The following is a 71712-nucleotide window of genomic DNA, read 5'->3' on the forward strand; positions in this document are numbered from 1 at the left end:
CGCCGGTGGTCATTGTCGTTGCCGGGTTGCACTCGGGTTTGTTCTGGAGCTCTGGACCGGACGATCGCCACAACTCGCCCCAACTCGGGCGAGGGCCTCATTTAATCGAGTCCTATCCACGGGGCGGCCGGTGACCGCAGTACACAAGCGGAGTGTGCGCGCCCAGGTGAAAACAAGAACCAGGTGAAAAACCAAACCCAACCACCGGAGCACCACACTACACATTGTGGTCCGGTCCGGAAGTTGCGAAATTTATCCAGGTGAGGAAAACAATGGAACACCACATAAAAAGAACGACGCCCGGGACCGGGTGGCGATGAAGTTGTTGTTCGGGACTGGACTCGGGCAGCATACTCCGACGGCCGACGATGTTTGCCCAATGCACGTGCTACCGCTGCACCGCCATCCCGCTCCTTAGATCCACAAAAGTGTCCAACCAGCCGAAGCCGAATGCGTTGAGGGTGCTTTATGTACCATTCTTTTGCACACCCCGATTGTAAAAGATTTTCCGCTATGCTTGTGCCGGGCGGTTTGGTCTGTGTTTTTCCCCTTTCCCACCGGTTTTCCCTTGGCCGGATAGCAGCAAGTTTGCATCACTTAATTCCACCTGTGTCCGCTACGCGCGGTCATTAATGTTTTGGAACCGAAGCCGGGGCTGAGCCAGGTTGCTGCCAACGGCAGATGAAGTACTCTTGAGATGTGATGAATTTATGTTGCGCCCTCAAGAAGACCATGAGTGGACAGGGAAAAGAAAAGTCCATGCTGGGTCGGTGGCGTGTTTTCTTTGGTTCTTTCTTAGTTGCTTCTGTAATCCAAAAGCTGCTGTCACTGAGAGAACCATTCTGTTCCTTTCCAAAAATTTTAGGCTCGGTATTATGCTGCGGGTTTTTGTGGGACCCGAATAACATTCTCCTCATTCATTGCCGTTGCTTCAAGCGACGGAAACAATGCCAAGTAAATTAGCTTTCTGTGCTCTGTGTTGAGTGAAAGAGGTAACGAAGTTTGACAAACAATCCTGGCCAATTACAAAAAGCCCATTAAACGAACATTCACTGAGTGTGACACTTTGTGCACCATCACTGCACTACACTCTGGCCAATCAAACATTTCAATGATGATTTTGTTTGACCGCCCCCAGGCGGTTCACCGACTTGCCCTCCTGTCTCATCATTACTCGGTGGCCGAACTCATAAATCACGCCTCGTAGTCGCGACGAAGGGAAGATCATGCCGATTGGCATGCCGGGGTAATTGACTGCGTTGAGTCAGGGGCCTCGGAATGGCGAATCGGAATAATAATCGGCCTGAAATAAGCTATAATGCTGACACTGTCAAAACGAGACACGCTGATATTATCTTATCAAAAGTTCATCATTCTTGGCGTCGTTAGTCCAACGGCCGGCCGGCTAGTTAGTTACTTACCGCGCGCGATCATTGATTTCTCGGTGGCGTCGAGAAGGAGTCCTTCGCTGCCAACTCGACTCGACGCCATTCAAAATCACCAACTCATCCGCCATTCAAATCGGCACTCGAGGACCTGGACGACGGGGGCCTCCTGCCACTCACGCGGACTCTCCAGATTTTATGCAATCAGGATGAAAAATGCACCCGAAATGAGTTGGCAGAATGTGTGCATTGTTCGACGCACTGCCCGCGCCCGGATTGTGCAGCAGCAAGCTGCAGTGTCCTTCTGCGGGTCTGCCGTCTGTTGACGCCGTCGTTGTTCAAACGTTGGTCGAAAGGTCCCGCGTCACCGTTCCAGTAATCCGTAGTTCCGATCGTAGTTGGCATGATTGGCTCGGTTTTTGGACACCGGTAACCACGCCTCCGGGCCCCCATATGGGTCGAGTCGACGGAACGGAGAAGGTAAACAGGCTCAGCCGGGGCTCACTGGCAGTTGAAGCAACAATTTCTCATCCGCCTCTAATCTGGGCCGAAAAATCGTAAAGCTTTGGTCAGCTCAACGCACATTTACGGGCCTAACAAGATTTGGGCCCCTACTTACGTCACCGAGCCCCCGGACGCCAGCCGGTGTAAGCCGTGCCGTTTGGGCTTCGGCGAGGATTGTTTGGGGCCCGGCCCGGACCATAATTCGATAATTCGAATTTTCTCAATTTGTGTCAACAGATTTTCCGGTGCGGTGTCCACCGTCGTCGTTGGCAGGACTCGAACCGGAAGTGACCGCAGTGTTTTCGCTCGGCAGGAGGGCGCTGGGCTGATCCGTTCGTTCTAATCTGACCCAGCAAGGTGTTCGATTACTCTCTGCGAAACCTGCGAAGATCCCGGGAACGACATGTTGCAGCCGCTGCGGGGGGGGCCGAATGCCACACGCCACCACTTTCATGATCGCTTTGACCTAATCAAATGACGAAAAGCGTTTTCTTCCGATGGGAATGTAATTGTACACCCGCGTGCGGGTCGCGCGGTACCGCGCCCAGGACCCGGCCCGGGATTAGGTCGAAACGGTGGTCCGCCACTTGTTTATGCAGTCGTCAATCACATACACAAACACGGCCGCGCCTGTTTACCTCCGAAGGTGCCGGTGCCGGTGCAACACACATTCGAGGAGCCCTGGGCCGCTGTGCACTTATGGTGCTTCCGGCCGTTCTTCCGGGTTCTCCCTAATGCTATTTAACTACTTTTATTTCCAAGAAGACGGTACCGAGGACGAGGCGCGGCCGACGGCGAGGTAACTGAAGTCGCGTGGCCCGCCGTCGGTGGTGCGGAACCATCGATTTTGACGGGAACCAATCGGAACCAGCTTATCTTCCTGCCTGCTGCCTGCTGGTGTGTCAAGAATCGATACGCGGGTCGCAAGCCATGGAACTGCCTCCGACATGGGCAATCAGGCAGGCCAGGCGCTGGGCGGCCTCCAGCAATTGATCCAACCGACCGTCGTTCGGCGTTCTGGAATGACACTTACCCCGGGGCAGCCCAGTTGTCAGTTGAAGAAATGACGGAAAAAGTATCGCATTACCCAAGTAGGCCACGCTGCTGTACTACCACGAAAAACGTTCACACGTTGCCACGAAGGACGTTTGAAGGAGGAAGAAAGTTGTTGCCGTAAAACATGCCAACGGAGATCCAATACTTTTCATAAATAATAATATGCGCTTCACTTGCACGGACCCTTGCGGAGAGGTCGGACCGTCTCAATTTCGGACAGCTCCTTGGACTGCGGCACTCTTGGTTGGAGAGTGAAACCGAATATTGAAAGCACACGCCGTGCTGTCCACAAATTGGTCCAAATTTGAACAGGATCAGCCCGGGGGGGGGGAGAATAGAGGGCATCGGAATTAGATGGATCATTTTTCGCCCCACCCTGACGACCGGATCAGCCGGCACGGGAAAGGTGCCGGCTCCTTTCCAACGGCATTCTTGGCTGGCTGACCGGAATACGAAATGCGGCCAACGATAAGCACAATTATAAAATGCAGCCGAAGTTCTGCCACACAACACACAGCACAGCTTGGCCGAGATGGCCGGTGTCGGAAAGGTGTCCAAAGCTCAAGGAATTAACGTCGTCGTCGTCGGCGGGCGCCAAGCCCCGAAAACTTTCACCAACCTTTCGGTAATTCCGGCAACGCATCGTCGCACCACGTTCTGCATTTTTATGCACAACGCGCCAAAAAGCGGACGACAACCGGATTTTGCTGAAAGGATTGTACTCGGTCACCTGGACCGCCGGGCACGTACTTTGTGATGAAGTAAAACTTTTTCCACTTCATCACCTCATTTCTTATCGCCCGCAGAGCACACACCGAGAGAGAGAATGGCAGAGTGGTCAGAAGTTATATGTGCTGGGCGAAGCTGGGCGAAGCTGGCCGGTGGACCAAACATAACCTGTAGGTATGTTGATAAAGTAATTAGTACCTCGAACTCACGCTACTGTAACTTCAGAGTTCAGGGAGTTTCGATATTCTTGCCCTGCGGATGCAGGGAGTACAAAGGCAGCGGCAGAGCCGACCAGCAGAGTTGCAATTCATCTCCCGAGCTGGCCCGGAGATGTCTCAGTTCGAGTGTAACGCAAACCAATTACCCGACCCGAGACCCGAGACAGCAGCGATACTTACGCAGGGCGCATTGGGCCGGGAGAACATACCGAACAACAACGTGCCTCCTGGGTGCTTCCGGCTCACAGTAGCGTGTAGCATATTCTGGGAACGGCAAGGCGATCTCGGGGTCGATAAGGGGTCGGGATCGGGAAGCGTGCTGGACAGCTGTACTACAAGCAATATCGGTTCGAACCGGCCCCGGTCCGGTGCCAATCAATCGTTCCGGACTTGAAACGAAGGAAAACACCGGGAAAAGTTCATTATCTTGCATAGTGTTTTGCGGGAATGAAAGATTCTCGACCATCCGTCCGGGATGCTTCGAGCTTATGCTTCTTTCTACGCCGGCACCAGGCAACACTCCCGAGTCCCGAGTGCGACCCCGTACGAGGGCATGATTTGTTGCTAAATTGTCCAGTCTCGTTGCTTTGTTTCCGGGGAAATAAATTGGAGGAAAAATAGCAACCTTCGGTGGGAACAACCGCACGACCAATGGCACGCGCTTTGTGCCCTAGCGCCGTGCGTGGTTTCCTGGCAATCAAATACCGGGCAAGAGTGTGTTAATTAAGTGGTTTGGAATTTGTTACTAAAATAATTGAATTTTAGCACCACCGCACAATCGGCGTGTGGCGAAGCGTTAACGCAAACATATTCGTTGCGTATTTAAAAAAATAATGCGCGCACAATACTGGCGATTGGTCACTCACCAATCAATTCGTTCGATTGCTAGAATTAAAATTGCATCGGACGTCCAACGTGGGGGAATAAGTAACGAAGCTACCATATGTTAACTGCAATTTCTAGTAAGTACGATAATTTCTAAATTATTTTAGAAGTAATTTACGGCATTTGGGACTGATGGTAAAGATTAAAGCGAATAACGAGTGAGTTCAAACAGTCTTCAAAAGGGTGAGCGTCACTTCTCACCGAGCGACCTGTCCCTGTCACCACTGGCGCTGCGTTAGAGAGAAAGAATTCGAATTCGGCCCGTGGGGCCGCGGAATGTAAATCAAAATATATTCCAGCCCCGCACCATGCCAGTTGGGAAAATCGGTCGTCCCACTCGCCGCCCTGGCCGCAGCGGCGGAAAATGTGCATCGGTGTCGGTTGGCCGCCGCCGCCGCCGCCGCCAGCCGAATGATGGGTCCCACGCGGGACCGGAATAATAACAATCAATCAAAACATTATTTTACCTCCTTAGCGCTGCCGTCGCCCCGATCGATCTTCGTTCCGGTGCAGTGTCGTCAATTATGGCCTGACACTTTTAACACTTTCCCGGAATCTCTCCCTTTTCTCGGAGAGGGGCCCTTCTCTACGCCCAACCGCGACGATAAGCATGTCGCAGGCCGTCGTCCGTGTTTACTTAACTCCCTCGGCGGAGGCCACGGCGGCCTCTGAGTCCTCACTCTCGCTCTCTCCCTCTGTGGACGGCGCTGATTGTCGCCAAAGATTTATGGTTACGCGTAAGGTTGGCATCACAATTGCCTGGGTCCTCTGTCTCTGTCTCACGCTGGGGTCTCCGTTTCGGGTTCCTAGGCTCGGCATGAAATCCCCGGTTCCCGATTGGGTCGGGGCCGCCATCCAATTGAATCTGGCTGTCAGCTAGATGATGGCGGTGAAGTAGGTGCCGAACGAACGGGTTAATCGATACGCGGACACGTGCGTGCGTCCGACACGCGCCGGTCCTGATAAACCTACGGAAGGCTACCCGTGTGCTCGAAATGGCCCTGGTCCTTCCATTGAAACCCTTATATTGGATCGGATCGCCGCGTTGGGCGGCCGGTTTCCGGTAATGCGTGGATGGAATTGGACAAACATTACATTTGAATACGGCCGCGCCTCTTCGGGCAAACTTTGCGCGCCGTCGAATGTGTGTGGGACCGAAGTGCAGCTCCTTCTGTTGAGGACTACTCCGCCGGACGGCGGACGCGACCCGATCACTAGCGGCGGACAGTTTTAAGTGCCCTAATCAACTCTTGAGCGGGTGCGGACACGTTTGCTGATCGATTTTCCCAGCCTCGAACGTGCCCACCCTCGCACCGTCCCGGTTATTGGTCCTCGATGACGGTGCGAGAAAAACGTGGGGAAAATGATAAATGAAGACACCAGGCGAGTTCAGTCCGAGAGGCAGAAAGAGAGAGAGAGAAAGAGAGAGAGCGAGATCGTCTCCGGCGTAAGTGAAAGGCGATTGCTCGGCGTCCTGCGGGTGGAACGGCTATGAGTCAGCCGAAAGTGGCCAACATCACGCGCCACACTCATATTCTAATCAATTTTCGCGAAACGCCGGAATCCGCGAGCCAGCCAGCCGGATGGAGTGAAGAGTTAATTCCGCTTTTGCCACTCAATCAGGCAAATCGAGGCAGGTGGGGATCCGGCAACTAAAACCGGGCATCGGGAATGTGTTAGAATAGTTTGCGGTACGTCAAATACCGCATTTGGGGAAAAAAATGATTAAATGCCACACGATTCTTGGATTGTTTTCAATGTCACCCAGCCCAGCGGTACAAATGATGCGATGCTATTTTATGTGCATTTTTAAAGCATTTTTCGGTTCCACTTCGGTGCGCCAATGCGGGAGAATACAAAATATTTGCAGCGGAATTTGTGCATCCTAATGATGATGTATATGCACGCCGGACGGACGGTCGGAGCGGGGCCAGCCGAGCCCGGCTTGGCGCGAATGATTTAAGTGACAACATTAATTAATTAGCATGCAACGCAACCCTCCGCGTGGCTTCGGCCTCGTTCACAGGGTTTCAATCGCATTTCGCTCCGAATGGCGTTGGCAAAAAAATAGAACGACGACACAGCGAACGATAACATTTGGCTGATGAACGCGAACGTTCCGAAACGGAGTCGGCATACGGTAAGACGGGTGCGGTGCATCGGTGCTTGGCCGATGTGGTTCTGCATGCTGCAAAGGATCGGAGAAGCCACAGAGTTGGCGAAAAAAAGCATCCATAGCAGACTAATTAAAAGTATTGCAAAATCAGAGGCAGAGTTATGTTTCTCATGGGCGAGCGAAGAATTCGGCAATGGCAGATGCATTTGAAGATTGTATTTTTCCTAAATCGGGTAATCTTTTAAGACTCGAGCGCTCCGAAGGGCGATGAAACACACGATGCCCTGCGGTCGGTAAAGAGTTTATTTGCGAAGCGTTAAAGAAAGTGGTACTAAACCAAACTTTTCTCTAGATGCACTCTCTGTCGCTCTCTAGGTCTATGCACTGCATCGTAGGCGTTGCACTGGTTCCTTGCACCAACGGTTCGTCCTGGCCTTTGATCTTCCTTCGGTACCGACCGACAACGCGCCGGCGAATGTACGGACCAACTTCGAACCGAAGCCGTTGCCGTGCTGGCGGATCCTGGGAAAGAAAATAAAATTCCTTCTTTCGCGGTCCATACATTCCATACGCCGATGTTCTGCCGCTGCCAAGCAAACGGAAGCTGCCGGGGGTAACAGGGGAACTGCACAAAACCCGAAACCCAACCGAAGCACGGAGAAGCACTTCGCCGTGATGTAAGCTTGCTTTTAAGGTGAGGTTTATTTCGTCTCAGTGCGCCATGCACGAGCCTCGCCTCAGAGCCTCGCCGTTCGAGGGAACGGAGGAAAGCACATTCACAAAGTATGCTATGACTACCGGCGGCGACACACTTTCGACGAGTTCGCGACGATGAAAGACACGTTCGGCGTGCATATTTCTGCATGGGGCTGGGATTCAATCATCGATACTTTGATGCTTCGTTTCCGTTTTGTTTTTTTTTTCGTGTAAAAAGGTGCCACTTGCCACGTTGCATTTTTTTGGGGTTTGTTCAGAACTTCTTGTAGGACTGAAAGAGTAAATTACCCAACCGGGTGCTTCTATGTGATTTATTTTACAACTGAAGTTTGGATATCACTTACATTTGTAGTACTATACAACTTCAGTCCTTATTTGCCTTATTTCTACATATCGATTATTTGTTATCATTTCTTAAGTTCATCTGTTGAAGAAAACGAGCATGGCTTGCATTCATATAACCTTAACGTATTATAAACTACAACGGAATCGGAGTCGAAATGCAGATAACATTTGAAGTCGCAGCACTCGTACTTACAATTAAATGGGTTGAACTGTCGCAGGCTGGTAGCGTACTTAATAGAAGTCAGGAACGAAAGCTCCCTAAGCTGACAGGATGACGATGCTGAACGCAACATCCTCGATAGAAAGGCTGGAGAGTCAAGAGTTTCGCAACAAAGCAGCATTGAGCGCATCGACCGCCTGGAGTCAAGAGGTCCAAGTCCGAGCAGTCGATCTTCGTCACAGGCAATCGTGTGAACTTCCGTTGAATGCTTTCGAGGCGATTAACCCAGCCGACAGTCCGGGGACTCCACGGCACGCTGTCAAGTATCGGACGGACCAAAGCGCAGTAAAGTGCCTTAATGCAGGCAAGGTCACGGAAGCCTTTGGTCAATCTCATAACTAGTCCTAACCGCCTATGTGCCATAGAAATTGTTAGCGGGATAAGACTTGGCTGAACGTCGAGTGCGGTACCAAACTCCCGGACATAGTGAGTGCGTATAATTTCACTGTTAGATAGCTGATAATTAAACTTGATAGAAGTTCGCGAGCATCAACATTACATTTATCGATCAACGAAGATATTGAGGTCGTGTTGAACCTCACACCACTTAACCCCACAGAACAGTGTGCTGCTCGTTGCCTCCGAACGCATCGCAGGAGGCATTCCGTCATCCGCTCTTCAGTGCCGTTTGACATACCACCTTGATCCAAAAGTTCCAGGAGTTCATTTAAAAAATGGACGCTATCTTTTTATGGTTCGAAATTGTCTCCACCAAAGTAGTCCCCGTTGGTTGCCCCGATGCCAACGCTTGATCCGTTCCTTCGATTTTTGTCTTCGATTAAACAGGAAGAATTCAACAGGGGGGCCAAATCGGGTGAGTTCGGTAGTTGTGCCCACAAATCCTTGCGATGGATTGATTCACGCAAACGTGTCAAAACACCCAGAACGCCGCGGTAATCCATAAAAACCGCAAGCATTTGCCTTCTTTTTCAACTGCTCGAATTGCTTCGAACAAAAAAATGCTCGGAGCACCACACGGCGATCATTCCACGAACTTTATGATCAAGGTGCTAGGACGCACGATTGTTGATAAATTGGTAAAATATTCCCGACATGTGCCGGGACGAAAGAAAATACGTTTTCCCGGTACGCTCCGGACTCCGGACGCAACCACTCGCGGCGACTGATTGGCTGGCCGTGTTGAGCCGCCCGAGAAAACTCTGCCCCCGGCCCCATCACCTGTGCTTCACGCGAAACATTAACACGCCTCGACTCTGCGACTCCGCGTTTGATCTCTCCTCTCTAGTCCAAATTCCTAAAAATAAATCCAATCAAACGACGAATCCGAAGCGAAATCGTTTAACCCTGGGCCGGCCCTGGGGGAAAGGTGTCCAACGCGCGGGGAACCGGACCGGAGGCCGATCTGCGATCCGGTCGGACTGAAAGTGTGAACGACACGACGGATGGATGGTGACGACGCGATGTTGATGTTGCAACTGTCACCCGAGTCATAATTTAATGTGACACGACTTTTTGATTAACATCTAGAGCCGAACGATTAGCCTCCGGCCGCGGCAGCTGCGGCCCGGTGTAGGTGTGAACCGACCGACACGCTCGCCGCCGTGTGTGTGTGTGTGTGGGTGGACGGGTTGCCGGCCGGTGGGTGGCTAATGTTGTCGCGTAGGACGCCGATTGCCGCGCTGCTGCCGTCGCTCGGCTCGAGGTATGTTGATTTAGTGGAATAACCAAAAACGCGCCCGGCGTGTGAAGTGAATTAGTGAATCTCGTGTTTATCCTCCCGCACCTCGGGTGTTTTCTAACTCGATTTCTTTTCTTATTCTTCTTTCCACGGGATGCCGAAGATGAAAGAGAACCAGGGCGACAGAGAGGGAGAGAGAGAGAGAGCGTGGCGTACATTAAGGATGAATATTTATTAATAAGAGCTGCGCTTCGGCGAAACCCGACCGCTAAAAGGGTTTGCTGTTCAGGAATTAAATTAGGAAGATGGAAAACCATGCTGCTCAAGGGGGGCCTCCAACGGAACACGTGGTGTCACTTTGGTCGCAAAAAGGTCGCAACACCCCCGGCCCGGTCGAAAAACGGGACATTATCGAGTCCGGACTCCATCGAGAAGCAACATTTTATATTTTTAGAAGGAAGCTCTTTAGATTTATAGCTCGGACCGTTGGTCGAGGTGCATGGAACGGCATCTCGGGGAAATTTCCGCCTTGCCACCCGAACCGCACCCCGCTTCGTGCCACAGCATCATCGCCAAATTCCAATTCTTTTACTCCCGACAAAACCCGACGCATACTAACGGTTAACTGCCGCTACCCGCCACACGGTGGGCTGCGTTTCGGGTCGAATCATCCTGCAAAGTGCAGCCGCAGCCACGTTTATTGCTTGCAGTTTTACGGGCCCCCTTCTTTGATTGAGATTGAATTGACCGTTATTGACCCACCGTGGCGCACGCACGGCACTCCACGGATCCATTCTTTCGATAATTTCCCCACACACACACACTGACGGCCTCGCTGTACAATTAATCGAGGGCCCGGGCCCTGGACGGTGGCCGGCGAAGAAGCGTGCGTCATGCTGTTCGAATAGCTCCGCGCGGCCTCATCGTGGCCGCATTCATCCAGCCCCCCTCTCCGTAGGGCCAAGAAAACATAATCATGTTACGGGGTCTCCAAAGTCACGATGCAGCAGCCCGGGCCATTCTTCATTGTTCACGGTGCGGACATGGTGCGAGTCGGCTCGTCGGGCTCGTCGATTCCGAAATTGAGAGACTCTTCCCGGCGCCGATCGGGGAGAAACTTTCTAGTTGGGGGCTCGCGGCCCGCGGAAGATGCCTCGCCGCTGCAGAGCCGCGGAGTCCGAACCGAGCGGGGTCAGCGTGGCTGCCCTACATGGGGTGCCGTATGGGGACTTTGCTCACGACCGATGGCCAGGGTTCCATAAAAGGAGCCACCGCAGAAAAAGGCATCCCTCAGGTGGCAACGGCGGCCAAGGCGAAAGGGACGCCTTCCGGTCTCTAATTGAGTTAGGCGAAAATTTAAATAACCCACTTCGTCGGGTCGATTTAGTTGCAGTAGCACCGAGGAGCAACACCTCGCTGGACGCCGGGATTCGATGGACGCCTCTTTAACGATGGAACTGGGTAACTTAAAGGGGAATCTGGGCTTCTTACCGGGCGCACTTCAATCACTTGTTCCGACCGGAATCGACCGGAGGAACGTGCTCAAATATTTGCTCCCGAAATTATGCGGTTCAGTCACGTTCTCAGCTCCCAGGTCCAGCGTGCCCCAGCGGGTCACCAGGGTTTGGTGTCCGGTCCGGTGGTTGAAGAATTTTCAGAAGGTGCCACCCGAGCCGAGGTCCTTCCAGGAGCCCCGGTCCGTGCCGGATCCGTGTTCGATCCACTTTCGGAATTGGATCCAGCCCATATGGCGGGGGCCACTGAAAATCAATCGAAACCTAGAGCTCACTAGCTCGTTACGCACGGCGAAAAACCAGGGTTCGGGCCGCCTCCGGATGAGGGCGCCCCGGGTCCGGGAACTTTCGCGGGAACTCGACGAGTGTGCGCGAAAATGGAGGTTACCGTTTCCGATCCGTTCGTTTGTTGTTGCCCTACTGGTGGTGGTGGTGCCCGGCGAGGTGAGCGGCGAATGTGGGTTTTCTTGGGTTGTGCGCGGAACTCGATGATTACATATCGTCGGCGCCCGGGCCGCGGTGAAAATTAAACCAATTAATCTCGTTTGGTTATTAATTTGCTCTCGCTAATTTAACGCTTTCCCCGCCGCTGTTGTGGGCCGTGGCCCCAGACGTCCGTGTGATTAGTGCTCCGGAGGTGAAAGGTAACCCGGCACCGGGAGCTCTGCTCTGGAACCTAAACTTTTCCACCCCGAAACGGCCGGAAAGCTGGACACGAAAATAAAACGGTCGAAAATCGAAAACGGTCCGTGTCTGTCCGTGTCCGGCCCACTTACTTTCGATCGAGTTCGTCAGTTCGTCTCACTATTGCCCCTCGAAATGTGGCCCTCTCTGCTTCGCTATTTGGCAGAGCTCGTTACTGTGGAACGGAACAGAACCCGGCGGACACCAAGAAAAAGACCAATTTTGCCAGCGTAACAACGAACATTGTTAGTAGCATGCATATTTGATGCCCCGAACGAACAGACGGGGGGGAGTGCACGGATGATTGACTACGACACAGCTGCTCTGTCGCTGCTCCGACTCCTGCCGCCAGGATCTGGGTGTGTCATTGTCCGCCGGTGTGCATACCGAACGCAGTAACACCTTCCCGGCGACCAGCGTAAGACAAAGAAAGTTCTCAGCCCCGAGAAGGTCCCCGCAGAGAAGGCCCCGTCTGAAGAGATCGTTAGTGCCGAAGACCCCCGGCCCAGTGACACCTACCGGCACACGGGGTCTCGCGCCCAGTAAAGCGCAGCATAAATTATTCATGTGCACCGACGACGACGCCGACGACGACGATGATGATATTGTTCGCTCGTCTTTCGCGTGCGCACGCAAACTATGCGCTCCGTGCGCTTCTTGCGGGTTCGTTTTTTTTTTCTAAGGAACCCACAAACTTCCGTGCAGACGGATTTCACGGCAACTGCTGTAAGAAGCGCCCAACCACCACCACATGGCGTTAACCTTGCACTCAGCGCCTAATTTATGGTTCCAGAAACGCGAATGTGGTCAACGGAAAGTGGCACACCGTGTCGGGATAGTTCACCGAGACAGCATAAAAGCCTCGGTGGGCTTCAGGACGGGTCACCCATCAGCGGCTCTTTCCCATCCAATCTCACCGGCTAACCTAAAACGGTCAAACGGAAAATGATCATTCACCCGAACCGACGACGACGACGACGACGACGGGAAAAAGCGGAAATTCATTCGCGCATTGTATTCGCGCGCAAAACAAACCCCGGGGGAGGGGGAGGGGCTGGGGGGCATGCGGTGGAGGATAATTGTGGTGGCCGCCATGGACAGCGACGATCGGGTGCGACGGAGCAGAAAGTTGGCTATCGGTTGGCTAATATAAGGTTGGCTAAAAAGAAATCGACGTTTTTCACGATAGATGCCTTTAGTGATCGATATCTCGTGAAGTATCGATCGTACAGTTTCAAGTTTAGGCTCGTTTTAAAGCTGATTCCTTACACTTTAAAAAATGCATTCATTGTTTTTTGTTTGTTTCATTCGTTTGTGAGTTACAGGGTGTTAACAATGGAGGTCGACGATGAAAAAATTCGGTATATTTTAAAGTTTTTGTCCGATAAAGGCGAAAATTCATGCTAGGCCGCTGAAATTGTGCATGGTGTTTATGGTCTCGATACTTTAAAAGCTAGTAACGTTTAATTTTGGGTTCGTTGACCCGTTTCGGTTATTTTTTATGTTAAAGATGCATCTCGCACAGGCAGACCTGTCATCGAAAATGTCGATAAAATCGCAGAAATAATCAAAGTAGATCGGCATTTTAGTAATCAGAGCATCGGCCAGGAGCTAAAGATCAATCATCGAACAGCTTAAAGTCATTGGCGCAAAGCTGGATTCACAAAGAAGCTCGATGTTTGGGCCCCACCCTATTTACACCAAAAAACATGATGGCTCGACTTGCCATTTGCGAAGTTTTGGCCAAACGGAACAAAATCGACCCATTTCTTTAAATGATTGATACTGGGAATGAGGTATGGCATACATACGACAATACTGTGTAAAAATAATCGTGGTCTAAGGGTGGTAAAACAGATTAACCGGTGGCCAAACCAGGAATAACGGCTAAGAAGGTTCTACGGGGTATATGGCGGGACTTGAAGGGAATTGTTTATCATGAGCAACTTCCGTGTGGCTTAATACTAAATTCAGATTGCTACCGTCATTTACTGTACCGTTCGAAGCTAGCAATTGACGAGAAACGGCCAGAATCGGTCAACAGAAGAGGTTTTGTGTTCCAACAGGACAACGAAATGTTACGCACGTCTTTGGTGGCTCGCCAGAAAATCCAGGAGTTTGGTTGGAAAGTTTTAATGCATCCACCGTATAGTCCAGACCTTGCACTAAGCGATTGACACCTTTTTCGCGCATTACAAAATTTCCGGAGTGATAAAAAACTGAGATCAAAAAAGGGTTATGAAAATGGATTTCTCGAGTTTTTCGCCAATAACGAATAATCCTTTTACAAGAGAGACATTATAAGACTACCTTTGAAAAGACAACTAATTTTCCAACAAAATGGTGCATATTTGACGCAAATCGGACCATTGGAAACCTGTTAAATATAGTTCTGAACATCACCCAAAAAACGTCGATTTCTTTTTAGCCAACCTAATATCTTCGCAGGAGCGTCCGCTCTATCCGCTCTTAGCTTCGAGTGAAAGAGCCCACCGCGCTTGCGGACCGGTCAGTCACGAGGCGAGGCGGCGTGCCAGGCTCCTGGGATGGACACGGGCCGTGGGGGGGGGAGGGGCCAAGGGGGTGAAACATACATATGTTCAATCATAAAAAGCTGGCGCGAAAGGCGAATGCCTTTTGTTCGCCAACGACGACGACGACGACGACGCATTCCTTGGCTCCGCACGCGAAGATGTTCCCTTCAATTTTCCGCCTTTCGCGCACACGGCGTACGTGTGTGTGTGCAGGGGCGCAGAGAAAGAATTGTAATTGAAAATGAAATAGAAATGGCCACGGCGTGGAAAGCCGCTGCCGCTGCTGCTAGAGGACAGATTTAGATACGCTTTTCGGTGAGGGAGCCCTTTCGCGATGGCTCCCCACGCGGACCGCTGGGCGGCGTGCAGCATTATGGTTTATGGTCGATTCCGTTCCGCACATGACCCCATTTTGGTGCGGACTTCGACGAGCCCGCTCGCCCCGCTCGCCCGGTCGCCGGTAACGGGTCATGTCAGTGATAATTTTCTACCCATCGGACGGAACCGGCTCGGAAGGATGCACACCGACGGTGTCCGGCGGTCCGGCGGCGGTGCATCGTATGCGGTCGACTGCACCCCTTGCACATCAGCTCGTTGCCCGGTTCTGCTTGTGGTGCTATCTAACGTGACCTCCATTAGCCGGCGAAGAAACCGTACAAAGAACCGGCACACCGGTGTGCGACCCCCTTTCGCTGCGGGCCTCTGGCTGAACCGGGGTGAAAACAAATGACTCCCCAAGTACCCCCCAAAACCCGGACCCTGGACGGCACATAACCAGCCTGAGCTAGCCTTTCCGAGCCAGTAAATTGGACAATTTCACACCAAAAACGACGGCGCAGGCCAACCACCGACCGGGTCGCAGCGGCTTGTGGCCCCAGAAAAATGGTATTGATTTGCGGAAAACGACTCCGGGAGTCCGGTCGACCATAGAAAGGGGGTTTCTGGCCGCGAGGTTCTGGGCCCAGAACGATGGCCCCTTCGATTCCGTTCAAGTGACTCGCGTCCCCGAGACGCCCGGCGTTCCATGCGATGAAGCCATTAGGCTTAATTAGTGACGAGTGGCGGGACCGTCGGGACCTGACCTCTTCCCGGCTGACCCCATTCTGCTACGCCCGTCGTCTTCACCGGGTGAAGGAATGTCGAATCACGGCTGCCGTTTCGCAGATTTTATCAAACTAATTTTTGAACATTATTGATGATATGTGTGCGCCGCCACGCTGACTAATGGCCGTTGCATGCTGGCGCCATATTCCGGACTGCAATCAAGGACTGCATGCCTTGTTGTATAGGTCTATAAGATGTGAAGCTAGCTGTTGAATACCCATCGTTGGGGACTTGATCTTAATTTATTTCGAATTAAACTATACGCAAACCTAGACGGCGAACGAACTAGAGACGTCCAAGTCTTATTTTGAGGATTTGTCAAGCCCTGAATGGCTCCTATTAAAACCCATTTCAAGGAATACGTTTAATAAAATTGGTTAGAAATTTCTTTTAATTGGTTCATATTTTAAATCGGTTTCTTTAAAATAAGTAGTCTACATAAAACAATTGTAATCTTATGCATAACTTCCCTACTTATTAACCCACTTATGCTCAACCAGAAACGGGGTCTCAATTCGCACCCAACAGTAGTCGGTGGCCGGAACCGGCGGCAAGAAATGCTTCTGGTGCACGGCATCCTGAGCAGTCCCAATCTACAATTTGTTTTCTGGAGCACAAATTAGCCACCCGACTGGTGGCAACACGAAACCCTCGGCACGTGTGTGTGTGTGGCGGTAGCGTGTAACAAGGCAGGCGCCCTAGACGGAGCTTATTTTATTCCAATTTTCTTTGATTTCCGAGGAAACAGAAAAACACCGGAGAACAGCTGGGAAGCTCTGCTCAGCTCTGCACTCGACATTCCTGGACCTCGGGTGAGCGAGATCTGCATTCAGCATCACGTGCCAGCGGCAAAACTTAAACCTAAACTTGTCCCGGGCAGCCCGGCACAAGTCATGTACCGAATGCATTCAATTAGTGTGCGAAGGTGCCGCACACAATGGAGGATCATTTGCCAAAAAGCGTAGTAATTTCCCTTTCGGAGCACCAGGCAGCAGGACCAGCAGGCACGTTCCAGCAACTTCTGACAACGCCGGAACGCCGTAGCGCAGGACCACCGCAGGAAGTTCAAGATCATATCACACCCAGCCCAGCCCGGGGAGTAATTTTGGCTTCCTGCACATTCGTCGGTGGCCCATAAGTCACTCGTCAAGACCGTGCGGGTGTCTGTGTGGAAATTGTGGAAAGTGCCATCTGCAGCCGGGACACGGACCTCCGTCTCCGTCAAAACCGTCCGCCCAGATCTTGGCACCGTAAATCTGTTGGCAACTTGGCGCACGGGACAGCTTGGTTGTGGATAAAATTGGAACCCAATTCTACGGCCCCTGGGATGGGATGTCGTCGTGGAAAACGTCACCGGAACCGATTTTTCAGCGACCAGCGCGGCGCACGTTCGTTTTTCGGTTTCCTATTAATCCCCGCACGAAACCTACACTCTCGCGCGCGCGGTTACCACACACGACGACGACGGCCACATTCACTCCGGCCGGTGCCGGGGAGTGGGTTGCCCCTTCGACCGTGTGGCTGCGCGGACAAATGAGCGTTCCGCGAGATAAAATTAATGAACATAATCCGTTTAACATAACTGTACGGCGGTCCGGGGGAACGGCTTAAGCTCCGCTGCTTGGCATGGGGCTTGCGGTTTCTGCGGCGGTCGGTCCCGAGCGCGATTACTGGCCAAAATGGATCCACTCGCCACACACACACACACACGGGGATTCGTGGAGGATTTTTCTGTGCCGCTGCACAGACCAACCGTGAAAAGTCCGCGATGCGCGGCGTACAGGTAATGCGTTCATAAATAATAATAATAGCGATAAAGTAACCCCCATCATAATCATAATCATCATCATCATCGGCTAGCGGGCCGGCTGGCCGTACATTAGCGCCCGCTGTGCGCCACGAGAAACCTGCGCGCGCGCGCGGGAGCTTCCTTCGGCAGGTAACGCTTGCTTTACTCTGCTTCACTTACCGTACCGTTTCTCCAAATCTGGTCAGCAAACTAGAGGCTCCTCGTTGGGACCCACGAGCCACTGTAGGCCGAACCTCTGGACTTGTTAGGGACTTGTTGAAACGAACCCAGAAAGCCTTGCCGTGCCGGAATCGTAACGCCGAGGCGAGGTTTAAATGAAATTGATTAAAATCCTGCTTAGGCAATCAAACGTCTCCGGTGCCAGCTGGATGTGTGTGTGTGTGTAAGTGTTCGGACCAGTAAAATGGCCGATAATTTGAGGGCCTCGCGGGAAGGTGAAAGAAAGTTCACCGTAGATAGTAATTGGTTTCGCGCGCGCTCGATTGGCACCCAGCCTGCTTAGGTCAGGCGCTTTGAATGGGGCGCTAAAGGCTCCTATCGTAGTAGCCTTCGGCGAACGATATCTGCGGACGTTTGTAAAATTGTCGCAACTCATTGTCGCACTTCCCGACCGTCCGGCGCTCGGCCAAAGAACACCCAGAACGCCCCTTCGTGTCCAAGTGTCTGTCCGGGTCACCACCAGTTGGTGTGCAGGTGGGTTAGAACGTCCTCCTGAAATGTTTATCAGATCCACTGTCGTTCGGTGGAATGGAGCATGGACACGAAAATCCGGTCCCGGCCACGGCCGGAGGCGATGGATCACTTCCGTCCGCCTTCGAAACCGTGCCAAGGTGATAAGCGCCAAAGACAACGACGACGACACGGAAGTGCAACTGTCTTGGGCCCCGGGGCGGCCCAAGTCACGCAGGACCAGGGCTACCCGGTCCATCCCCCGCCGAGAGAGCAGGAAATAAATAATCACAAGAGCGATGTCACGCCAGTGAGTGTCGTCCTCGCCTGTCGAAAAGTGGAAAATGGTCCAGCCGGGGGCGATAAGCGAATGGAAAAGTTCGAAGCGAACAAAAAAAAACAATGGCCACTAAAAGCGAGTCCCCTGGCAGCACATAAATTCGGTTGATAATTTTCGGATCCGTTTCGGCACACCCTCCGCGGTTCAAAACTCACGATTTCCCATTTCCATTCGCCCGGCGACCACCGGCGAGGCGCAGGTCCTGGGGCCCAGATAATGACACGAAAGTAAGACATTTTAATTTATTTATTCATTATGCTCGGCTCGGTTCGTACCGGACCGGGGGCCGACGACGATAAGACGAAGAACATGCGATTTTTAAGGGACCAAAGATGGATTACAGCACGATCGCTCGATGGCGAGAGGCGTCGGGAGGAGTAATTGAAATAAAGGCTCGCTGGGCGCCGCGACGGCCGGACACCGAAAGTCACTTTTCACGAAGAATGCAGCTAATTGATGGAAGCAAATCTCATCAAATATGCAGCCCTGGCCCCGCCACCGGTCGGGCGACTTTAAAATGAAGCATTTTCACAGCCATGATCAGCCGTGATTGCCGAAGGAACTGACTTTGACACACGCACGTCGACACACGGAGGGCAGATAAAATCAACCTTAAGGGACAGATTCGGAGAAAGCGCGCAACGTCCGTCCGGGGAAATGGGGCCCTAAGCAAACACGGCGGACGGCCTATCGATTCGATGAAAGGATTACCGTCCCCGGAGCATGTGTTCGATGTTTTGTGTCCTTTTATGCTCCGGTGTTAATGGAATTGATTTGTTGTTCCTTTCGGTACCTGGGCGCCCCGGCGACAGGGCGACAGGGCTGTGTCCTTTCGTCCTGGGTGCGAAGATGGTGTCCCGCTTCTTTCCGAATCGACTCGAAGCGTCGGCTTTAAATTATCCTGACAAAGCAGCAGCCGAAATCTAGCGAACCGATAAGGACCCTCTAAGGCACCGAAGGAGTCCCATTGTGCCAAAGGCAAAGAAAAAAAAACGGGCCTTATCCTTTTTCGGTCCCGGTCCTCTGGCTCGTAGTTTTCCGTTCCATTAGTGATTACATTTGGTTCGTCCTTTTTTCTGCCCTTTCGATGTCGGGGAACTTGTTGAGCGAAACTGATAAGAAGGTGCCACGCGGGAGGAAAGCGCACGGGCAGAAGTTCTTGAGCGCCAATTTTCAAACCCTAAACCCTTCGGAACCGTCGGTCGGTCGGTCGCGCAGAACTTGTTAACATTTTCTCGCCAAACAAACGCCAGCGAAGCCCGGATGGCGAAGCGACGGGATCCGGGCGACGTAGGCGATTGAATAAATTTCAATTATAGTGGATTAATCTGTCGTGATTTCGCACCAGCCACTACCAGCGGCGGCCGGCTAGACCGATCGACCAGGAACTAGTGAAACTTTCCGCCGGTAGTTCCGTTCCAACGGCGACGACGACGACGATGAAGTTTATACGGAAGCTGAAGATGCTCCTGAAGAATCTTCGCGAGCGAAACGGTGAAAAGTGGCAAATTAAAAGACTCACGGCCACCGATCGGCCACTAGGTGGACGATCTACCCTGTGTGTGTGTGTGTGTGTGGGCACGATAATACGAAAGTTTATGTGAGGATATATTAAACAACACTTTATCCGTTCGGCCCTGTCCGCCGTTGCATCGGATAATCGCTTCGTCCGGCGACACACACTTTTACCGGGCAATCATCCAGCGCAGCGCTTGCATGCTGCTTGCGCCGTGGACACACACACACACACAGAAACACAGAAAATCGCAACGGGATCATGAAAGGACATAAAGTTTGCGGAAAGGATATAAAAATAAATTAAAAAGAGATTTTCTCCAAAAACTTTATCCGAACCCGGTCGGGGCCGGAGCCAGCCAGCCAACCGAGCCGAGGCGCAGGGAACCCTCGCCCAGCTCCCCTCCGCCTCTGCGCTTCTGTTCAATTTAATTTTATCGTTAAACTCACTCGAGAACATCCGGGGGAGCCCGCTCCCGGCCGTTGTTACCCGGGGTTTACGTCGGATCCCGATCGGATCCCGGGGATGGAGCCCATTTTAATGGGCGTCCAACGAGAGAGAGATTGGTCGTTCGCGAGATCCCGATAGGACCCGGTCAGGCGGCCGATGGGAATCTTTAAATTGTTTTATATACCGACATCGCCGATTCCGGGCAGCGGGAATCGGTCAGCAAAAAACATCGCGCCCCGCCAAAAAAAAGGACAACCTACAAATGTGAAGTGAAAGTGGGGTCCTCGCGGACCACACTTTCCGCGCGCCGGTCGGTCGGTCGGGCGCGCAAATGATAAGACTAATGGGACGCAATGAAAATTAATCCATTTGCCGAAAGGAAAGCTCCATTGTCAGTTCGTTTGCCGTCGCCGTTTAATGGTATGCACTACGAGTGTTGCAACTTTTTTCCCGATGCCGCCCGAACTCAGGGGAAAAAACAAGAACATCCCCCCCCCGCCGAATGGCCATTCGGTGAAGAGGCCGGACACGGACGGCAGTCTCAGCCTCTTGGACCATAAATCTTTTTAATACTGACGCTGATAAGGAGCTTCCGGCTCCGGCCGGTCCGGGTTCATCAATGGCGCATTCGTCCTGGCAGTACGGAAAAACAATCCTGAAAGTGAATCTCTCCACTGCCGCGCGCGCTGATTTATTGATTGGCCGACCGATTTATCGACCGGATTTTGGGGGGCCGGTACGTTCACCCAATGTCCTGGCTCGGACTCGGCGGACGCGGCGAAAGGTACTTTCGACGATTACCGATGGTCGATTAGCAGCGCTCCGGGTCGATGCGGACGTTACAATGCTCACTCAGTCAGTCAAGGATTCAGGCAATTTTCGGGCCAACAAACTCACGGACGGAACCCGGTTTGTTGGTGTCCCAGGTCGACCCGCCTGGCACCGTTTGCGGTGCGCCTCCGTCGATCATCGGTGGCTGAACGGAATTTATCATAAAATTAAACCTTCCACAGAAGGGCCTGTGGCTGGTTGGCCAGCAGCTGAAGAAGCTTTGTCTAAGGCTAACGAGCGGCCCGACAGAGATTGTGTCCTTCCGGGCTTCTCGGGCACTTTACGCTTCGTTTACCTCGCCACAACGTGGGGTAGGAGTCCCGTGAAAGAAGAGACCCGGCCTGACCTGACCTGCACACAGGGCCGGTCGCCTACCCCTACCCCGGTTGCACCGATGCCTCCTGGTGCAGTGATGGATTTGACTTATAGTCTCGGTTGCCGTTGCCAGCCAACCCGTTCCCGGATGCAGCGATGCTGCTGAGCGCAAGTTTTATGTTTACTGCCTGCAAACATTTATCTTTCCGTTTGCAAGTTCTTTCCGCGATAGAACGATACCCTCGCCTCGCTCGCTTCAACTCCGCCTCCGGTCTCTGTCTCGGCCCGGGGGCCGGATGTGTTAAAAACCCGGAACACTACACACATTTGGCTCCGGCGAGAAGTTGTTCTAGCGCCGGCATGCGAATTGGGGCATCGGCCCCACACCCGCCGGGATAAGAGTTCCAGGGCCAGGACCAACTACACACTATCGTGGAGCATCGTGTGCATCACCACTTTCGGGGGGCCGTCGATGCGTTCGTTGGCCGACGACCACCACCACCACCGGCGAGGCGATAATATCAAACGGCCGAAACAATTGTGTGTAGAAAACACAATCCCGCTCCTCTATGGACCTGTGGGGTGGGGTTGGCTTTGTTCTGGACACACACACACACACACAGAGGGACCACCAACCGGCCCACTGGTAAACGCATATCCGTCCGCCGGGACGACCGAGCCGAGGTTCGGTCGGCCAGAAGTTAGTTTCGGAAATAATTTGAATGTTTGATGTAAAGTTCGCCCGGTTCCGGTTCCGAGTTGCCGGAGCATCCTGTGAAGATGGTGCCCGTCGAATAATCCGGCGGCTGCGGCTGTCGGTCGGCCCGGAATCAGAATCACCACGCCCTGCAAAGGGGTCGGTGTGTGTTTTGGAGTTTATGCAACAAAAAGGGGCCCAGGAATGGCGGCATCGGCAACTCCTTGGTTCCGGTTCCGGAAACTCGATTTACATTTACGCGCAGAAGAAGTCCTGCTTTTGCGGTGCATAATCAGCGGAACTGTCGAAACGTACATCATCAGCGAGGAAGAGTGTGCAATCAACACCAAAAACACGGTTTTCAATCGGTTTGATACAACTTTCGCGGTTTACAATATTTTATTTTCAATTTGTTATCGGCTCCTACTAGCAATATGTACAATAGTTGGTTGGCTACCGCCCGGTTCCGCTTCCGTTCCCGGGGCGGTTCGCTAGCCCTCTCTGTGGTCAAGGAATTCATTTAAACTTTGCAATGCTAAAACTGGCGCACTTTAAAGACCGGAGTTCCGGAGAGCTCCCGGACAGATCCTGCACTCTATCTCTCTCTCTATATTTACACACAGCTCCGTAAAAGGCGACAATTTGTCTGCTGCCTCATTTACATATACAGCTCCCTGAATTAAATACATACTACTCAACACACACACGACCACGACGCCGCATCTCTCGATTCGTACAATGACTAGTTAACGTGTTTTGTGATGATGTGTCCGTCCGTCCGTTGTGTTTCATTTGTTTCTCTATTGGTTTTTGACTGTCACGCGACGCCGGCTGAAAGACGTTCTGGTAAAAGACGGGCAGGAATTACCCGAATAGAGACCGGTAAAAAGTCTATAGCGGTTACGCGCACACCTAACGTACTGTTGCCCCCATCGGTCCCAGACCCAGTCTTATATCACTTGCTGCCGCCCCACCGGCTGCCGCCCCAGTAGTGGCAGCTTTCTTCGCCCCGAACATCGCTCTCTCTATCTCTGTTGGCCATGCGCTTATCACAACTTCGCCTTCGGGAAGGCTTCACCAGCACCAGCAGCCGCCGCTGCGGTCGCATCTCACAGCGTTAACCTGACCGTGTTGATGAAGATGACGAACAGGATCATCCGCGACACGGCCGCCAGTCCGGCGGCAAGGCTGGTGGTGGGCATCGTGGCGCTGGCCGAGCTCCGGATCGACTTGCTGCGGGCGGCCGCACCCTCGATCACGTTCGTCCGCTCGTCCTCGAGCGGCGGCCAGTCGAGGCTGATGTCGCGCTCGGTCACAAACCGATTGACGCTGTTGTAGTTACCGTACCCCGTACCGCCGGCCGGCCCGCCGCTGCCCTGGTGGTGGTGGCCCGCCCCGTTGAAGCTACACGTCGGCATTGGGCGCCAGATTTTCGTCAGGTTCGGCGCGTAAGCATCGATACTGTCCGTACCCTGTTTGGTGATGGAAACACGAAACACGTTAGAAACTGCCGCCGTTTGGGATCAGGGAGCGAAAAGTACATTGGTAAACTCCACCATCGGGACGTGTGAGAGAGAGCGACCGAAACCTCAATATTTGCATAAAATTGATTTATAAAGTACTTTGCGCCAAGGTTTGGGCTCCGGTGGTCCGCCCGGCAAACACTTCTCGACCGGAACGAGGAGAAAAGGGTTCGACGAGATTATTGGAAGAGTTGGAAATTCATTAGTTCGTTCACCGGAGCACCACTTGACCGATAATCCGGAACTCAGTTTCGCTCTCTCTCTCTCTCTCGCTGGTGGTGGGTTGTAAAAAGGATCTATTTGATGGGATGGCCTTACCGGGATGGGAGTGTTGCGGGCGCTCCAACAGAGCGGCTTGAAGGCCCCCTTCCGGATGACGTACTGGAAGGCGTTGAAGTTGACCCGCCAGTCGTATGTGAGGAGGCGCTCCTCGAGCGTCATGCCCGCAATCTCCGGTGGCGACGCGATCCGGATCGGGTTTGCGCCGACCGCCAGCTCGTTGATGCCGACGGCGTGTAGCACCGTCGGTAGACTAGGGATCGAGTGGCACGAGGTGAGCTCCTTCTGGCGCGGGTAGTACAGGCTCAGCACCAGGCAGGTCTCGTCGCGCGACGTGTACCCCCCGAGGGCGATCGTCTTGCGGCCGGTGCTGTCGTACGTACACTCGGCGATCAGCCGATCGCCGGGCAGCGCCTTCACCGGGCTGTGCAGCCGGCGGAACTCCTGGTAGTTCGCGTCCACGTTCGTGTCGTGCGCCACGGGCGTCAGCTCCTCGCGCTGCCGGACCTGCCGCAGGCGGATCTGCTTGCCCATGTGGTTCGTTTGCATCATCACGGCGAAGATGTTGATGCCGGGGCGCGGAAACGCGCGCTGCGTGCACTCCTCGATACAGTGGCCCTCGGACAGGACCCGATCCTGCCCGGGTGGGATGATGTGGCGCCAGTTTGGCTGGATCCCCACCGAGAGGACGCCCGCATCGTGTTTGCGTAGCGTCGTCGTGTAGTACAGCCGCAGGCCCGAGTTGTCGACCCGTGGCGTCAGGTCGACCGAGTTGCTCTGGAACCCGGTGTAGTGCGTTTCCATCATGTAGAACCGGGCCTGGTACGAGTCGAGCGGGTAGCCGGCCTCCAGCGGAAACGTAAAGCCCTGCGAGGGAGAGAGACAGCGAAGAAAACAATAAGTAACAATGTTAGGCGCGGACGTTCCGACGATGAATTCCAATTCCTTCAGCACCAGCACAGCATGACGCGCTGTCGTAACCACCAAATTTTATTCACGTCATGTCCCCGAAGACACACCGGGCGTGCCTTCTTCGCGCCCTCCAACAAAACAATCATAATTCTCTTGCGCCGGTGGATCGGCGCGATTATTTATGTGAAAAGGGACGCCCGTGTCCAGCCAGTAATCTCTCGCGTCGCGATCGTCACGTCGAGCTTTTCGGAGGAACCCATTATCTGGACGGAATCTTTGGGGTGCCGTTGGTGGAATTCGTAATCATTGGCCGTTGATGGACTTACCTCTGAGCCGCGGGACCAAGCGGCCACGATCGAGTTGCACGCCAGGAGCTCCTTTTCGGCCTGCACGCACGAACGGCCGAACTCTCGCGACATGATCTCCAGCTCCGGGGACGATCCCTGGCACTCGTACAGCACCATGTGCTTCAGGTGTGGGATGTTCGACCGTGACTCGATCAGCGGCTCGTACTGTACGGAAGGGAAGGAAACGGACATAGTTAGAAAGGGGAGTTAGATGATGGTCCAGAAAGTCGGAACTTACCCGAATCATGTGCTGCTTGCGGACGAACTGATCCAGCTTGAACATCGTGCACCAGCGCAGGCTGTCGTCGGTCTGCGGTATCGGGACGTCCTTGTTGCGCAGCTCGAGCGTCCGGGTGCGCGAGTCCAGCTCGATCGGGACCTGGTTGACGCGCTGCGTCAGGAAGATCGGCACCGAGTCCTTGAACGCGTCCGCCGGGTCCGGCAGCGTACCGATACCTTGGGCCCCATTCTTCGGATCCCGGGCGTGGTACATGTAGATGATGCGTATCGTGTCGTTCTGTGGAAGGAACAGAGCGCCAGAGGGGGGGACATTATCAATCTGCGTGTCAATCGATGGCGGCTGTGACTGACAAGTTCATCAAAATGCTCCGGAGCTCCAGGGATCCCATCGCTTCAATTATCGACTTCAATTCGTATGCAGATTTATTTAAATCCTCCCGCTCGGGGCTCGCGGTCGGAAGTCCGGCCAATGGACCGTGCACAAGAGAACCCAAACACTCCGCCAGCACTTAATCGCCGACACAGTCCGAGAGCTCCCCCGAGCTCGTCGACAATACTTTCAGTGGCCATCGCAACCTGGCGGGATTTTCACAGATTTCCAACCCCCCGCCGGAAAAGGGACCACAAGGAGGTATATCCGCAGGGCTAGTTAGTGATCTGCGGGGTGGAAGTAGTTCGGTGATACTCTCCGTTCGCCCAGGTCCAGACTCGCTCCCTCGGGGCGGTAGGAATTGCAGATTTCAAAATTTATCTAACTCCCAACAGTAAACCACAGCACAGCCAGCGCCAGCGTAATGGCCAGAAGCGCTACGGCCAACGCCGGTTGGTGGTAGGTGCATCCATCACTGCCAGCCGAAAAACGGTTCCGCCACTCCGCCACCGCCTCGTCCGAAAATCCGGGTGCATCCGGAACCCGGCGTGGCCCTCTTCTCCGCGGCACGGTGGCGCTGTAAGCGTTTTATAATTTGAATTTGCATTCATAACAGTGCGCAATTTTTGCGCTATTTGCATAAATTCATCATCGTCGGCCGAAGCGCGCCACCAAACGGCGGCGGCGGCGGCGGCGGCGGCGGCGGCGGCGGCGGTGTCCACCACCGCCGGGAGGAACGTCCATTCATTTCCATTTCTGAACTCGACCCGCGCACGGCATGGAGAGAAAAATGATGAACTTAATGTGATACACTCTCTCTGGCCACGTCCCTGGCCTGGCGGCGTAGACTCTGGCGCGTCGGAGTCCGGTGCTTGTCTTGAACTTCACGATTGCACGATGCCTTGCGCGTTGTTTTCTTGCTGGCCGCGTGTTTGCTCTTCTTTGGCCCTCGTCGTCGTCATCGTCGTTGAAGACGCTTTCTTCATCAAGTGGTCTCCGGGAATCTCGGGTAGTTTCAAGTGGAGAGATGGATGCAATAATTTATGTCGAGCGGCTCGTAGCGTTCCGTGCGTTATTTTTTGATGCTCTTGCTCTCTAAAGCCTTGCTGGCCAGGGTTTTCGGTGGATTTCCGCAAACACAAAAACTGGCCACAACAACAACGTTTCGTTTAATCCGAATTTCAACTCCGGTGTGTCAATGCGTCGCAACCCCCCAAGATCCAAAGGCCGTTCGGCCGACACTTACCGTAATCGGCACATCCTGCGCCGTATCGCACGTATCGAGCTTCCGGCGGAAGCGCAGCACCGTGTGGGTTGCGTTCTCGTAGCCGAGCAGCAGAATGTAGTCCTGCGACGGATCCACGTGCGGTTCGCCGTTGCTGTTCATTTTGAAGTGCCGGTCCTAAAACGAAACGAAACGAGAATGGAGCGATTAACAATCTGGGAATGTACGATGTACGGCGCGCGCAAGCCGACTTCGGCTTAATAAACTCCGGCCGGTCGAATAAATTAACCCATCATCCGTTGTTCCGTTCGGAGCCGGAGAAGTTCGGAGAGTTTGGTGCATAAATTATGAAAATCAACCCCGCCTCGGGGCCAAGAGAAGGTAAGTGTGTCCGGTCCGGTGTGACGGTCCGTAAACAGGTGGTCAGAGTTTTGCAAAAAAACAAAAATCCGGGGTGCTAATTGTTTCACACCAACGACTCACGACTCACGCCGAAGGATGGCCAGCGAAAGGAGTCGTACAATTTACACTCCCGTTTATAGGATCTCTAGGTGGCCCGAACACAGGTTTAGGGGGGTCGTGGACGCTAATGTTTTGGTCCAGCCCGGGGTACCGGTTTGCAACGGTGGGAACGGTGCCGCGGTGTGCCAATAAGTCAATAGGTGCGAATTGGCTGGCTCCGTGAGGGGAAGTGTGAATCGTGCACGGAACGAGAGCACGGAACCGTGTGGACATTCGTGTGTCAAGTGTTGGTTCCGTTCATAATCCCGCGTTGAGCGCCGTTACACACGCCATCGTTGGCACCTGCCCCAACCAAAAAACACGGTCCCGCAGCCGCGTTAAGCCCCGTACGACACCTCTCGGGGAACCAAGGGGGAATTCAAGCCAAGAGCAGCAGCTCTAATCCCGCCGCGCGATGAGTCAAAGCGCCATCGCACACACACACGAGCTAGCCGCCAAACATCGCAAGGATTAAAAAGTAATTAACTTGGAGACGGCGATGGCGACGACGGCGACGCCTTCGAGCAACATTCCTTCAGCAGAGTCCGGAGATTCGAGACCGGATCGAGGACAAAACACCCTAGACGAGATCAGGCAGAATGCGACCGACGACTTCTACACCGAACCGGACCAAATAGACTTCGGGGAAAAAACAAAACAAACTAAATCCCAAACGCGACCTAACCGCCGCATTGTTGAGTTGGCCCCAGCCAGCCAGCCAGCCCCGAGAGGGTCGCGCAAGATGTCGAGATAACATAAAACATTCTTCTCTCATGTTGCCGCGTCCGGGGGCACCTCACCGCACGTCGCAGTCCCGCCGTCACACCTCCGGAAGTGTCCTCGGCCGCGGCTTCTTCGAAGAAAAATGAAAACCACAAACCGGTGTGTCGCCTTCGGACGCGCACGGACACACAACTGTCAAAGAAAGACCACAGAGACCAGGACGACGACGACGACGCCGACGTGTGACTAATTTTAAACAGCACCAACCTCTGTGGTGGTGGCGCGGACTGGAGACAAGATTAATTGGGCCTGCGCGAATGTAGGCTAATTCCGGGACCCTGGTCGGAGAGAGCCCGGGGGACCGAGCCGGACCCTACATCAAGTGGTGGCGGTGGCGCGAAACCCAAATAAATCCCCGACGACGATGCCGGACGATGACAGAGCGACCGTTGGGACTTTTTTTTTGATTAATTGAACGTACGATTATCGAGGCCGGTCGGCCGGATGTCGGAAGACGGCCGCCGCCGCCGGCCTCAAAGATGCTGTTTCACTGGAGTTAACTGTTTTTGCGCGGCCACGGCTTCCTCTTGCGCGAGAGAGTGGCCGCGGCCGCGACTTCGATAATTACAAGGTGCGCCAAGGTGATTGCGACGCGACCTCAAAGAGCGCCGAGACCCACGGCTTCTAACACGTGTGTGTGTGGATGGGACCTCTGGGACCTAACCCTCCATCATCATCATCGTTCTTCGGTCGTGGTAAGTGAAAGTTCGCAAATTGTGCCACACCAACACACACACATACGCGACGGTGAGAAGGCACAAAAAATTAATTCAACTTTTGATTATGGAGGCTCGGTTCCCTCGGGTTGACCTGGGTCCGGGGGTCTTTAATGTGTGACCCAGAAAGAAGGTAAAATTGAATCCCCAGCGGCCCCCAGAAGGCTCCGTCTCCGAATCAATCTTTCCTCGGCCGACGAGTCTTTTACGAGAGCCCCCGGGGGGGGACGCACGCACGGGTCTAAGTCTCTTTTTCCGCCCGCTTTACTTCCGGATTTTCGTGGGGACCGTGCACTATCCGTCGTTAGGTCGCCACAGGCCAATAAAACTCCAGCCAACCGGTCCGGAGGGTCCGGCGCCGAAAAACACGAACTACCCGGAACCGATTTGAGGACCCGGTCCCCAAAGCGACCCAACGCAACAATCGCCATTGATTGAAATCAATTTCCGTTCGAGTTCGTGAATCTGGGTTTTCCAACGTTCCAAGACGTTGTTTTCCGTTCCGTTTGACGATCGCCAAGAGACCACCGATGGACTGTGGGTTGAGATGAGATGATGGACGACGACGGACCGACCGGCCGGCCGGACGGATTTGATTGAAAACTATCGGTGTCAAGTGATTCGCCCGGCTCCCCTCCAAAAATGTGTCCAGTCACCGCGTCCGCGGAAACTTCCGCACTCCCAGGCCAGATCGGGAAACCCGGACGGCAACATTTCGCTCGCTCTGCTCTAAAAGTGACGGAGAACAGAGATTCGGAGAGGGTCGTCCGGCCGCTAGGCGGCGCTACCGGCGATTTGTAGCTACTAATATTTACTCTAATGATGGCGGCGATGAGGCGATCAATCATTTTAAATTTAGACCCCGCGGTGTCGCGCGCACTCCACGGTCGCTAATGCTGCCTCTCAGGTCCTATGCGCGCGTGTGTGTGTGTGTGTGTGTATGCTACGAGGTTACGCTCCGGAATGTGGCCTTCGGAGTGGAGTCCGTGGAGAGTTCACGTTTGGAATTCCATCGAAAGGACACGGAATGGCGGGACAAGAAAAAAGGAGACACACTCGAAGGCCCCAGGATTCCGTCCTTCGGCTTCGCTTATCGTAATGACGGTGAGTTAATTGAGCGTAAATCTTGAACATCCCAAAAAACTTTAGCGACGCCGCCGCCACCGCCGGGAATCTTCGGTGAGTCATCAAAGGCGGAATCCACAGCAGACGATCCCGGTCACTATCAGCCGCCGATGTTCTCACGCGCGCCGTGTGCCCCGACGGCAGCACCCTCCGATATCAACCCGATCACCCCGTTCTTCTGGCGTCTTCTCTTCGCGCCGTTCGATTTGTCGGACAATTCGTAGCCCTCCCCCGTTCGCTTCTCGGAAGCCGTTGAGAGTGGAGAAGCTGTCCGGGACTGAAAATATTTCAATTTAATGTTTTGTGGGTTTACGGAAATTCAGATCATTCGTAACTTCTTCCCCTTCCTGACCGTGACCGTGCTGGGGGACAATAAAAGTTTTTTTTTCTGTTGGTTCCGTTCGGGGTGAGGAAGAATAAAACATAAACCAATGGCCCCGTGTGGGTTGTTAGCATGCCCCAGTGGACGGTGTGCACGTTGAAGGGTCCTCTCCCCGCACACTCGGAATGTTCCCGGCGCAGAGAGGGAGGGAGCAGATAATGCTCCATCGAGACCCACAGAGCGGACCAAGACATTCCGATGAGAAACTTCCAAAGTCCGGAGGTTCCTCTTGACCCACACACACACACACATGCTGTAGGTGCTACCGGGAGGAGTGACCGGGGTGTGCTGAGGGCAAAAAGTAATGTTAATTAAAAGCAATTATTCTTTCCCTCGTCAAACGGTCGTCGGGCCCTTTGCGTTCGGTGCGTCGTCATCGTCTTCGTGGTCTTGGTTTTCTGCCGTGCGCCGGGAATTCAGAAGCCCATCTGAAGCACAACACGAGAGACAACAGAGCGCACGGCACACTGGAATCGAGGTTTACGGGCTCGCCCTTCGGTTCCCAGCCCCACAGTGAGGAGAGCCCATAAACCGAGGTGGTTTAATGGCGATCTTGAGAAGTGCAGCACACGCAGTCGGTTCGCTTCGGACCCCGTTTTCACGGAACGCGGGTTGGTTGCACTGGGCTGCAGGTGAGCAAAATTGAATTAAAGTCAAAACAGTTTCTAGCAAAAGTCGGCCATCGACTGCGCTGGAGCGTTTTGGTCCCGTTAGGCCACAAAAACTTCGACCGCTCCCCGGCTGTGTCTTTCCGGTCGCTTGTGGAGGACCTGGCGCCAGAGTCAGTCAGCCGTCTGGAGCGTATGGACTAATTAATAAAAATTAATCCACAACGTGTGTCTGGCGGCGTCGGATTTGCACGGTTGCCCCCGCCGCCAGCAGAATCTGGGCTAATGCCGCCGGGTGGGCCAATTACCTCTACCCAGAACAGACTCGAGGAGTCTGACGGTCCTTCTTCAGAAGCTGCTTCAGAACCTCCGAAAACTTCGATCCGTACGTCGGGGCAGCCGGGAACCGAACATAAAGCAAGACACACGTACGACGACGCGCAGAGTTCGGCGCCGGTATCATCGCCCGGTCGTCATCATCATTATAGAATGGATATTATGCTGCCTTCAATTGCTGATGGTGGTGCGCACTTGGGACCATCGTAGCCGCCATCTGGCGAGCAGAGGGTTTGCTCTTCAGCCCGGCCACAGGATACCGTTTCTCAGCTGTAACGACGCAAGGTTATGATTATTATGACTTGGAGAACCGCGTGGAGGAGCACACCCCAGAACCAAATGAGGAATCATAATGCAGCCCCGCGTCTGGTCTTACATCTTACATTTTTTTCGGGTCTCCTCTCTCTCGGACCTTTCATTCCCCGACCGGTTTTGGGCCACGGTATTTTTCTTGCTTAACTTCATCCTTCTCGCGTGTAATGACGCCGATGCTGGCGACGACGCCGGCGACGATGGAAAAGTTTTCCCACTTAAGACCACAGGACAGCGCATCCTCGCGCGCTCAGACAAATATGACGCCAAATTATTATTACTCCACCAGCAGCAGCAGCAGCAGCAGTTTGTTTGTCGTCGTTCGGGCGGACTTAGATCAGGGCGCCGTGATTACATCCCTTGGCCGGAGCAAAATATGTTTGCCACAATAAAAGTCCTCCTGAATTGGGCGACCCCCACCCCGGACTGGCTGCTACGCGGGGCGAGATGTGTTTTGATGTTGCCCAACGGACCATGCGCCGGGGTCTGATGAAACATCTAGATGAAAATCCAGTGACTTCTCCGGGATTGGCTACTACGATCTATTTTAGGGACCAACCATCTGTCAAACGGTGGATGGGTGATGCACCGCGTCAGCACTTACTGTTGCCATCGAAGTGACCTGCGCCTTCTTAGTCGGGGAAGAGAAAAACACTAAAGCCCCGAGCTGCAGGCCGTTGGTGTGTGTTTTGGGTGCAATCGTAAACAGATGGAACCGGATGCAGTCCGGACCGGAGTGAATGGCCGGGTCATAAACCAAATTCTGAAGCCACCGGACATCGTGTAGACTCGAAGCACGCGGACCCGGTTCTCTGCAGGAGAAGCACACCCTTGGTACCCGAAACGCTACGGGGTGCGCGCGCGTAAGGTAAACTTCCGACTGGCTTCAGATACCTTGACCCCGTCTTTCCTATTCTTTCTAACTCTCTCTCGTTCTCTCTCCCTCTCTCTCTCTGTCTTTCTTCGCGCCCAACGATGGAAACTCGTTGGCGAAGTAATTTCTATTCAAAATGACTTCAAAAATTAAATTCCATCATTTTCTCGGCTTTCCTCGGAGCTCTCGGCGACGAGAGCGCGACCTAAACCTCGTCGGGAATCGTCGTCTTGCCTCAAAAACATTGACACTGCCTGGCGGGCGTCCAGGAGTAGCCGCGCGCTGGGCGCTGGTAAATGTTGCATCGATGGAAAGGTCGCCGAAAGGACCTCCCACAGACACAGAGTAGGTGTGTCCGGGGCTCCTTCACAACTCGAACTCAATCTAAATGCTAATGCGTCCTCCGCCGTCCTGTGTAATGGATACGGGGATGCGAAAGGATGCGCCCGGCTCACGGACGCAACTTTCAGGCGAGGCTCCAGAACAGACCAATACCTAACCAAACCTTCGCGCGGCGTGCTTTCGGACAGGTGCAATATGTTCGCAAGTTTTCTGGGTCATTTGAAGTACCTTCATTAGCAGAGGCAGCAGCAGCCGTACGGGGATGCTGGACCGGTGGTCCCGGGGCGATAGTTTAAGACACTGGTTCGCTGACTCCGGAAGTGCTACCGAAAAAGGTTGCCCCAAATGCTTCGCTGATTGAGTTGTTGCCAACCCAGAGCCGGTGGGTCGCCGGAACCGGCGGGGGCCCTAATGTGGACTTAAATGGGAACGTTTATGGGCCCAACTCGGCGGTCCTCGGTTGGCCTTTAGTACACTCCGAGGCCGAGGCGCTTTTGTGTGATCGACCGGGCGCCGTGTGCCCAAAAATGGGGCCACTCTTCCACATGAGTGGCCACACCGGACAAACCGGGACGTGGATTAATGGCGCCCAGAGATGCCCGGCTCCTCTCTCTCTCTCTCGAAGGAAGGTCCCCGACCCAACTGTTAGGGGTCTTCTTTTGCACTTTTTGTTTGCTGTCTCCTTCTCTCACGCTGTCTACAGTTCCTGGTCAAATAAATCATTCAAATTAGTGGCAGGGCCATAATTTCGGAATTGGAATGGTTTGTGTTGTGTGCTAGGGGGATATAAAAATCGCCCAAAAACGAGAGAAAAGTGTACGCAAAACGCAGCCAGGGAGTGCAATAAAAGATCTCCGTTGACTCCCGCGTCCCGGAACTCCGTGATCCGTAAACTGCCGGTGGTACCTGGTGGTGGAATTTCCGAAGAACTCGCACAAGACAAGATCAGTGATCAGGGCGGGCCGAGGGTAGAAGAGACCCCGCACTGCACACACAGCCACACACAAATTCGTAGCCTAAAGAGTCGTTCCTCCTACCAATTAATGTTAGGAGCTGCCCCTTTTTCTGGTCTCCTTGAGCGCTCACCTTCGTGTTGGAACTTTGTCCGTTCCCTGGGCCAGGCCTGGGTCTTCTTCTCGCTCTCTGTGCCAACGATTATTATTTTGCTAAACTTTTTCGGGGCGCTCTTTTTTTCTACGCTCGGTTTGCCAAATCAACCCCGCAAGAAGCCCGCCCACCACAACCGGGACGCGCCCGGCTCCGGTGGTCTTCGTTTCCTTCGCCGGAAGTCGCAGCCGTCCCGGAGAAAAAGGTAGGCTCTCTCGGGCTGGCTGGGCTGGCCAGCCCGAGTTGGCAAAGCAAATCATAAATCTCTATCATTGTGAAATGAGTATTCTTTTCGAAATGTTTTGCAGCCAACCGTCCTTCAGCACCGCGCCCGTCCGCCCGCCCGGCCCAGTCGGCCACTTCGTGACGGTTATGCGTTTATATGCTTTGTGTGTGCGAAAATGGGCTGAATGGTGAGGAATTTTTATGCTCTCGAGGGGGCGTTTTAACATGTTTTGCGTTCCTCTCGTCTGCAACAGGCAGACAGCTAACTTAAAGTGCGGTTATCGTTTTCTTCATTTCCATTTTTTATTTCTGCAAGTTCCGTGCAACGTGTCTAATGTCTGCGAACCTGGAGCGGAGTCTCCAGGATGATTCCAGAAACGCAAAACCATTAGAAGGCGAGACACCACGTTCCGGGAGTTCCTCCTCCGGGATGCGGAAAATGGTTCGCATCGTCCGAAAGGAAGTCGCATTTTCAGACACAGAGAGAGAACAGAAATGGCGCACCCACGGGCACACCACGTCCATCCAATGAAATTGTCCAATATCTGGCGTCAATCTCCTTGCAAGCGTCAATTTCCCTGAGGAAGTGGACAAAGACCACACACAACTCGGCACAAGCACACAGCGTCTAATGGGCGTGTGTGTGTGTGCCCGGGGACAATCATGAAGTTGTCCGCCGTCAAGAGTGGCATCCCATGGCGGTATTTTTCTGGAGTCACCAACAGGACCCGCTGTTCCGGGAAAGCTTCATCCTTTGGGCCGGCCCCCGGAGCGATGTTATGGTATGGTGTCTCTCGAATTTGCATATTACATTTATCAGTCTGAGCACCAAGGCACACATAATAGCGGGCACTCTGGGCTAGATTTAGACCTTAACCGAAACAACCGATCTGCCTCTCGACAGGCGTACGCAACCGGCCACCAGCCGGAACAGGAAGCGGAGAGAGACCTGGGAAAATTCATATTTTTTCGCCCGCTTTTTTGCGTGCGGCCCCAAACTACGCCCGTTCCGGGGCGCATCTGCTGGAGAGAAGAACGTTTTGCAGAAGATAAACTGGTTCCAACACAGAAACACACACACACCACAAGAAGAGCCGTGTGCTTGCGGTTGACCACACCAACCCCGTTGCCGGGTGCCCCGAAGTAGCAGCACCTGAGCCGCATCCGGAGAGCCGGATTGTGTGCTAAAGATTTGTTTATCCAGCCGAGCCAGCCAACCGAGCCCCAGAAACGATGTCGTTGGGACGGATATTAAATTGTTTTAAAACGTGTAAAGCAGGTGTCGTTCCGTTGCACCCCCGCCAGCAGGGCCGAGGGACCGATGGGAAGCGGAAGAAGGGCCGCTGCAGCATCGAATCGGAAACGGTTATGTGCGCTGCACTTGTGTTGGGAGTCCCATTTTCTTTTCGCTGGCACAGGATACTACTGTGGCCGAAAAGTAGCGGAAAGTAACAGTTTTGTATGACTGTGTTGGTGTTGTGCATCATGAGTTCCTTCCAACTGGACCACTAGACACCTATTAGCTTATTTCTGGACTCCTAATAGTTGTGATAGGAGCCGAAACTAAGAATCTGTTGAAGGGTATTCCAAAAAAGAACATATCGAATTGTTTCGAAAATGTGAACAAATATAAAAGAATATAGGAAGAGAGTTTTCGAGCAAGAAGCCATTTCCCGATATATTTTGCCCACGGTAGTAATACGATTGTTACGAAGATTCGGTCGGTCTCAGGAAGCCCGGGCTAGAGCGGAGGTATCCATCAAATCCGTTGACTGGGCTGGGCCGCCTGGAAGCCCCGGGCCCCTGGAATTGACTGGAAGACGAAAGCTCCCGGGTCCCGGATTGCCCAACCAGCGAGCCAAGATCGGTGGACGTGTAGCGGCAGCAATCTGCTTTCTCTCGCTCATCCTTTGCCCGGGACCCGGAACCGTTTGCCTGGCATGGCACGATGCATGTAACTCTGGAAACACTCTGGGGCCGGGTGTGCAGTGGCCGTGGTCGTGGGGTGGCGGGTTTGCAACTCGCTAGTTGGCAGTTGGCAGAAGTTGGCCAGAAAATAAATGGCGCCACATCCTTTTTGCCCCTGCTTTCGGACGGTGGATAAAAACTTGAAGGATTACCAGCATTGCACCGTGCCACAGAGCGAGCGGTAGCCAGAGACCAGCTGGGTCCACCAATCGTCCCGGCGGAATCGCCGTTCAGCTCTCTGCCACTCCGAGAGTCTGGAGTGCAGATTGGAGCATATTAATCAAGCGTCTCGGCAGCGTGCGAGAGAGAGAGAGTTGGATGTAAATTGGGGAACTGCTGCTGGCAAGTGTGCGCTTGGGTTGACCGGCCCGGCGATCCCGGCGGGGTTTGTGGCCGAAAAAACGATGCCCGGTTGTTGGCACGCGGCGGCCTCCGGTGCGCAAATCAAAACAAATTGATTTTAATCAACTCAACTGATACTCCCTTCAGCTTCAATTACACAGTCATAATTTACGCATGGCCCAGAAAGCCCCAACCCCAGTCGGCCGAAAACTGTGCTCGGTTCATCCCATCATCCGGCCGTGGAGTCGCAACGCAACAGCCCAGAAAACTGAAGAGCCAGCCAGAAGTAGCCGAAGAAGACGAAGAGCGTGACCGTTTTCGAAACCGTCCCGTCGACGTCCGTCTAATATGATATCATTTTTATGTCCCTCGGATCCGGACCACTCGCTCCGGGAAGCTCGCCGGAGACCGGCAACCGACCAAAAAAAAAAAAAAAAGGCGGGTAACTAGAACATGGCCTCCGCGCCTAGTTACACAACAAAGGGGGGTTTGCTCGGCTCTCGGTTATTGTTTCGCTTCGTTCCTCTTCCCCATTTTCGATTTCGAAACCCGTGTCCGCGCGGTCGCGTCTCTCGCGCGGTCGGGGGTCCAAGAAATGGTCCCTGCGCCCCAGCCACTAGCCAAATGATTGCCACCAATCAAGATAGTTTATCTATCGTCGGTTAAGGTTCCGAAGCCGAAGGTTCGCGCCAACCCAAACCAACCCGTCCCGACGGAACGATGCGCGAAGATGCCAGATTCCGTTCCGTTCCGTTCCGTTGTGTCCAAATTGATTCCAATCACCGAACCCAACCGAACGGAGCAGGAGGAGGCCCCAAAACGGCGGCCCCCCCAGAAAAAGAACAATATCAATTGTAAGCCATCTCTCGGCCCCGGTCCAGGGCACAAGATGGCGGCGTCGGGACGGGCTTCCCGTTCAAGTTCCCAACCTCTAAATCATCACACTAACAAGCTACGCATACACACAAACACGTACCCCAAAAAGCTGGGGCTTCGTTTGGCTTCTTCGGCCAGGCAGGTGCCGATCCCCGGGTTCGCGGGTAATTTATGCAACAGTTTTTCGGCAACTTGCTCGGTGGCGTGTGCGTGTGGAAAAGCGTGGACTCGGGTTTTCCACGCCCCGAAAATGGGGCGCTTCCCAGGAAGCAGCGTTCCTGAGGGAAGCCATTTTGCGCCAGAAGCGAAACGGCGTGGTGTGGCGTGCCTATGTAAATACCCCGCCCCGCTCGCTGGACGACGGCTGGACTTCTGGCCACACGGAAGACAAATGTTCCCTGCGGTGACCACAGCGACACACGGACAAGGCACGGATCGAAAACAAACGCCTAATTGTATGATTTATACCATTCCATAAGGAGCGCCCGCACAACCAGCGCGTCGACTTGCCGCGTCATTAAATTCCGGCCACGGTGGCCAACCAAAAAAAAAAGGCGGACCGAACGGGTTGTTGGTGCTAATTCATGTCGCGAAACACATTCATTCGCCGAACACACAGAGTTCGGTTGTTGTTTCCCCACGGACCGGTCTTCGGATGCACTTTTTTGTCCATAACTTTTGGCCCGAGCCTGTGGCCGTCGCGCCCACTAATTATGAATCCGCCGACTCCGGGAGTTGGGCCACGCCACGCCACGATGCTTATCGCGATGAAGATGAAGCGGGCGCGCGGGTTGAGCAAAAACCGGCCCCCGGAGGACTCGGGCGCGCCGTTTTCTTTTTGGGTCATCGCGCGGTGCGCATATTTGCTTATCGCTGACCCCAGATCAGTCCGGAGCCGGAATCGTCCGGATCGCCTTCGCCCCCCGGGCGCACCGGGGACCGACCCGGAACCGAACAGATCTGCCCAGCATCCCGGCCGAAGTGCTGGCTGCCGTCCCCATTCCGTTCCGGGCCGCTAAGAAACCGCGTGGGGTGGTGGCGGGCGCGAAAGAAAAGCGGGAAATTTATCACCACTCATTAATAACATTAATTAAATTATAAACAGAGAGTCACCGAACCAAATGTCCCGAGACCGGGGCCCGAGACAGGCTTCTTGTGGGTCACCAGTGTGTGTGTGTGTGTGTGCTCATAATAGAATCATAATTTTGTTTTTTTTTTGTTACGAGCACGTTCATTATCGCAGTATATCGAGAGCCGCGCCCCGGGACGGGGAAAATCAAATAAAATCTGGACCCGAGGGACATGACCCTTTCGGAAAACCCTTTGCTCTCGTTTGGTAGTTGTTGTTTTTGCCCGAGTTGGCCCTCGTTTTCGCGATCGTGCAGCAGATAAACCGCAACCCAGAACCGTTGTCCCCGGGGCCGGTGGATCCGAAACTCCTTTCGGAGGATTATCATGATGTCCAAATGTTTGTTTGTCTGTCGCTCTGGGCTCTGGCGATTAAACTGATATCATTATTCGTGGTGCGCCTCTTTTTTTGTGGCATCCGCCACAGTTCCACCTTCATCGGGATCGGATAAACAGCGGATCATTTTTGTGATTTATGCGTTCAGAACCCCCCGAAAAATGAGCACAGACAGAGCTGATCATGCTGATCTCGTCACCAAAGGCCCGTCGTCGTCGTGATCGGAGCAGGGGAACAGTTAACTCCAACGCAGAAAGCGAACACAATAAATGCAGAGGAGGGCATAATCGCGCCCGAAATGACGCGCTACGACGACAGCTCCAGCCTGCCGAAACCACCCGTGAACAAATATTGATCTTGTCCAGCGATCGGCGACGAAAGACAGCAGATTAAGAGGCGGAGGCGAGTCGAAGACAAAGCCGAAAAACCTGACGTCCCGTGGGCGGCCGAATCATGTTTTCAATCGAGTAAATCATGACGCGCGCGCGATCCGTGCGACTTACCTGGAAGTGAACCTGGCCATTATCGACCCACCCGATGACGATGTCGGCGCCGTAGATGGTGCCATCGGTGGAGAAGCCGAGCCCGACGTAGCCCTGGGTGCGGGCCTGCACCTCGAACGTGATGTCCTGTCCGGTGATGCTCCACAGCAGCCGATAGTTTTCGTCCAGATCGACCGCGTGGTCCCAGTGGGCAGCGGACGCCCCGGCGGCCACCGCAAGGACGGCGATCACTGTCGCCAGCGCCGCCGCCGCCGGCGAGAACACTTTGGTTGAACACATTTCGCTGCTAAGTTTTCGCTTCTTCACAATTCTTCTTCCACAGCTTCGCACAGAATGGACAATTTGTATTTTCACTTTCTCTCTCGAGTGGCTCTCGGATCGGATCGGATCACCACATTCTGCTCCGGTGCACCGCGAAGCCAACACCGAACGGCACTACAATCTGTGGAGAGAGAGAGAGAAAGGGAACGAGATGGAAATAAATAAGCATTCTTCATGAGTAATGAGGCTGCGAATCTGCGTGGCAAAAAAAAAGTTCCTTAAAAGCCGATCACCGCGTAAACATTCGCCCGCAAAACCGGATACCGGCTCCCGGATCGGGGGTCTGCCCTAAGGGTCCTGTGTTTTATGGACATTTTTAACGGTGCCGCGGGTGACGCCATAAATTACCAGGGCGGCGCACCGCACCATATTTTGGAGCCGCCAAGCCGGGGGATTCGATTATGGCCGGGCAGATGATGCTCCTTCCCCGGTGACACACGCCTATGGAAAATCTCTTTCTTACGACCGGCACCGGCGTCAGGTGTTGAGCCGGCAATCGAATTATGTCCTTTTCACGCGGCGCGCCACGGTACGGTACGGGTGGAAGCTTTGAATTTCCGCGTCACTTATTACGATATCTGTGTGTGAGGCAGCGCCGCCCGAATTTGAATTGCTAATACCGTGTGTCGCGCAAGAATTCAATATTCCAAGACTTTCGCACGCGCGGACGCGTCTTGGTGGCCCAAACCCGGAGGGGGTGCGCGCAATTGACGGCAAGAATCCCGGTCGCAATTTAATACCACCACAATTCACAACCGCAAAACGCCACTAATGGCGGTGCACACAAAAAAAAACCCTGACGCACGGTTCGCGGTAACGAACTTAATGATCGTTCCCAGTTCTCCAGTTACCGAGAGGGCGAAAAAATGACTAGAGCCCGGGTCTACACGTTATCGATGCATCTGCGTATTGCTGTGACGCCAAAAAATTGATCCTCGTGCCGGGCCCTGAAAGGGGCCATCAATAAGGGAATCAATTTGGAGAAATTAGAAACACCATCTTCGGGCGATTCGCTTCGCTTGCCAAAAATCCTCATATTCCACCCTGGCGATGGCGAGTGAAAAGATAAAATTTCATGCCCTTTCTTCGGGCTAAAGAACCGAAGGCACCAGCAACAAAGCGGATCCCGAGCATAATCTCTAAATTTGGACAAAAGTGGGGCCCCTTTTCTCGGGACTCTCGGGTTATTGCGTTGAGCGAAAGGCCTTTTTCGAGGAACTCCGTGTTCAAACATATCAAACAACTCCACAACAAACATCACTCGATTCCACCCGGCTGGCTGATCCTAAAAATACCTTCGCTTGACCGCTCCGTCGTCAAGAAGGGTCTGGGACTGGGCCCTATCTATGGCAGGAAATCTGAAACCTCACCGAGCGTCCGAAAGTGCACCCAAAATGCATCCATTTCGGGAGTCGGGACCCTCGACCAAGCCAGGCCAGCCCAGGTTTACCTGCATCTCGGTAAACTCGGTCTGCGATCGATCGTTTTGTGGTTCTGGATGGCCGCAGGACATCACTCAGCCGGCTTACATCCACCTTCCCCCCCTGGGAACCGCTGTTGCAAACTTCTCGTTGCGTCCCACCCAGTTCCATTCGCATTTTGTTTTGTTTCTTGCTGCAAATGAAAACATAGAAAACTTTCAACCATTCTGCGTGTTTCGGCCAAACAACAAGTCCGTCGGGACGGGATCACCGGCCGGAGGCACAGACAAAAAGGATGCATCAATCCATTGGCAGGGACCTAAAAACAGGCACCAGACCAGAATGCGAGAGAGAGAGAGAGTCAAGAACCACGCCAAGAAAAACAGGAAACTAGTGAACATTAATAAAATATTTTACTTTCCCTCCGGTTGTTGCCGCTGCTGCGGCGTGTTCTCTCCGTCATAGGGACCCGGGGTGCTTCTCTAGCGACCTCATAAATCCTGGCCCGGTCTCGCTCTCTCTCGCTCGGTCGTCGTACACCCCTTTGGAATGCCCTTTGCGTGCGTGTTTTGACAGCAGTCCCTCGAGCCACGGACTCGAGGAATGCTGACAGCCAGATGGTTGCATCCGAGGCAAACTTGCAGAGGTAGAGAGAGAGAGCCGAGGGCACCAACGGTCTCAACGAGACAAACTGCAAACACCTATGTTGTGTGTCTTTGTTAGCCCGCGATTAGGTTTTTGGGCGAACAGGGCAAAAGTTTTGTTTGTTTGCTCGCCCAACACCAGTCAGTTTTCCATTGTGGATCCGTTGCATTTTTTGTTGCTCCGTTGTCCGTTGTCACACAGAAAAAGGACAACACGAAGATGATGATGATGATGTTGCGGTACGCATTTCACACCTTCGCCTTTTTTGCACGTGGTCCATGAGTTTTGGCCAACATAAAAAGGCCGATGCGCATCCTGCATCCTGCATTGACACTCCGTTGTGTTTTGCCGTTGTTTGTCGTTGCTTCGAAGGATGCCAAAGCGACCTCTAAAAGCAGTCAAAAGTCGCAGGTCACAATATTTCGGTCGGAAGGGGCGGTCCACCGTTCGGGATGGCGAATTATGGACAAACAAACATTGCCACGCACGCTTCTTTGGGGTGTCAAAGATTTCGGGCCATGCATCGACGAAAAGACATCGCCGGACTGCAAATATTGCCGCCCAGAAAACCCAAGAAACCAGGAAAATAATGGGCGAAACAGAACTAGAAAGCGACGACCAGGGGTAAATTAAATTCCATTCTCGGAATTCGGGGTTCACCGAAACTAGTTTCCTGAGGCTCGCGGCTGAAGACTCGCTTCCCCCGACCAAGACGACGACGATGGTCCCGGGGCCGGTTCATAAATTATCTACGAAACTATGAGCGCGGGTCGATCGCAGTGGCCCGCGCAACCAGTGGGGCAGTGTATTTGTATTAATGAATCGAATCGCCTTCGATCGTAAACAATCGACCCGTTCCCGGCCCGGGCTCGTCGGAACATGGACGAAGAAACTGAAAACCGCGCCCGGGTTCAAATTTCCGTAATGTTTTCATTTTTCGACCGTTCCGACGCGGATTAAATGATTTATCGTCCCTGGGTTGGGCCCTTGGTCTGGCTTCCCTTTCGCCCTGAATAAATGGTTTAATTACAAACGGCGATACCTGGCCGCTGGGCGGAATCCTGCTCGGAGTAAGGATCCCTTCACAGGAGCGAGATGTTCCCATTTTTGTGAGGCATAATTGCTCGTTTTCAAATGTCTGGTGCCCTTTTTGGTGCGACCCTTTTTCCTGCTCTGGTCAAGAACCGGGAAATCGAAGCGTGAAACCATTTTATTCTCGCATCCTTAAGTTCCAGAACAACAACAACGTTCGGGTCTTCCGACTTCGAACGGGCTGACCCGCTGGCTGTAATGGACGGGAAAGATTATGAAATTATCCTATTAGAGCAATTAAACGGCTCTCTAAAAGCTCTGGCGACGTTCCGTGGGTCGCCCGTCTGGGCTGGGCTACGTGGGCCGAAGGTTTATGGACGGTTCTATCAATAATTATCATCGACAAGCGGTCCCATTTCGGAGACATTCTGCTCCGGGGCGGACCAAAAAGGCTAATAGAGACACACGCTCGCGGTCGATACACTCGCGCGTCTCGGGTTTGATTGCTTCGTGAGTCATCCCGGGCGTGAGTTATCGGGATCGGGGCTAAGGGAACCTCCGGACTGCTGATTAAACAGAGAAAGAAACGAGAATCTTTCAAGATCCGAGGAGCGGAAAAAGCTAAAACACAACACGTCCGGCATGGCGACGTGCGGGTTTGGGTTGGGTTGGTTAACATCCGACGGCCGTCAAAGCGGGAGTGAGACAGCCAACGGCAGCCGGAACGGCGGTATTGCGTGGGAAGAACCAGACGCAACAGACGTGGATTACCGGGCCTCTTCTGCGTCGTCTTCTTCGATCTCCAGAACTTGAAATCTTCGTTTTCAGACCCGGACCCCGAACCGGCCGTCCAAATCCTAGCAGGCAAAGCAGGCAAAAAGGCCTTCAAATTTTTTGAAAGAAGACGCCGAGGCACGCCAAGAGTAGTCGGGTCGGGACTGGAAGAAAATGGAAATTTTGAAATCCAATCTTTTCCACCGGCGCGCCCGGTGTTTTACGCGTCTGGTGGCTGGCTGCTGGGCCGTCTTCCATTCCCGTCACTTTCTCGCTCGCCAGAACGCCAAACCTGGGGACCCCGAGGGGCCTACGCTGAAGTGGTCCGGCGTCAGCGGCGACGCTGCTGCTGCTGCTGATGGCGGGCGCATAAAATGTGGTATTAAATGACGCCACAGATTCCGCGCGCACAGGTATTCCGAGCCTTCCGAGAGCGCGCGAAAGACAGACGGAGAGAAAGGAAGAGAAAGAGAGAGAGCCCAGCGCCAACTAAACGGCGGGGTCAGTTTTCCAGTCCACGGGGACTTTAGTACAAATTAATTCGTGTGCGTTCCGTGGGCCTCCGAAAGCCTCTGCTCATCGTCAGCAACAGCAGCAGCAGCGGGCCATAAGAAGGATAATGTTTCACGAGCTGTCAAGTGGTTTCGCCAAAACAGGCGCACACGCCTGGCTCGGCCCGACCCGGCCCGAGCTTGCTGGAAATCCGATGTGAAATGTTGTTGGGTAAATATTTGGAAGCTCGGCTTAATCGAGCGCGCCCGGGATCCGGGGCTCTGCCCACGGCACGGCACGGAACGCGGCCCGCGGTCCACGGCCCACGAAGAAAACACTTCCTTTCCATTGTGCCCCCGGCGGAAGTAACCGCCATTCGAGGGTTTTGTTTTCTTCTTCCGATCAAAACACAATTAAAGCACGCGGAACGCTCCTCGGTTGGATTGTGTTCCGAACCCCCGGTCCCACCGCGGACAAAGTCGTGCCCCCGCCGCCAATGGCGCTTCCGTTCGCGGCAGTCGGGAAGAAAGGTTACGTTTTACGGACCGCCTTTTCGGGGAGATCGAGTTGACAGCTGCGATCTTTATGGTGTGAAACTAAACACCGCCCGGCAAAACATCATCATCGCGCAAGATGGCGCGTTTACGATCGATCCCAGGCGCAACGAAATTGATTTATCTTGCCAGCTGTGCCGTCCGATCGATCGGCGTGCCAATATTGGCGTAAGGCGCCCGGGTGCGATCCTCTTCGGCGATCGAACAAAACAAACACGATTTTTATCGCATTTTGGTCAATTTTTGGGATAAACTTTATGACCTTTTATGGGCCCGAGGGAACGATGTGGTAGATCCCGTTCCGAGAAGGACTCGCCGGACGGTCCAGCGTCCAGCTGTGCGCAAAATTATACGATCGTGGGTCGACCGCTCTCTCTCTCTCCGCTCATCAACGAGGTACAAATCAAAACATCGGACAACGCGGTGCCGGGAGCCGGGTAACTTGAGCCGCCCGCGATCGGCGACCTGGCGGCTACTTGGGCTGGGGGATGTTTTACAAAACGGGAAACGGGAAAGGAAATCCAGTTGCGCATCCATCAAGGCGGTCATTGAAAAACAAGACAGCGATTGGTGTAATGTTAGTCTTTCGTTTTTTTTTTTTCGAGATCCTCTTGAAGAACAAATTTCCTTTCCTAATAGCAGCGCTGCGGCCGCCACTGCAGCCGCCGAGCACTTGACTTGGTACCTAGGGGACGTGAATCCCACGGCACGGCAAGGAAGTGCATGATTTATGTGGCCGATCGCTTCCAAGAAGCTCCCGGCAGCCGAACCCGGCCCCGCGGCAGCTACTTAGGGCACAGCGATGAGACAGCGTTTAGTGAAACAGGAGCCAGATCCCGACCATATGTTGTTGCATCGTGTGCCGGCGGATGCATCCGGCGGCGGCCGGCCAGCCAACATGCAGATGCTCTGCAGCCGCCGCCACCGCCTCTCTAATGATGCGTGCGCTCCGGCCACGGGGACCTCCGTTGCCCAAGATCGACGATCGTGTAAATATTTACAGCCACTTCCTTTCGCTACGGTGGCGCGCCCGCGTTCGGATCGGTTTCGATCGGATCGGAGGGAAAATTGAATCCAGACGGCAAACTGATCACCGGCGCGGTCTCGGACCGGATGATGCTCGTTACACGCCGTTTGGAAGCCGGGGCGAGCGCGCGATCGTAAAACGCACTTCTAACGACTTGTGTCACATATCGTCTTCGATCCGCTGTCTGATGCCAGCCATTTGCGGCTTTGTGTCAGGATGCCGACGATGCCGGCCCCTCTGGTTCTATGTCGGGCCGTGACAAACTTTACGATTCTCAGCAGCGCGGCCGCGGCCCGCGTCTCCGGTGCGTTATGAGTGATGGGCGATCGTCCGCCCATCGGAGGCCGTAAGGACCGGGCACCGGTGCCGGCAAACATCAAGCTCACCGTGGGGGAGACTCTTCAGAGAATTGACAGGGTTCTTTTTATCTGTCAGGGACCCTGCGTCGAAGAAGAATCGATCCCCGCGGGTGATCGGGCGGGTGTTGAATTAATTAGCCACTCCCCACAAGGAGAGCTAGAGGCCCGCGTCATCACCAGTTAGGCGTAGGTCTTTGCACCTTCCGTCACGTCCCGGCTTGACACGCAGCCGAGGCAAAGCAAAACAAAAAAAGTAGTACATTCTTTCGCGGACACCATGGACAACCGTTTGCGAAAGCGGCACCCGATGGTCTATTTTTAATAATCCATAGCCCGCCGTGTCGGCCGCAGGATTTACGTGCCAACAGCTGCCGGTAAGCGTATCGGTTCGCAGGGGGCCGGTCACAAATTAGCGTCACGAAGCGGCCCGGACCTGGACAGAGCCGTAATAAATATGATTAACCCCCACTCGGCTCAACGAAAGTGGTAATGATTGGCTGGAATTTATGGTGACATCCGAACGTGCACTCCTTCCACCGGGAGGCCCCCGATCCGATGGAAGTGGATCACGATTTCCATAAATTTCACATCATCCGGTCGCGGAGTTCTCGAGAGTTGGCGCAAGAAATCTCTCTCCGTCTCTCCGTCTTCAAGAACGGCGATGATGATGATGATGGTGATGGGCCAACTGTTGCCTTGTGCCCGGCGAGAAGCGGGCAAAAAACAAAGCACACACGCGCCGGGTTGCTCCGATCGACCTCAAGTGGGAAAAGGGGAGCCAATTTTCCTATGATTCATCACAATTTCTTTTTCCCCGTTTTTCCCACCGCAGACACGAGAAGCAAGCTGAGCGGCGCATTCAAGACGCATAAGATCGACTTCTTGACTCCGCGCCGTAAGTGCATCGCAGTTTTTCGCCGTTGGCTCTAACTCAATTCTGCGCGTGTGTGTGTGTGTGTGCACTTATGCTGCGTGAAGGCCAATTTTCGGTGGCCATTCTGTTCGGTTCGGTTCCCATCACTTATGGGGAGTTTCGGAGAGTCCGTTAGTTTTGATGCTGGTTGAGGTTGTTGAAAGCGCTGCCTGCTATGATGCGCCAGCCCCCGGACACATTCTCACATGTTGTGAGTTGTTGCGGGTAGAAACTTAATAAAACAAAACATAGCACACACACACACACACACACCACACGGGGGGCGAGAAGGGGTTCTGGTACGCCGCCGCCGTGGGCCGGAATGGGTGGCCATAAACTATGTTTTTATCTCTTCGCCTCCCTCTAGCGGACGCGAACGGAAAATAAAGCCCTATTAAAACACCACACGACACAGGCCACAGGCCTCGGTGTGTTTTATCTTTTTGTTCCGTTGTTTTCGATTCCAAACAATGCACACGACGAGAGAACAACAACCACACACCGGGTTATGGTGCGTTTTGCCCTTTGAATAATCACCATCACCGGGCTCACTGGGATCGCCTTCGACAATCAGGCAACGTTTCACAGATACGCGGGGGGCTCAGGTTGATTGCCAAGGTTTTACAGCACACCAACGGGGGGTGTCTTTGTGCACCACCCAGGCTACATGATTCACGTCGTCGTGTGATTCACGGAACGGAACTAGAGCGCAAGCTAATCGCGGCGATGGCGCGTTCTAATGTCCGTCTCGGCTCGTCAAACGCGCCTTATCAGCGTCGGGCAATCGGGACGCCTCATGATCGAGTGGTCGCTCTGATGATCGATCGAACAAAGAAGAAACTATCGGCCCCCAGGAGGAGGAGGAAGAACACACTTACTTCGCAATTACGAGCATCGCAGCAGCAGTGTCGTTGCGCCCCGTCGTCTCGCGGCCAACATACGATCTCGCCTTGAGTGGCGCTCGCCTTTTTCGCGCACCGCGGACCGGATGCAGGCAGCGGTTGCACACAACAAGGAGCACCGACAGACACACACACGAATTGAGACACACGCACACACACTTTCTGGCGCTCTGGCAACTTGTTGCGCGTGCTTCTTGTGCGCACGCAGCCCTTTCCTTTTCTCAGCTCATCAATCACCACCGACGGGCGATATATTGACACTTTGGGCCGTTTATTTTACTCTTTTTTCTCCGAATTTAAAATTTGCCGTTTTCTTCACCGCCGGCTTTTCCACCGGTCTTTTATGACGCACGTTGCAGCAGGACGTGTGGCCGGCCAACGCAACAACGCAACGCAAGCAAACCACCAATTCACAGTAAATACACACAACACTCTCAGGCAGGCTGTTTCACTGTGCAGGCCACTCCGTGGCACCACTTACTGCATTCCTTTTTCCTTTTTTCGGCCCCGTAAGCTGGACGTAATAAAATACGCAGCGCGCACGGTGGAGGTTTCACCCTTTTTTTCCCCTTTTTTTTTACTCCGTTGCACCACGATCGTTCACTTGCCCCGAATGCACCGATGCGATGCAACTGCACACCCCACTCGCGAAGGTTGCTAAGACCGAAAGAGGTAAACTTGGAAAGCGACACGGCAGCTGTACGGCCTCCGGTCTGCTACTTTTCGATGCTGTTTTTCAACTGACGAGAAGGTTCGCCGCTGACCCGCTGCAAAGTGTGCGGTGCCACTGCCAGGCTGTCAGTTAACCAGCTTATGCTTCGCGCAAGGGTGTGTTGGTGCCGTTCAATGCTGTGTTTCTACTGAAGTGCGAGCAGCGCAGCGTGGTGTGCGTGTGGCTTTATGTTCCCCCACTCCTCGCATAAACATAGAAAAAGACAGCACACGGCCACTGGCAGGCTGTCAGTTAGCCAGCTTATGCTTCGCACGCTCGCGGTTGTGTTAGTGCCAGCGCAGCGCAACTGGCCGTAAATGTTTGGTGGTGGGGGAAGGCCATGCTGTCGGATTCCGGGCAACATGGCTTAAGTTAAGCGGAAAGTTTCATCCCTTCCAGAACGTGCATTTCGCTTGTTCTATGCTTCGCTGGGTTTTGCACGTGTGTGCGTTCGGGGTGCGTCGGTCATGCGTGGAGTCGTCTCAACCCATCATGCTCTGGCGGTTCAGTGCCACCGGAAAAAAAATTAACCCCGAAAAACCGACGGCACGCCATTGCGTTTTTTTTTGTTTCGTTCCGTTCCCTTCCTTTCTTGACCATCAAAGTGCGATTCTGACAGTTTCTAAGCTTTTTAGGACGAAATAATTTAACATTAACTGATGATGACCACCACCGAAAGCGGCGGTGGCGACTGCGACGGTGGTGGGCCTGCCAAGTTACGACTCGCTGGTGCCGGCTCTCTGGTGCGGTAAAAATAATAGGAGTACGTCCCCGACCCGGCAACGGGAAGATTTGGCGTTAATTTGGAGCCGTTTTTTGCCTGCCGTTCAGCCTTCCAATTAGACACCATTTTGGACGTGCGTGGAACAAAGGGGTGACGTGTTTCGCCAGTTTGTTAAACGGGCACCCCCGCGGATCACATGGTTAGCTACATAAACATTTCGCGGTGTGAATTTATCACCAACGGGCGCAGATATTTAAAGGGGCTGTTGCACTCTGAAAATTATGCCCGCCCCCCCCCGGCCAAAGCATAGCTCCGTTGAAGTTTGCGGAGTTTGTACGTGATTAATCAGTTCCTGTGTTTAGCGAGTAGTGTTACGTCCATTTCGAAACATAAAAGCATCGGCCAGCGAGCATTAGGCCGCCCCTCCGCCTCGCCGAATGGATGGATGTGTGTGGCGAACAAACATAAAAATTATCTCAACGAACGCTGTTACGCACTCCTGGGGTGCTTGGGCAGTTGTTTGAACCCCCATCAGCAACAGCAGCAATCATCGGGTCTTCGGTGGGCGCTGCAGCAGTGTCCGAAAATAAGATCCGGATGGTAAATTTGCTTCTACTTCCTGGGGCCGAGCCGACGGAAAATTAGCTAATGGCTTGCCGAACGGTTCGGTCAGGGCGGTGTGTTACTCAAGCTGGGGCATCGGACTCGGGGCTCCGACGAAAAAATATGCTGACCTCACGATCACTGGCCTCGGCGCACAAGTGTATGCGCGAATGTTTTGCTTCTTCTAGCACAAGGGAACGCCACTCGTCGAGCTGACGGTTCACGATTCTTCCAATCCGATTCCGGATAAATTCCATTCCCGGGCCCGATCGATTGGAGCGCCCAATGCCCAATGCTTCTCGGGCTGTCGTCATTCTCCCACACTCTCTGACTAATCACGGAAAGTCAGGAAAATAAATTTAAAGCAATAAATTTCATTAGAAACAAATCAAAATTAACGAACATCTTTCGGAGCATCGTTGTCGCCGGTCACGGCGACGTGCTGGCGACTTTTATGCTGTGGCTCCCTCTCTCTCACGCCCGTATTTTGTTGGTTCGATCGTCATCCAATTTATCTAATACCATGTAGGAGTCAATTGAGGGGTGTGTGTGTCGGTCGGTCGGTTGGCTGCACTTGACCCCTTGACGGGAGCATTGGGTTTCAGGCGTGACATAAATCGACGCATCGCATGCGGCGTCCGGGGCCGCTTTTAAACGCCGCTGCTCCGTTGTTCCATCAACACTCTGGCGCGTGAATAAATCATCGTTACACCGTTACAAAAATGAAATTACCTCTCTCCAGCGCTCCTCGGTGGGTGCCCCTTCAATGTTGCCCATTTCCGCGAGCGAAGAGTAGAGTTCAATTGTCCAGGACCGGGACTTTTTTGCCCGGTGTTTCCCGGGAAAATCTATGCACCGGGGCGGCTCGCCTACAACTCGCGCCTGGTGTGCGATTGTAGCCCGAGGCAACCCGAAGGGGCCGGCCGGGCGTAGTCAGTTTATTTAAATTATACGACCACCGTTGACACTTTGACCGTCACATACTGGCTATATCGTGTCGCCAACATCGTCGTCCCCGGGGGCCCGCTGTGGCCGCCGTGGAGGGTGTGAAATTGACCACTCCACAGTGTCCCGACCGGTCCTAGCGCCAGCAGCGGTGCACAGTCACCACACACATGCGGGTCTCACCGGGTCCCGATACGGACCCGATACGGCCGGCCCGCAAGCTTCGGGACTTTGAGTACAGACCGCTGGCCACACCGGTTCCTGTTATCCGGTTATGCCTCGCCCGTAAGCTGTTGATGATTTTCTTTCTGCCGTAGTTCTTGTGGCTCGCTGGCTGGCTGGTCTGCGGCCCATAACTTGCACTTTAAGAAACGGATTGGACGCGGGCGAAAGCGAACGGACGGCTTAGCCAAAGCCGAAACTTGCGCGCGAATAAATGTCCCGCCGAATGAATTATGGACCGATGCGGCTGCTGCTGCTGGACGCCCCTATATGGTGACCTCCGCATAGGGCACCGCACCGCATGGAATGCACCCCGCTGAATCATGTCCCGGGAGTTTTCTTGGACAGATTAGCGCCGGAGTTGGGGCACTGCGCTTTGGAGGAATTAAGATATGCTGCTGCTGCTGCTGCTGGGTCTGCGGATGCGATTAGAAGCTGGACTTGCTGGACTACCTTCTTGGCCGCTGGTTTTCGGTCTTAATATGGCTATCGCCTAGGTGTCATGAAATTAAGTCCCACAATGGTCGCTGGTCGCTGGTCGCTGGTCGCTGGTCGCTGGAGCACCACATATAAATCCGGCAAACCACATGTAATTGTGGCACCCGTTCCCCGGACTCGCCGGACTATCGGACCAGTCTATCTAATTCACACTTTTAAGCTCTTAAGCACTCAGCGACTCAGAGAGATAGACGGAGCCTCGGGTGGACGGACGGTAGCTCGGTGGGAAGCTCGCTTATCAGGAACTCGAGGTCTGGAACTCCGAAAGAAAACGACACAAAAAAGCTAGGTCCAGGAGAATTGCCGAGGTTTAACGCAAAAGTTTAAACCCGAGCTGCCAGCAAACAACATAATTCTCCGCGCGTTCGGAAAACGGGTCTCTTCCCATGGAGATGAGCCGCGCCGCGACACCGCCGAAAACAGTTGCCACCGTGCGCGGCCAGACCTTTCCCTCCATCTGGGCGGATGGACTTGTCAACCTCACTTGGTGCCCTGGTCTTAAACCTCAATTTACCGCACACACACACGACACGCATCCGAGAGGCGGGTTCTCGGCGGACGGCGGCGGGTTTGGAGTTTCGTGTCGACTTATTAGAGGGTCGCTACCTTACCACAGGCCACTGCTTCGGAGTCCGGGCTTTTTTTACGATCTGCACTTAACGACAGAGGCGTGCACCCGGGGCCGGCCCCCGGACTTGGCCGCCGTATATCATTGGACGCCGGACTGGAGCCCTCAAAACGCGGAGTGACCAAACATTCACTCGCTACCTGCCAACGACGACGACCACGACGTTGGCCATCGCGTCACGAAACGAAAGTGTTGCGGAAGCATGCGAATTCCGATAGCACATTTTGTCCGGGCCACGGGAGTCCATCCACTTACTTAGGCGCTGGGTCTGGGATGACCCAGCGCTTACGAGGTGGCCAGACCGGTCGTCCGTAATAAAATGGCCCAGTCCGGGGTAGCAGCGCTCCGGGTCGCAAGTTAATTTAATCAAGTAAAACCCAACGTTAATCAACTGGCCGTGGTCTAGGCCGAGCCAGGCCAGCGAGAGATGAGCTGCCATCTCATCTCGTGATGGGCTGCCGTCGATGGGGCGACAGGAAGCCCCGAAAAGAGCTGCGCTACCGTGGCCTTTCACCCGCTGGGACTGCCCCGTTCGGTGCCATTCGAAGGTGCGTGTGCGCGTCCGGCATGTGAATGGGGTCAGGCTGCGAGGCGGTGGCGAAGGTGTAGAAACTGACCACCGCGGCTTTACGACCCCGCTTGGTGCGCAATAAAACGACGCGACCTCACGCCCGGGAAGTCCGGGGGCCGGGTTTCGCGTGATCGCGATCACACTCGTTTGGGGTAATTTTATCCGGAGTTCTCCTACAAACTGCAGGAAAGCCGTCGGGTGTTTGGCAGATAGATCTATGCTACGATGCAAAAAACACACGCACACACATTTAAAGAGAAATGTCCTTTATTTTTCATGCGCTTGAAGAGGATCAAAACTCAAACGGGAGCCCCAGCGTTGGTCAGCACCGGCATCGGTTAGTGTTGGAACATGTCCAGAACGTTACTTTCTTGCGGTTGCGTTCCGATCCGGCCCGACCCTTGCTGACGATTGATCTTTCGCATCTTCTGGTGCTGGGGTCACATTTTGTGGTGCAATTTTGAACTCCTCCACCCGGAGAGAGGCAGAGTGAGAGAGAGAGGGACCGCCCAAGAAAGACATTAACATGTCCCGGCTTCCGGCTTCGTGGCTCGGGGAGGCCCCCGGAAAAGTAAGCATGAAGAAATTAAAAGTTGATCCATCAACCGGGCCAGATACGGGGACGACCGGGACCGGGGCCGGGGTCCGGAAAAACTTTCCGGACCCAAACTGCTGTTTCGCAGAAGTTTAAGCCCGGCCAGGACGGGTTTTGGCTTCCTTTTTGGACGGGAGGTTAGCCACACCGATCGATTCCACCGGAACGTCGTGGTCGTCGGGCTGGGGTTTCCGGGTTGGCCGGGACCGAAGTTAACGTACGTCGGTGCGTCGGTAAGTGCGGTAAGATTCTCGACGCTTTCTTATCATTCTGGAGCCCCCGCTCTGAATCCGGCTTCGGGGTGGGCGGAAGATTTATCCCACTTGTCTGTTACTATAAATCCTGCCGCCTGCCCGGTGGAAAGAACGAAAACTTTCACAGTACGCGAACCGTGCGAAACCATTTGGCCATTTGGCCGTTGGGTTTCGAGCAGCGGCACAGGTTTTTTATCTTTGTGCCGGACTCCAGGATTCTTCTGTCCGGGTTCTTGCCGCCTTCGCCACTCTCCTATTTAAACACATGCCGTTCCATCTTCATGCGCCGGTGGCGCCAAATGTTGACCGGGAAAGATTTATTGCCCAAATCAATTTTGCTTCTACCTAGCATGCTTTACTTTTCCCCCCCCCCCCCCGGTGCTGCTCCGTGTTGTGCTGTGCCACCATATTTTTTACCACCAAAGTGGCCGCTTATCAGCTGACCCGGCTCTGTTGACTCCGGAAGTTCCGGAATCTCCCGCGTAGTCGGAGTGGCCAAAGAAGAATGGTCAGCAGCGGTGCAGTCGGACACACACAGCGCTCGGTTGCAAATGCATCTTATCAGCATAAACGGAACGGAAACTTGGCTACCTTGGCGCGGTGGCTCCTTCGTTCGTGTGTTGATTTAAAGGCGTCTTCGAGGCGGTCCAGGGCAGGCTAATTCGCTACACCGTAGGGACGGGAGCCCTAGGGAACTACTTACTCGAGACGAAAAAAGCAAACCCTCGTATTGTTTGCGTGAAGATTTTTATTGTTTGGACGCAGCACGCAGCAACAGCATAAACTGCAAACAACATTCGTTCAGCACATTTTGGGACGAGATGGGATTTTGGCCGCAACAAAGTTCCTCGTTTTTCCTTCTTTTAACTGCTTCTGTGGGTTGTGCATAAATTAGGCGACTCTTTTGTGCCCGCGCTGTTTATGCCACAACATGTTTATTTTCACTCATCGAGTGCGTGACGCCAAAGAGCGCGCCATCCTCGGCCACGGTCGATCAGCAGCATAATTGAAATAAACTGACGAATAAACACTGTGCCACTGTGGCCTGGCACGGCGAACCGCAAGAGATCAAATGGTATCGATGGCGCAAGGATACTCGGTAGGGCGAAAGGATGTGTGTTGCATCTTATGTTTCGGTTGGGAAATAAAATCTTCACCGGAATCGTAAATAAACTGACTAATGAAAACCCCCGGGGGGGGAAAACCCCTTTTCATTCGCCAAACAACGGCCGAAAACAAGGACGACTTTCCTTCGAAACATCAAAAGAATGTAGGGCTTACGGATCCTTACGGCCGGAGTGCGGCCGGCCGAGGGTGTGGCCCTCGTTTTATGGGCCCTTCGCCCTGGGTTCAGGAGATGCGAAGTGGAAGACGACCGGACGGGCGGGGAAAAAAATCATCCTTCTCCTAAGCAGCTCACCGCGGTTCGAACTTTATCTCTTAATTTCTGGCCCACGGACCACGAAGGGAGACATAAAACCCGAAACCCGGCCGGCCGGCCGGCTGATTTGGGCTGAACTCCGGAATCGGCTCCGGGAGAAATCGGCGATTGGACACGTGATCGTGCGCACCGTCTTCGATCGGTCGCCTCGATCCCGGAGAGCCCGGGGAAGATTGGGAATTCGTTACGCGGGAAGTGAATCTTTTCCGCCTCATCGGGACCGATTGGCTCTCGCCGAAGCCGAACGAAGAGGTTGCATTATTTTCGGGTGCCACCGCGGGAAGGCCCACGGCGAAGGCAGGAAGCCCACATTAACCTTTTCCCGATCGCCATAAATAACGATTTGGCCACGGGTACGTGACGCACTTAAAAATGGTCTTTCTCGCTCGCTCGCTGAAGAGAAGATGTAAAGTAAAACATAACCGAAATGAACATATTCCAGCCGCTGGCGGCCCGGCTGGACCGGCAGCTCCTAAGGCTCCCGACGTACTTAGCGGCCCACAATAAGGTGCTTTTTTATGGACGATTTGGACGATTTTTTTGGTCCGTTCTGGTCAGAAGGGGTTTAAGTCGCCGACACATCGATATCGGAGGCACCGACGAGGAACCGTCGATACACACACACACACGCAGGCACACCTATCGTTACCGATTAGGTTTAACGATATGTTTCGACTGCTTCGCTTTCACGCTCGATTCGAAACGGGGAATAAATATTTATGTTTCACGTCGATTACGGATGGGCGCTGGCTGGCTGGCTGGCCCTCGGATCGATGCCCGCCGATCGCCCGAGCCCCGTGAGCGGAAGAAATTTGTTTAATTTCGAAAAATTAATCGCTAATCAGGTGCGGTGACGGTGGTGCGGTGCGGTGCTCGGAGTTCCTTGCCCCGAGCCCCCTTTTATCGATTTCGGTTCTAGAGGCGGCTTACGAACGCCACAGAAGCACAGTAAGGAAAGAACCTGGATGATGCCATCCAGTAAAGGCTGTCCCCAACAAGATCAAAGTGCTGCCGGACATGCCTTCCAATGCATAATCGGGTAAGCTATCGGAAATGGGACCCTTTTCCGATGTGAAATGACCTATACCGACTAAATATGCTCATAATTTATCTTTAAAAGGTATAAATGAATAACAATAAATACATTTATGATAGTAAAAGGTTCCGAACGAATGGAAGCGATTGAACGCATAGTGACAGAAGAGTCCTCGTCCCACGACTAACAAAGCAAGCTTCGACGTCACAATCTTGACAAATGAGACCATTCCCATCCGTCACTTTGAGCGACACACTTCAAACCAGCGTAAAGGACCGTCGCAGCATGCTCTTTGATGTTCAACAATTAATTCGAAGCTTCGACCATTTTCCCAAGTTTTCCCAGGCGCTTCATGCATTCCCGGCAGGGCACTTGTCGCGTGAAGTCGCGGATTCATTAGCGACCCGGACACTGCGATGGTATCGCAATCCTTCGTACGCCGATTAGCGTATGGCTAGTGCGCGCTGGCTAGGTTCCGAGAACATCCCCAGTCAGCCAGCCAGGACACTGCTGGCTGCTGGTTGGCAAGTCGCACGGATTCCTCACTATCGCGCGGGGATCTATCGGCGCGGGTGCGGCACACTCAAAGTCAACGATGTTTCACGAAGTACCCGGACCCGGAGCACCGCCAGGGTGCTTTCGTGTTGCTCACGTAGAGAAAGACATGGCCCGCCGCCGGCAGCAGAAGATCCGCTCGAGATAACTATCGCCGCTGACATACGAATGCAATGAGAAGATAATTGCCGGCCCTAATCCGAGTGCGAGTGGACCCAGGATCGGGCCGCACCGGGACTCGCCGTTGACAGATTGTCACCGCAGATTGTCGCCAGCGTCCGCGCCGGGCTGCATGGTATACTGTAATTGATGGCCGAGCGATGGCCCAAGCTGTGTGCGAAATTGTCGCTCGGTGTAATTAGAGTCCTCACGATGGTGGACGCGTACTTATGGCCACCGGTCCGCGCCGCGGGCTTCCAGAACGCTGTGAATGCACATAATGCTCACCACGAATCGGGCAGCCCACTCTGTCGGAAGCGTCGGACTAACTTCTCGTGCGTCAAGTTTATGGCAGAAATCCTTTATGGGTGCTCCTGCTTCATAAAATGGGTCTTACGCGATGCAATCCTTCCCCCGTTCGGTTCGCGGCCGTGATTGGTAGCGGCGCGGTCGAGCGACAACTCATAATCATAAAGTTGTTTGTTACTTTGGCCAAACTTTTCCATCAACCGGAAACAATGTTTCGGAGCGCACGTTAAGCCGCGCGATGCGTCGCGTAAAGCATAACGCCTCTTCGGTTAAGCCGTTCCGGTCGGATTGCAGGATGTCTCTTTTACGCGTGCAAAAATATGCTCAACGCACCACGTGACTCCCGGGTGCCGAGTGTGTGTGTGTGTGTTTATGTGCTTACAATAAAGATTTTGATGAACTTTTCGGGGTGGGCCCTCCAACCCCGATCCCGTCGTAAATTTGACACCCCGCGCCGGCCCGCGAAAATGGTGGCGCACTTTGGCGAGTGCTTTTTCATTTTATGACGCCTTTCGAGTGGCGTGAGGTTTGGGTAAAACGTTGACAACATTAGACAACATTGCGTGGCGCATGTTTGGAGGGATTGTTTAGCCTCACGTGCACAAGCTAAGCTCCCATGTTTCGATAATTCTCGAGATAATAAACCCCCGGTGGCACCTGTTGGCCCCGCGGAGTCGTGGCGCTCGCAAATTGTCCCCGCAAATTAGTGCACGTTGGGAGTCAAAGAAACCGAAATTTACGAAAGCAATTTCCGGCCCAGCCACCGAAGCCGCGCGGCCGTAACGTGAGACCTACGCCACGCGCAGCGTCCGCGAAACGAAACATATAATAATTGCCCAATAATCCGTTCCGTTTATGTTGGCGTTTATGTCGCTAACTATTTCGCCCGCCGGCGGCGTGTTAAGCCCGGTGGCGCGCGCGCCCGCTGATCAGTTAGTACGCAGGATCCGTTCAATGCGTCGAACGCAGCCAAATTGTCGTCGTCGTCGTCATCTCCCGCTGTGCTGCGCCACCACAGCTCACATAATCAGCAGCAAAAACAAGCCTTTCGGCACAGCAACAAACGGAAGCGCAGTGTCGTAAAAGAAACGGCAACAGAATGATGATGCTCAACGGCGGCGGCAGCAGCAGCAGCCCGGACTGCGAACTGCGAACTGCGGGACGGGGTCTTTAAGGACCCCGAAGCCCGAACCGCAACCGGGAAATTCAATTACTCCGTCAAATTTATTGCTTTATTTTGCAATTTCCAGCCGGTGTTTATTCAAATGCCTTTAAAATTCAATATAAATTTAAATTTCTTACTTACTTTCGCCGGCGTTCGAGGCCGACCTCCGCCGCTCGTCGGGCTTTCGGGCTTCCGTCGAAGGCTCGCAACTTGCCGCGCAAAGGCGAAGTGCGGAGTGCTAACTGCTGCTGCTGCCGGTGCGCCACCTTCGAGAACTGCGGTTTTGTGAAGTCTTCGCCGGTGCTTCGTATGCAGATCGGTGCACTCGGTGGTGATGCACTCGTCTCGCCGAACTGCACTTCCTTCGCCGACGGTGCACCTTACGCTCGGTCCCGCTGCGGGATGTGATGATGTAAGTCTCTCGCTCACACTCCGCGCCCGCAGAAGCAGCGTAAGAAGGCGGCAAAAAAGGAACGAAAAACCGGCCGGCAACCGAGCACCGAAGAGATGGTGGCTCAGAAATATGCAGATGATACGGTGATAGGGATCGTTGATAAAATTCAAACCAGTTCCGCGAGGCCGCCACGATCCGGACCGAAGGGCGGCGCAATCACGGGTGGGTTTGCGTGCTCGGATCGCGTGGTGCTGATAAGTACCGTGCCAGGCTGTGCACATGCTGCTGCTGCACTTTCCTGCGGCCAATTGTGTCGGCCGATCCCTTCCGGGTGGTGGCCGCGTTCGAACATTATTTAAACACACCGCCCGGTCCGCCCTGGTGCCCGGATACGGTTCCGATTGAATTGAAATCATCTTCCCTCCCGCCTTGGCCCAACCCGCCCCGTCCCCCGGGGTTCCGGGGTGTTGCGCGGCAGCGTTTTTAGCTATTAGTTGGAAAATGAACGGAATGATTGCATTCATTATCGTTCGCGCATCGCGACCTCCGCCATCGGATCGGCCCGGTGTGCATCGGTGTGTAGACAATTGGAAAATAAATTATAATACGGCCGAGGACGAGTGGCCAAGGTGCGGGTGGAGGGGGGATTCGGTACTTTTTGCGCCATCTTTCACCTGCTTCAGGCACGTTGCGGCACGATAGAGTCAAATTGTTTCGTGCCTTTTTTTTGCGCTCCTCTCCGATGTTGCGATGGCAACAATCGGGGAGATAAATCTTTCCGCGGCTTGACGTTTCTTTTTTCTTCGCATTTTGTGTAGTAAAATTAATGTTTGTGTAATGAAAAATTGTTAATTGTTGAAAATCAGTTTGAAATTAAGTTAGTTAGTGTTTGATTTAAAACACTGCGCTATGGCACGGTTTAGTCCTGCTTTGAAAAAAAGCTTCACTTCAGAAGCAGGTCTTTAGTAGAGGCAGTGCTACGCCATCACCGCTGTCAATATTGTAATACCCGTTATTTCGAATGGGTTGAAACTATTTTAATATACGGCCAGAAAAGACTATAAATTTTAATGTTTGTTTTGCTTGAAGAACGGATTGTGCCGTATTTATTAGTCCAATTTATTTATTCTATAGACGTAACAAACGCTAAACATAATGAAAGATGCCGGGAACAGTTGCGTCTTTCGTTATTAATCAAACAATATCTAAAAATAAGGATTATGTTACATCAAAGCAATTATTAAGCGGTAACGTAAGGGGATAGATTTCGATCTACATATGTAACCGCCTTTTCCAATCTAAGCACTATGCGTGACAACGAGGTGACAACACGTGTACAACACACCATCTAGTAATATTGCTGAAGACGTCTTTTAACTTCATCTGCACGGATTTTTTTACTCCCTCTACTCTATGTAGCATTACGATGATGTTATGGACTTGAGCGATTCATTTTAATGAAGATGAAACTTTGACTTTAAATTAGATTGTGCTCCAATTTGTTGTGCATATTTTAAAGATGATGCGATGCATAACACCCATTCATACAATAATTGCACAGAACTATACGAAACAGGTATTGGTTAAATTCCGTATAGAATTGCAGTAGAGTGCTGTAGTACCTAGAAAGGACGTCATTCGATGTGGCACCGCTTACTAGATGGCGAGATGATGCTTCCCAACATGGGCCCGATTCTGCCGCAACGTGCGCTACAATAATGCATCATTATAAAAGATGAAGATGAAGAGTTACAACAAGTGAGGCCCTTGTTTTGCCCACGGTCGACAATTATCTCGAAGATACTACCACCACAAAAACGCACCGGCCGCAACCACAAATTAATTGCTGCGTTATCATTGATTATGCAACCAACCGGGACCGAGGCCGAGCCGCGGGCGGGCGCGCCCATTTCATGTGGAGCACCCGCGGGTGGGAAGCAACAAAACTCCCGAACCGGTGAGACGAGCATCGGGAAACAAAAAATCATCACCAACAAAGAACCCAAATTCCTTTCATTTCACCACCCGCGGGACCGGAGCCCGTGGTGAATATTTTACGCAAATGCGCCCATGATAACGAGTGCAAACAACGATAAAAACAAAGCAAAACAAAATAACGGGCCCTCCCGGAGGGTGACCCAACGCGCGTACTGTTGGGGCCACTAACATCCCTCGCCTCCCCCCGCGCCAACGGATGCGCCGGGATGAAACAAAAACATAGCGCGCAGCATAACAAGTAAAATAAATTCTCAAACGCACCAGCGGCAACCGCGAGAGGTCGCGCTCGTCAGAAATTAATGAAGCAAAGCCGCGGGTTTTTTTGTGTTGTTGTTTTCGGGGAGGGTTGTAATTCTCATCAAGAGGGCAGTCCCGGCAAAAAAAAAAACGACGCAGGGAAGGCTCCTTGGCGCAGGAGCCTTCGCGCTCTAATTTATCTTCTGTGGCCGTGCCGTGTGCGCGCGCCAAAAGTATCGCGCCAAAAGCTGTTGGCGGAGCATTTATGCGGAAGTGCGCCGTGCGGTTAGAGCCCACCCCACTCCGGGGTGCATTTATGGAGATGAATATTTAGCGAGTGAGAAAGATGGCCGCCCCGCCGTTGGATCCACGATGGAGGTTGATGGGGGGACGAACAATATATTGTTCCGCGCGGTTGTCCATAAATTTCGGTCCAACCTCTTCGGTGGGGTAAAAAGACATTTTTTCACCACCCGCCCCCATCGGGAAAAAAAAGAAAGAAACAATAACCACAACGGAACCAACACCCCCCGAAAACACTCCCACTTGCGCCCATCGACATACATCTTCGCCCCATAATTGCCGGTCCCGCGCCGGGAGTTTGCGGCCACCGACCACCACCAAAAAGCCCACCGTGGCCGAACGAGGGGAAGGCTTTAGTTTTAATTGGTCGCCAACGGCCGGGGATGGCGATTCGGAGCAGAAGAAGCAGCGAAACCCGTTCCCCAGCGCCATCGCGACGACGCTTCTCGGGCGCGCGAAGATCTTGAACTGCCTTGAAAGTTAGGATTAATTTATAATCATCGCAGCCATCCGTGTCGATGGCCGCGTCTCCCAAAATAGACTCCAGCCGTGCCAGGAGTGCCGGAACCGCGTGGAGCTTACGGGAAAAATTTTCACCCTCGATCACCGGAAAAGACTCGAACAAAACTCGAAAAGGAAAACGGAACACCGAAACAAACCGCGGCTCGGGGCCGTTGCGTGTGCGTTCTTTATTGGCCATTCCGAGGATACGCTCCTTAGGGGCGCGCGCGCGCGCCTCTAGGCCAAACCCCCGCGGGGGCAAGGAACGGTGGAAAATGGTGGTTTTTCGGGACACGATAATAAATTTGGAGTAGTCGTCCACCGGGGATCGGCCCCGGGGTCGTTTGGGGATCCGTTTGCGCACGATCCCCTTTCGGTTCGATCTTGATCTTCCCCGGGAACGCACACGCAAGACGCTTGTGGCCTTCCCGCATCTAAACCCGCGAGCGCTGCGTGTCCCTGCGAGGGCTGCTCGCGGGGCTAATTGTTTTCGTGTTTTGGTTGTTTCGTGTGATAATTTAAATTAAGACATTTCTATGGCCTGTTTTTCGTTCCTTGTGCGTTTGATTTCTTCGTCGCCCGCTGTTTGCTGACCTTCGCTTTCCGGCCCGGAGCCCGAAGCCCGGAGCCCGGAGAGCGTGTGTGTTGCCTTATGAGGGTCCGCCACCGAGAGGGTCGCCTCCATTCCGTTTCCTTAATAAACGGCCGTATGATAATGGTTCTCGCGAGCACCGTCGTCGTCATCGTCGTCGTCGTCGTCGCCGTTTGCCTTGGCGATCGTATCGCGGACCGATTGTTCTAGTTATGTTATTTTTTATGACCATCCGTCCCGATGCACAACCGCCGTCGGATGCGCGCGTGGACCGGATGGGTTCACCTTCAGTGCGCACCGCGGTGCATCTCCGGAGGAATGTTCTCGTGGCGGGGAGATCCTTCGTGGAGCCAGCATTTCAGCGCAATCATAAATTGCCACGGTGAGCAGCGCACAATACAGAGAGAGAGAGAGAGAGACAGAGACAAAGAGAGACAGGAAAGTGCAGCGCGCATTCAGTTGATTTACGACATCGACGATTAATTGGATGGGAAATGGGGACTGCTACAACTCCTTGCAGGCTGACAGGCCTTGGCCCGCAATCGCTATTCAAATAATTGGATGTGACATAATCGGAGAACTCGCTCCTGCTAACGCGAACGAGATGGAGAACGGCTAGGGCACCCGCGGACCAATAGCACCCAAGGAGCGAGGAGCGCATAATAACAATAATAAGCGATGCGCCGAAGCCTCCGAAGTTTCTCCGACGCCGGACATCTATCAAACCTTACCTTTTTTCCGAATAAAATATTATCTACAAGCCAAAAGGGTACACGCGGGCAATTAATGGCCCCGCTAGTTGGCCGCTAATGAAAACGGGGCCAATTATTTCGATGTCCTTTTAGCACCCTTTTCCAAAAGCCCGGCGACGGAAACTGAAAGGATAATGGTGGAGTTATTAAGGTTGAGTTACACTAATGCGCTGGTGATTTCTGAAACATCCATTAGATTGAAAGTCCCAGCTTCGAACCCGTTCCTTCCAGGGACCCTTCCTTCCGCTCGGTCAGCCGGCCGGTGAGATGAGACATGTGTTGCGACTTCACCGGAATGGTGTTCCGATAAGATACGGGAACGGCGCCACCAGCTGGCGCCCGTGAGCCTTTTCCGATGACAAATATTGGCTGGCCGGACCGCCGAAATGTGAGAAAAAAGTCCTCCTTCAGTCGCTGAAAGGCACAGGCATCTTAAGAGCTCGCGGCGCGTGCACGCTGCTGCTGCTGCTGCTGGCCGTCTGGAGTATTTATGAGTTTTGCCATCATTTGGATCATCACCGGTGTTGTTAAGGCCGCCCGTGATGATCCCACAGCATGCCAACGATGGGCGACCCTTACGAGCGGCTGCTTCTGCTGCTGGGCCGGGGCCGTTCCGTTGGAAAGCAGACATTTAATGGGCAGCTTCCAAGTACCCATAAGCAGCGCTGGTAGTTTATTTGATGGTGGAACATGTTGTTTATGCTCGCTCTCGCAACGAAGCCGATGCTGCCGGTGCCGGGCCACGGTGGGTCGGAATGGTCACGGCACGAGGGCGGGGGGGGTTTGTGTAAATTCTGCTGTCACTTTTTAGTCGTTCGCAGTGAAATAATAAAACTGTTTCCTTTTATAAATCATGCCACAAATCGGATGCCGCCCCCTCGGGTCGGGGTCTGTTTTGGGGTCTCGCCTAACATTCCCGGTACCAACGCTCGGTTCGGGCAGAAGTACGTAAAATTACGACCACCACGCCGCCGAGTCGAACCAAAGCCGGAAGAAGGCGTCTTCGGTGTGTGCTAAAATCGTTCGGCAGCCCCCTAAAACCTACACAGAAGGGGGACCATAAATGGGAACTGCATCGCCTTGCGTCGGGGTGCACTAATTGGACGAACACGCGCGCACGCCCGGTCACAACATGTGCGATAATTTAAATCTCCACCGTCTCCGGTTGATCGGATTAATCAAACGTGTATCCGCGTGCCGTTGACGTGCGAATGCCCAGTTCGTGGAACCTGCTGGCACGATCGTACGATCGTGATGACATCCTGTCGCCGAAGGCATCGCGCCTCCCATCAACCGATCCACATGATTCATCACCCAAAAGTCGGCGGCCAATTAGCGTGATCGATGGCTTCTCGTAGTGTAGGCCGTACAAGAAGAAGAAACTCAACAACACGGCAGCTTCTTGGCAGCCCATTCCATTCCGGGCCGGTTCCGTCGGGGTTGATGTATTCATCGACACTCTCGGGAATTAATAATAATTATGTAATTATTCAATTACTTCAAAACCCGAATCCGCGCGCGGCACACAAAACGGAGCACGACTGCCCCGAGCGCTAGTTAGGGCCCGTGACGGGGCAGAATGCCGACGTTGGGCCCCCCCTCATTTGGGTACAGTTTGAAAAATGGCCTTCGGATCTTGGATCTTTCCACTTCATGACGCCCCTTGGTACCTTCACGCCATTTTTGCAGTCAAATGCGGGACTTTCGTCGTTCGCGCGTAACAACCACCGATAATTGCTCTCGATCCCGAGTCTGCCGAAGGAATGTCTCCGACAGGGTTTAGATTTGATCCGTGTAGCTCAGTGGCGCCGGTCGAATCGTCACCACTCAGTGCAAAGTTAGGTGAGGTGTTTGGGACCCGGAATTGTGGAAAAGTAGAGACCACTCGGGAACGCTGAGAAAAATCTCCCATAAACATTCTCACCAATTAAACGACCACCAGCTAATCCCAGTTGGTCCCCGCCGGCTTATGACAGAAAATATGTGTGCAGTGAGCAACTCGCGCCTCGCGCCCAACTCGCCGCAACGGCCTTCAACCGTGTCCCATTTCATGCGCCAGAAAGATTCAATTAAAGCCCGATAAATATTCGTCATTAAGGTGCGCGCAGGGCACCGGCCCGACTCGGTGGCTAAAAAGCCCGCCGAGAACGGAGCAGAAAAAGCAGTCCCGGGTCCCGGGCGTTTGCCAGATCGTCGCCGCCGTCGTCGGTAGCAATCGGTAGCACGAAACGATAATCCCCTGAAACGGTTCCCTGGCCACCACAGAACCGAGTTCTGCTGGGCGAGCCGGGCGAGGAATAGGTTGGAAAAAATCATCATCATCTAAAGTAGAGCCTCATCATCGCCGGCCAGGGCCGGGCCGTGCCGGGCCGTGCTGGGCCGTGCCGGGACTAGTTCACGGATGGGTTCCCGAAGCGAGCGGTTCGACGGTTTAATTTTTCATTTTTCAGCACAATTGAACCCTCGTACGTCGTATTTTGTACCGTCGTCCGCGCGCCTAGACGAAGCTCCCGCGAAGGCAGTCGGCGCAACCGGTTGCGCCACCACATCTTCATCTCCCGGTACCGGGCTGGCTCGGGACCCCGGGTTGGGACCACGGCTCTCACCTGCAGCTCGCAGCAAACCGGGCAAGGCATGCGATGTTTATGATCGCTTGAGCTGCAATAAATTAAGCGGCTTACCTCGTTTGATTACAATGTGTACCGCGCTGCCTACCCCGCCACAGTCGGCACCGTATTAAGATCCCGTACGCACACACACACACACACAGACGGTTGCTGCTTCTTCGCGGGTCCGCGTTTGCGGAATGAGCACATCTTCGCGCGCACATTGCCCTTCATCTTTTCGTGCCGAAATTTGTACGGTGCCCGATGCTGAGGGAACTAGTTTGGTTGGCTTTATGTCTCGGTTCGTGGGTTTTTTTTTCGCTTCAACCAGCTCCTAATTCCTGTGCGCATCGCGGCGTGGCTCACTAATCCGCGTTCCGCGTGCGAACCCGACCCGGGGGGCTTTCAATTAGGCCCCAACGTGTTAATCCCCTCTCGCTGTTCGCTGTGGACGCCAAAAACTCGCTGGCTGGCCGACGCTGACCTTGGTCAGGTTGGTTGGGCCTTAAAAACGGGGAGGAGCAAGCATATTTTATGCTTGCCAAATGTCTTGCCTAAACTTTTGCGCCACCATTCGGCGTGCCGGGCGGCGTGGTGGCCGTTTCTGGATCGCTTCGGTTTGTGGTGCTAGTGGTGGCCCCAAAAGTCCTTGAAACTTATCGCCAACATGCCCGGCGCACCATAACACCACCCGGTGTGGCCGCGATCGAGTGCCATAAGTGCGCGTTTTGAATTAATTCACTCACCGCACCGTACCGCGTTCACTTCGCGGTACCGATTTGTTTTGTGTGCAGGATTCCGCGATTCCGAACTCCGGTTTCCGCTTTTATGGCGTTTTGTTTTATTTTAATTTCCCCGAACGCTGCCCGGGCTTTATCGGGGAATGCATTCCATGCACACACACAGAGTGCACTTCAGAAGTGCATACATCCGCGATGCCGGGCGCTCCGACAGTGGTTCCGGTTGCCGTCGGTCGACCGTGTTTGGTCGGAAAATTGGCCGCTCCAATCGAAAGGTATTTAAAAACCCGCGCGCACAGCAATCGAAATACATTTTTCTGAAGTTTGGTTCTATTCAGTGACTTGTTTTGTTGTCCAAAATTCCCTTCAGCCAACTTATGTTGGCCGTCAGTTGGCGTTCCTTCGCACACAGTGCAACGGCGCGCAGCATAACACTTTGCGGCCGTTTTCGCGCGCGCTGCATCGGAGGCCATTTGGCGAACGGGGCCTAAATTGGCACGGATCGGATCGGAACACACGCGCGCAAACGCTTATCGTTATCGGCTTTGATGATGATAGCAAATTGATTTAAATTTCATGTCGATACATACACGCGTTTATTATCTTGGAGTGGATTAAACGAATGCGTTTAATCAATTAATACGGGCGCGCGCGCGCGAGAGAGGCCACCGGTCGGTCGGTCGGGCTCCAAACCCGAAGAGGGCTCCCGTCGGTGTACCTTGGCCCGGAGGCTGGGTGGTCCTTTTAGGGCCGGACTGCTCATTTATGCTGCATTTTTTTTTCTTCCCTGTGCTCCGAACTACAGTGAAGTACACTCAGCGGCGATCGGCGAACAAATTGGATGCTCGGGAGGAAGATTACTGCAGCAGCACCAGGAGCAGCATAAAAAGGCATAGAAAACATACAACTCGCGCAGCCCGGGCAGCGATTTGTATGCTTTATCTTTCGGGTTTCACGAGTGCTCCGTTTCGCCGTCGGTTGCACAAATTAATTCACGTGTTCTCGTTCTAGCCCCGCTGCACCGACGGACTCGTCCCCGTTTTCCTGTGGCTGGTGCGTGGCCACCGTGCAGATTAAAAATCGGTCCACGAAGGCGTGAGTGCGAGAGAGATTGTAGCAGCCACTTTCGTAAATTGCTCCGGACCATTCCGCCAGCGAGTTCAGGAGGATCTGCTCTCCATCGTCGTCGTTGTCTGGCAGACTGGCAGGAACATGACGCCAGGCTGTGACGACATGTGATAAGCCCGCTGCCCGGGCCGTCCTTCGAGGTGCGAAAAGAAAATCGACTTCGAAAAACAAAAGAAATCCTTCGTCGTCGGTTCGGGCCTATCTGCCCGGACCAAGCTTTCGGAAAAAGGACCCCGTGCGGCGGCGGCAGCGGCTGCGAGATAAGCCCGGCCGGTTTGTGCGTTGCAACGGGCCTATCGGTTGCCGTCGGTGGCCGTCTAGGGCTTATCTCTCGGGAACACCGGGTGCTGCACCGAAGAACTCCTTTCGGTGCCCGGGAAAGGCCAATCGGCGTTCACAGAGCCCGACTAGATCCCGTTATAATTGGTCCACTCCACTCTGTGTTTGCCGGTGTCGGAGACCGTTTCTTGTCCCGAATTCACATGGGGCAGCATCGTAGTGTGTCACAGGTCACAGCTTACAGCCCATTTTTTTCGGTTTTCGCGTGCTCCGGTCCGCGAGTGATTTGAAATATTTCCGATCCTCCGACGACAGTGTCGGCCCGGCTCGGAGTTACTTCGAGCGAACCCGGCCACATACACATAATTGCACCAACTTTTCTCATTCCCGAGAGGTCCCGGGAATGGCACGCAAGGGTCCGCCGTCCAAGGGCCGGTCAGGAAATGCTATCTGCCGCAGCCCAGGAAAGTTACTCCCGCCCAGGCGTGTGGGCATCGCCGCCACTAGCTGCAGCTGCCGGTGCGTGGCCAAACTGCGAGCATTGCGAGATGTGAAAATTGCGACAAAATTGCAGCCGTCCCCTTTCGGCCATCCGGGAGCTTCGAGATGCAGTTCGAAAATGGCACCGGGACACTCGGGGCCAAAATTGAAGCCGATTTTAGGTGAAAATCAAAGATCATTTGTTATTAATGGAATTATTGAATTAAAGATAAACTCTTACTTTTAAATTAAATCTTACAAATAAAAATCTCTTACATATAAAGTTTAATATGAGGATCGCTGGTCTTTCCAAGACCTACAAGTTTGGTGGCGCTACCAACGCGCCCACCAGTGTATCTGCCAATTTGTGCAGGTTAGGGGCCAATTGCCACCACCAGCGGTCTGTGGTTACAAAATCGCCGTCGACGCCGGAGTTGGGGACGAAGGAAAAACGTTCCAAACGCGGCGCACCTCATCAGTGCGGGTGAGTTATTTCCGAGCGATTAAAATTGATTGCACTTCTGCTGCACTGCATCCGCATGCGGAGTTGCATCTCCGCTTGTGGATGTGGGCTTAAAAATTTGAACATTTTTCCACCGGCACCGGCCTGATCTTCGCTCGGCTAATCGCTCCGTTCCCCGTTCCCGGGAGGAACACCGCGCGACACAATCGGTCAACATCAAACGGCGTTTTATTGCCCACATCGTCGGAGGCAGCTCCCCCGGTTGGGAGAGATGACACGTTTGTCGGGGCCCGGACCCGGAGACAGGTTCCCGGCCGGTGCACCCACGGAACCCGATGACCGACGATAACGCGGCGATGGCGTTCCCGCGCTGGAATGAAGGGAATCCTTAATGATTCGCGAGCGAGCGGTCAGATAATTTCACGATCTATCGCCCGGATCGGTTGAAGCACACGGGGATTTTTGCTTTGCTGTCGTCGCTCTTGCGTTTAATTTTAACAACACTCACATTTTATAGTTGCGCCCGGCCCCTACGATCGGTTGCAGTCCGGGCTACGCCACGCCGGAGGATTATGATCGCAATTCGCAAAGGGCCTAGGATGGGACCAGGAGGAAATATCAGGAAATAGATGGGCTCGGCTAACGCCCTCTGGTTTGCAAGTGATCCGTGGTTCGCACCAAACCTGTTTCGCATCTTCGAGGTGGCCCCAACCGACCGCGGCGGAACATAAATTTTCGTCGCGATTAACTATAATTTATGACAAGCAACCGGCAACAGTGGCCGCCCGGGCTACAGTGACACTTTGCTCAAGTCACTGACACCTTTTCGCAGGACCGGTGGCTCGAAAAGGGCCTCAGGCCGCTTCAGGAGATTGGATGTCGGTGCGTGTGTGAGGCCGAATGGCAAATAAAAATGTAAATGAAATTTATTCCGATTTTTCCGACGACGCCATCGCCGCCCGGAAAGCGGAAATGCAGCCGCAGCTGCGGCACGCTATTTAGCTCCCGGCCTGCTTTGGGACCCACGAAAGTGACGAACCCATGATGTCGTGATGTCGTGATGCAAATGTGTGCCGTCGGCCGGCTAACGATGCAAAGGTGCCAAAGGTTTTACACAGCTGTTGCGCAGCGCCGGAAAAACAACACAGAAAACGGACAAACCAGAAAGCGGAGTGGCACGTTCGAAAATCGGTTACTTCGTGGTGCAATTGTTTAAAAGGTAATTCCCGGTTAGCGGGCGCCGGTCGGGCAAAAAAACGGCCATCAAACTGCAGATTTAATTAATTGCAGCGCAGGAAATTGGTTCCGTTTTCCGGGGAAAGTTTTTCGCCGGACGAGTTGCCAGGACACGCAGGGCGGACGAAATGTGCTTTTCACGCCACCGGAGAACGCTGTTCGAATTCAATTAAACCAACGAATGATACGAAGCAATTTGTTTCGAAACGGATTTCGGTTCACGAACCGCGGAATTAGCAGTCCGTGGAATGATTTGACAATTCGGGAGCGAATTAGGGCCAACCCTGGCAGCCACCCCCGCCCCACGAGTGGCGGCCGTCATCGGGGATCGGGAAAAAAGGGGAGCCTTCGAGGGCCAATGGAATGTAACACATGTGCGGTCGAATGCTATTGCAATTGGGTTGCAGTTTAATTTAAAACGATTGTAACACAACGGTCACGGTATTTTATCGAATACCCTGCCGATTCGTTGTCCGATGTTAGAAATGAAACAATGATTAGATCCGGTTTTGTCTAAGGAAGCAAATTAGGACCAAGCGTAACCGATCACATCATAGCAACATCGCAAACAAACCCTACTTAAGGCATTTCTAGAAACGAATAATTGAAAACTAAGCTAATTAGAAACGAAATTTAATTTAATTGAACATTGAGTGGTTTATTTGTTTTATCGAAAGAAAATAATAGACACGTCTTTTTAAGCATTTGAGAAGTTATGTTCAACTTAATGCTCTTCTGCTGAGTGAATTAAATGCTAAATTATGCGAACTTAAATATCTATAAAACAACTTTGGGCGAAATGAAGCGTTAATGCGCCGAAAACTATTTTCAATGATGTATTACTACCCTGAATTCCCGTTTTTGTAGAGCTAGTGCCAAATAAAAGAAAAAACTGAAATGCTTCAGCGAGCACACCGTTTTCATAATCAAACATGTGCCATGTATTACTTTCCGATACACGATCATTAATCAACCATTTTTCCCCCGAACTCAGGCATGCCTAACACAGCCCAGTGTATTCCGGAAAACCCAAACTCCTTTCACATCTCCGACAACCCACACGCACACACACACACACACACACACACACGCTTTCCGGGGAATGAAACCCGGAACTACGCGCACGACGCTTCCGCTGGACACTGTTGCATCGACCTGCGCAAAGGTATTGCGTTGAAACAATGTCCGCGAGCGGATCACGTCCACTCCTCCCCGTCCGGCCAGGGCTTCATTCATTTGGGGCCGATTTTTCCCACCGCAACCCGCGCGTGCGTGTGTGTGTGTGTGTGGTTAGCTCGTCCTAAATTTTCATTTTTGCCGCTTTCCGGCCCCCGAAGCGGCAGAAGTTGTTGGGCTTCCGGAGGAGGTTGGGCCGCTATCGCGCACCGAACATGCAACACACACGGAACGTGGAATGCGTGCTGCTGCGCGGAATCCCCCCCCAACGGCGGTACGTGCCCGCTCCCCAGGACACTGCGGTGGCCTAATCTGGTCGAATGGAAAACAA

The 71712-nt window shown here is 53.4% G+C and overlaps 1 protein-coding gene across 1 annotated transcript; it reads right to left on the minus strand.

The window, feature by feature from the left end:
• Window positions 1-22701: 22701 nt before the first annotated feature.
• On the minus strand, window positions 22702-39931 carry LOC128277537 (MOXD1 homolog 2-like). Its single transcript, XM_053016010.1, has 6 exons — window positions 39640-39931; window positions 27196-27351; window positions 25578-25856; window positions 25319-25504; window positions 24120-24947; window positions 22702-23750 (listed from the first exon to the last, which is right to left on the minus strand). The coding sequence occupies exons 1-6, from the start codon at window positions 39916-39918 to the stop codon at window positions 23388-23390; spliced, it is 2091 nt and encodes a 696-aa protein (XP_052871970.1). The 5' UTR covers window positions 39919-39931; the 3' UTR covers window positions 22702-23387.
• Between the last annotated feature and the right edge of the window lie 31781 nt (window positions 39932-71712).

The sequence above is a fragment of the Anopheles cruzii genome, chromosome 2 (assembly GCF_943734635.1).
Source record: "Anopheles cruzii chromosome 2, idAnoCruzAS_RS32_06, whole genome shotgun sequence".
Taxonomy (NCBI): Eukaryota; Metazoa; Arthropoda; class Insecta; order Diptera; family Culicidae; genus Anopheles; species Anopheles cruzii.

Bases quoted from the DNA above. Each gene is read 5' to 3' on its own strand.
- LOC128277537 (XM_053016010.1), bottom strand. From the start codon at position 39,918: ATGTGTTCAACCAAAGTGTTCTCGCCGGCGGCGGCGGCGCTGGCGACA. The intron at 25,857-27,195 runs GTAAGTGTCGGC...TTCCTTCCACAG, and splicing joins CGCAGGATGTGCCGATTACG to AACGACACGATACGCATCAT. The intron at 25,505-25,577 runs GTAAGTTCCGAC...CCTTCCGTACAG, and splicing joins GCAAGCAGCACATGATTCGG to TACGAGCCGCTGATCGAGTC.